Source organism: Salmo salar, chromosome ssa11 (assembly GCF_905237065.1).
Source record: "Salmo salar chromosome ssa11, Ssal_v3.1, whole genome shotgun sequence".
Classification (NCBI taxonomy): domain Eukaryota; kingdom Metazoa; phylum Chordata; class Actinopteri; order Salmoniformes; family Salmonidae; genus Salmo; species Salmo salar.
Genome location: NC_059452.1, coordinates 83,267,826 through 83,339,914, shown reverse-complemented (window position 1 = coordinate 83,339,914; position 72,089 = coordinate 83,267,826). Strand labels below are relative to the sequence as shown.

General features: G+C 43.0%; 1 protein-coding gene across 3 annotated transcripts; it reads right to left on the bottom strand.

Annotated features, from left to right (window-relative positions):
* Positions 1-45,600: 45,600 nt before the first annotated feature.
* LOC106563263 (LIM/homeobox protein Lhx3) lies at positions 45,601-58,899 on the bottom strand. 3 transcript variants are annotated; one of them, XM_045689992.1, is made up of 6 exons: positions 58,381-58,899; positions 50,479-50,650; positions 50,073-50,272; positions 48,590-48,741; positions 47,184-47,355; positions 45,601-46,806 (listed from the first exon to the last, which is right to left on the bottom strand). In XM_045689992.1, the coding sequence occupies exons 1-6, from the start codon at positions 58,448-58,450 to the stop codon at positions 46,376-46,378; spliced, it is 1,197 nt and encodes a 398-aa protein (XP_045545948.1). In that variant the 5' UTR covers positions 58,451-58,899; the 3' UTR covers positions 45,601-46,375. The 3 variants fall into 3 exon arrangements, with proteins under 3 accessions (XP_045545948.1, XP_013984167.1, XP_013984168.1); XM_014128692.2 differs by having other exon boundaries at positions 50,073-50,275; positions 58,381-58,897; XM_014128693.2 differs by lacking the exon at positions 58,381-58,899 and adding an exon at positions 52,630-53,107 and having other exon boundaries at positions 50,073-50,275.
* Positions 58,900-72,089: the final 13,190 nt, after the last annotated feature.

Genomic DNA, 72,089 nt, shown 5'->3' with positions numbered 1-72,089 from the left:
CATTTGGAACACACATCCGCTGGCTAGTACATCCTTCCAAACTTCTATTGCCACAAATACTGTGCGTAGTTTTTCTTTGGGATAAAAGTTGTTCGCAACACTGAATAAACTCTGACGTCAACCCCGAACCACATATAAATGGCAGTACTTTTATATTTATGTTGATTACTTTTTTATTTCTTCACCATCTCAATATTTTATGTTTAATTTCATTAAGAAAAATGCCTGATGCGAAGTTTGCAGTTGTGTGAAGGCCTGAGAATATGACCTTGTACGTCGATCGCTGTTGGTCTAAATCTACAGCAAAATCCCAGCAGCATTTCCCAATACATCGCCGTCCAGCCCCAGAGTGACCACACGGCATAAGATTAAAGGTTGAAGATGTAAAAATACTCTTAGAAGCCCAAATACACTTGGGGTAAATCAATTAATTCATTAACTAAGTAGAGGTCACAGACAATAGTTGAGGAAAGACACATTAAATCAATTAGGAGGAGCCAATAAGAAGAGAGGAAGTTTAATTAAAAGTGTGTTTGGGGGTGTGGCGTTATGAGCTAGTTCAATGCATCTCCCTGTAAAGATACATGAGGGCTGTCGCTAGATGCCAGACGTCTGTTCTGTGTCTGGGTGTAATGGCCGGCTCCTTACATACCAGGGTACGGACTTCAGTGGAATTTGTTTTTAAAGTATTTTGGTTTTCACAGTTTTGATCAAATTGTTTGGAGTTTTGTGTAGAGTTGAGCCTTGTTTCATTAGTTTGTTATAGTGTGAAGATGCGAAGAGTGTGTGTGTGTACGCTTGCACAAGCATGTGTCTACGTCTGAGGGACAATTTCAGTTTGGGTAATAAAAAAAAATCCCGTTGAAAGATTGAATGTCTCTTCTCTTTCCCTCTACTTTCCCACAATCGTGGCTGATGGTATTCCATGGAATTAGAAGCTGGGAAGAGGTTAAAAACACACTGATCCTTTTTGCAGGGATTTGAATTGCTTTTCTGTGAGTGGTACTGCCTAACCATGACATATTGGATTTCTTGGTGACACAATCAGGAATATCTTGATATTATTATTATAAAGCACATGGTTGCAGTGCAAAGACCTTTGGGAGGCAAGGTGCTCAAAATAAAAAAGGCCTATTTATTTTCGCATCATCACACATTGCAAGCAAGCTAGTGCCAGTGACTCCTAGGCCTAGAGGCGACGAGAGACGATTGACATCAGGAAAAGAGTGGCAATCAGCTGATCAGAGCGAATTCTATAAATATGCTAACTAGCTAGCTAGTTACCTATGCTGCCAAAACAAACTCATTTTTAGGTGATTTGAGTTTGTTCTGCTGCTGACATCTGCCTCTTACTAGCAAGCAGTCGTTTGTCCACAACAGTAGCTATGTTTCCATTTACTTGTCCAGTGATTTTTTTTGAAGACATTTAGAAAGTTCACATAAAATAGATGTGACAATTGCCTGCTACGGCACTCAGACTTTCACTCACACACACACACACACACACACACACACACACACACACACACACACACACACACACACACAATGCACTTGCATTGTTATAGCACCAAAAAAGTAATATGTGCTTAGGGGCAAATATGTACAATTAGTGTATCAATTTTATCTGTGAATTCCCTTTGTAATTTATTCATGACAATTAATTAGTTGTAGCCTTACTTTAAAACACTTTTCAGTTGAGTAGAAAACAAGATAGACATCAGCATTGGTTCGGTTCGAACGGGAGCAAAGACCCTCTTCTCTCTCCATCCCTTTCCCCATGCATCTTCAGATTTGGCCTGGTGTTAATCCCTGGCAGGATTACAAACTGATGTGGAAACATATGTATGGGGGCTATATCAACCTGGGGAGAGCAGGGATGTGTTTGGGGCTATGATGTGACAGGGAGGGGGGTTTGAGCCCAAGATGTCCTGGATTTCCTAGGATGTTACAGTTTTTTTTACAATTGCTAACAAGCGTTTACCTATACTTAAGATACTTTTTCTAAACTCTTAACACACCCACATCACACAATTAGCCAAATAGTTAATTATCTGCTCAAAACCACATTTTGTTCATTAAATACCAACTCTACATTTCAAAATGCAAAAAGAACTCTCTACATACACTAACTCTATCAAAACACGGCAAACCCGACTCAATATCTAATCATTTTGTCTAAACACTAGCACATGTTTTCTATCCAAGAGGAACATATAGTCAATCATTGCACAACGACATTCAAAATACTAACAGTTGATGGCATTACAAAAACTGCATTACTCTTCATGTTTCAGTTCTACCTGCAGACAATAGACAATATGAAATACACCGTTTTTTATAATTCGGTTTCCTTTTACTGTAAACCACTCAACATTTTTTTGGTTGAGTGTCAAATGTGTGCATTTTTGGCAACATACTATCTTTACTTTATAGAATGTACAGTAAAAAAAATTGTAAGTGACAGAATTGCTGCAGTAAAAGCTTTATTAGCAACATGAAATTGCTGCCAGTGATCAACAAAAAATCCAACATACATGGCCTTTGGTTCCAAATGTGTAAAAATAAAACACAATTACTGTAAAAAAAAAAGGCACAGAAGTAAAAAAACACAAAAATGCACAGTCCTGTTCTAATCTATACATTCTTCAGCATTTGGCCACATGTTCTCATCCACATCGCATCTTATGTCGTCTCTCGCTATGCACCTTGGATAGAAACGCTTGGCATGCCTTATCCACCCCTGGCAGTCTTCAGCTGAGATGTCTCTGTAGCCGGCATCCATTGCATCCAGGAGGGACATTTGGTCATGTGACCAACTTTCCACCTTCAGGCAGAAAAAAATGATTCAATAGGGTTGAGGAAAGGCAAGTAGGGGGGAAGGAAAAGGGAAACCATTCTTGGATGGGCTGCAAACCAGTTTGTGATTGCACGAGAATAGTGGAATGCTACATTGTCCCATGCAATCACAAGTTTCCTCCCACCTGTTCCCTTTCTGCTTCTGGCACCAGTTGTTGGTGGAGGTCATCTAAAAACAAAAGGTGGCGCTCAGTGTTGTAGGGACCAATCTGCCATTTCTGCAGGACCAAACCAGCACTCCAGATTGCAGTACACATTGTGATATTTGCTCCTCTCTGACCCGGCACATCAACGGTGGCCCTTTTCCCGATGACGTTTCTTCCCCGCCGACATGTTTTTGCCAGGTTAAACCCTGCCTCATCTACATAAATTATTTCATGTGGGGTCTGATTAGCCCCCAACTCCATGACTCTATGAAAGAAATCAAACACAGTATGTGTAAATGCTTTTCAGGATGTCCTACTGTATGTACTGTAACCCATCTTAACATGTAGAGCAGCACAGTGTCCTACTGTATGTACTGTAACCCATGTTAACATGTAGAGTAGCATAGTGTCCTACTGTATGTACTGTAACCCATGTTAACATGTAGAGTAGCATAGTGTCCTACTGTATGTACTGTAACCCATGTTAACATGTAGAGTAGCATAGTGTAAAACTCACTATAGAACAAGACCAATACCTGGACGTATTGGTGCCGGAGTTCCTTGACCCGCTCACTGTTCCTTTCAAAAGGAACTGTGTACAACTGTTTCATTCCAACTCTGTGTTTGGTCAGAGTCCGAGCAATGCTAGTCAGGCTGATGTTTTCCACATTGTGAAATACCAGGTTGTTCTCTACAATTCTGGTCTGAATTTCTCTCAGTTTTATTGCATTGTCAGCAATGACCAATCCTGCAATGGCATGCACTTGGTCTTCACTGAGGAGCTTTCCTCTTCCCCCAGAGGGAGGATGACGTTGCGTCCTTTAGAGGAACAAAAATATGTATTTGCATAGGGACTGGTAGCCTACATTTACTGTGGAACATAGCAACAGTAATGATTGAAGAAGCCCTTGTGAAATGCATTACTTACCTGTTGGTTTGTTGAAAATTCCGGATAATGGAAGCCACGGTTGACCGTCTGAGATTAGGTTGGACTCTTTCACCAGCCTCTCTCAGTGATAGACCATGGTTTATCACATGGTCTATGATGGTGGCTCTTATTTCATCAGTGACAACAGCTCTTACTCTCCATTGAACACCACCACGCATTCTTACTCCTCTCCCCCTACCTCTCCTTCTCCCTTGTCCTGGTCCAACTACTCCTCTCCCCCTACCTCTCCTTCTCCCTTGTCCTGGTCCAACTACTCCTCTCCCCCTACCTCTCCTTCTCCCTTGTCCTGGTCCAACTACTCCTCTCCCCCTACCTCTCCTTCTCCCTTGTCCTGGTCCAACTACTCCTCTCCCCCTTCCTCTCCTTCTCCCTTGTCCTGGTCCAACTACTCCTCTCCCCCTACCTCTCCTTCTCCCTTGTCCTGGTCCAACTACTCCTCTCCCCCTACCTCTCCTTCTCCCTTGTCCTGGTCCAACTACTCCTCTCCTTCTCCCTTGTCCTGGTCCAACAACTCCTCTGCCTGGTCCAGATACTCCTCTGCCTGATCCAGCTACTCCTCTGCCTGGTCCAGCTACTCCTCTGCATGGTCCAGCTACCTCTGAATTGCTGGTCAGCTATCCTCTGCATGGTCCAGCTACTCCTCTGCCTGGTCCAGCTACTCCTCTGCCTGGTCCAACAACTCCTCTGCCTGGTCCAGCTACTCCTCTGCCTGGTCCAGCTACTCCTCTGCCTGGTCCAACAACTCCTCTGCCTGGTCCAGCTACTCCTCTGCCTGGTCCAGCTACTCCTCTGCCTGGTCCAGCTACTCCTCTGCCTGATCCAACAACTCCTCTGCCTGGTCCAGATACTCCTCTGCCTGGTCCAACTACACCTCTGCCTGGTCCAACTACACCTCTGCCTGGTCCAGCTACTCCTCTGCCTGGTCCAGATACTCCTCTGCCTGGTCCAGCTACTCCTCTGCCTGGTCCAGCTACTCCTCTGCCTGGTCCAGCTACTCCTCTGCCTGGTCCAGATACTCCTCTGCCTGGTCCAACTACTCCTCTGCCTGATCCAACTACTCCTCTGCCTGGTCCAACTACTCCTCTACCTGGTCCAACTACTCCTCTGCCTGGTCCAACTACTCCTCTGCCTGGTCCAACTACTCCTCTGCCTGATCCAACTACTCCTCTGCCTGGTCCAGCCACTCCTCTCCCTGGTACAACTATTCATCTCCCTTGTCCAGACATTATTGTTTCTCTCTCTGCTCCTCCTGTGTTGTTCTGTAGCCACATTGAACAAAATCAATCCAAAGAGTCCCCTTTTTACTGTGTGTGTCTGTAATGTCTGCTTCCAACTCACACTCTCAAACATATAGATCCCCTGAACGCAGCTCCCTTTCCAGCCCACTTTCCAGCTCACACTCTCAAACACATAGATTCCCTGAATGCAGCTCACTCTCCAGATCCCAATCACCTGAATTCTGATCACCTGTTCACACACCTGTATGCCATTTACACACACTATTTAGTTCAGTTCTTTGCACCCCATCATTGTGAGGTATTGTTTGTTTTGATACACATTTCTAGTCGGAGCGCTGTTTATTTCCGTATTAGTCCTCCCGTGTATCGTAGTTTTTAACCATCTTCACTAATGATGCCTTTTTGCCTATTCCCTGCCTGTACTTTTGCCTATCAGATTTCCTGTCGTCAACCTCTTGCTTGATCTCCTGGACTACGTTATTATCCTTTTCCCTGCCTGTACTCTTACCTTTTTGGAGTCCCTGTGTATGACCTTCTAACCTGTCCCTGGACCCAGCTACCTAACGCCTCCTGTGGTCCTTTGCTAATAAACACCTGCTGCGCCCTGCTCTTGAAACCAGCTCTCTGTCTCCCATTGTATTCATTACAATGTCCATGTAATTGAAAGAACTTCAACACCTGGCTATGTTACTGATTGAGATTGGAATCAGCTGTGGTTGGTCTATTTTACACAACCTACAGTAAATCTGCTATTTCTCAATGTTTCAATGATCTGCTCATTCAAAAATGTTTCAATATAGCTTTTGAGCTGCTGTTGTTGCAGAAGTAGAAGCTTTATACTATATTTAAGGTTTTGAACATTAGGTCTTCATTTCTGGCATGCTGCGTGCAAGCATTAGTAAGACAAGAAAGATCCATAATTTTGGTATTGGGTAAGCTTGCATGTAAAGAAAATGTAAGTATTTTAGAAACGTGTTAATTGACTGCATATTCTGTGAAAACAACATGAATTGTGTTAATGGTATGGTCCACAACAGACGGATGTTGTGCTAATTGTGTTTCAAGTTTTGAAAATGTGACTACAGATTGGACTAAAGGATGTTAGTGATTGTAAAAAAAACTGTAATTATACTGTAGGGGGATGTCTATGGTCAGGAATTACAGCCTGGATCTATTTCAGTATTCACTGCAACAACCTGCTTAGTAGTTCACATGGTCAAAGTGTGTGTGTGTGTGTGTGTGTGTGTGTGTGTGTGTGTGTGTGTGTGTGTGTGTGTGTGTGTAGTCTTGTGTACTGTTTTGTGTTTACGTGTGTGTTTGGGAGGGGCAGCAGGAGCTCTTTGACATTTGACCCTTTTGAGCTTGACATGTCAATACATTCAGTATGTTAATGATATGAGTTATTGCAATGCAATAATCAATAGATATGTTTCTGAATATTAAATAGAGAGTGCAATGTGTTGGTTTAATTTTTGTTTGAAAGTAGTAACAAAAGTGGTAGGGGAGTGAAAGTGGTACGGGAGTGAAAGTGGTACGGGAGTGAAAGTGGTACGAGAGTGAAAGTGGTATGAGAGTGATATAGTAAATGACTGCCTGGCATGTTAAATATTTAAATAATCAAATCATATTTGTATGTTTTGATGGAACCATGTGAGCCTTGGTTTAGAGAAACATCTCTGTTACATGCCTATGGATTGTTATTGAGGTGTATCGTCACAAACTCATCGTTTAGAATTGTTTTATTTTTACCTTAATTTCACCTGGTATCGTAACATTCATTCAACATCATTAGTAGCTAATGGAGACCATAAAACAATATTGTCCCTCACAATAATAGTTCAAAAGATAATAAATATAGAACACGTCCAGACTTTTTGTTTGCTTAATTCCATCCCACAAAAACAACCTGCTCATAAACACTAGCCTCCACTCACTGGAACACTGTACAACTTACATACAAAATACACAATTTGAAGGAGGACCTTCCAAGTGGCGCAGCGGTCTAAGGCACTGCATTTCATTGCTAGAGACGTCACTACAGACCCTGGTTGGATTCCAGGCTGTATCACAACTGGCCATGATTGGGAGTCCCATTGGGCGGCGCACAATTGGCCCAGCGTTGTCCGGGTTTGGCTGGGGTAGGCTGTCATTGTAAATAAGAATTTGTTCTTAACTGACTTGCCTAGTTAAATAAAGGTTAAATAAATATCCACAATTGAATAATTAGAGAAACTGCTGGTTCCCAATGAGACCACACAGCAGGCGCTAGTGAAGCATTTAGCATATATTCATATTTCCTAGGGAGCATAGGATACATAGAGCTATTAATATCTCAGGATGATTTAGAAGCCAAGGGAGACAGGGGATGCTGAGGAGGAAGGAGAGTTGGTGTAGAGAGAGAGACCGTTTTTGTTTTGCTGCGTGCAATGATGAAAAAAGCCAGCTTTGAGACCATTAGGTGGATGTCAGGGACGAGGGATGGGGGGGACAAGGGGAGAAACATTTGTGTGGGAGTGGTGAGGAGGCTGTGGGTGGGTGGTGCGTTGCAGGTGTGTGTGTGTGTGTGTGTGTGTGTGTGTGTGTGTGTGTGTGTGTGTGTGTGTGTGTGTGTGTGTGTGTGTGTGTGTGTGTGTGTGTGTGCGCGCGAGTGCGAGTGCCAGCAGAAGCAGCTGTGGTGGGGCTGATGAACCACACATACTCACATACACATACATGTTGGAACACACACACACAAACCTGTGCAGCTGTCCCCCACTGGCCAGCTTAAGTCCCTCTGACACGTCGCCTGCCAGGCCGGAGGGCTCAGGAAGAGAAGACAGATCAGGAAACTTAGTGTGGAGCTTACAGTGGCTAATCCTCCTCCCAGGCCTGCAGCCTCACAGCTTCTCATCAATCTCCCCTAACCCAAATCAATGGGATTTACAGTACACCCTACCAGCCTTATTTCATCACTCGCCAACTAGTGTTCCCTCCACATCCTGTTGGAAGAGATGATGTGTGGAGTGGAGGCCTTTCAAGTCACAGAGTCAACTTGGTGCTGGTCCTGTGGTTCCTTGTTGTCTTCATAGAAGGAATAGAATTCAACCAAACCTGCACAACATTTGTTGTGGTATGAAAGTGACGCTTTTGTGTTGTTCGTTTTTTTAGACGATGCTCACTAACTGTGTCCAACATGAAACTGTGTATTGTTGTGAATTGTTAGATTCTACTGCACTGTTGGAGCTAGGAACACAAGCATTTCGCTACACCCGTAATAACATCTGCTAAATAAGTGTATGTGACCAATACAATTTGATTTGATTTGGAACTGCAAAGTTGACCGTCTCTAATCAATGTGTTGTAATACTGGGTACAATGCCATAGTCCCAAGTCCACAAGTGGCTATTTGGATTTCCCCTCAAATCTCACTGTCTTGGCCTAGAAGTTTGTTCAGAACTTTTTGTTTCGAACTTTGCAATGTAGACACTAGTGAAAACCCCTATGGTTTAGCTTAAAGGTCTTCACGGATCCACCTGTACCCGAATACCCGAGTTCGGATCCAGAATTCAAAATAATGGCACGGGTCTGGGTCAGATCTGATATGATTGTCACATGTCTCGGGTATGTGTAATTTCAACTGACTTGTCTGGAAGGGCCCGTACAGATCTGAACGTGACTGCTGCAGTAGAGAGAGAGAGAAATTGTATAATTTATGCTGCTGCGTCTAGCTTGTTGTTGGCCAATCATGAGTCATCAAAGTGGCAATAGGCTACAATCTTAGAGAATCGCTCCATGTGTCGCAAAGGTTAGGAGATCTCTAATCAATGGAAGATGGAATTAAAATGACGGAATTAAAAGTTAAAGGAGAATGATAGGCTACAATGACCAAGAGACAACAGGTAGGCTGCTCTTTAATATTCTGAATGGAGCTGTTGTTATTTGTAACTGTAGAATTAGAAAACACATGCACTGCAGCCTCAGTGAATTGTTGTTATTTGTAACTGTAGGATTAGCCTCCGTTTGCCTAACTAGCTAACATTAGCTAGCTTAACTAGCTTCTCCTGCTTTGATGCGGTCAAGACAGGTACTGTGTAATCATATTTTATGCTAAATAACTTAGCTATGGCAGCTTCACTATTAGTCTAGTATAGCGCGATTCGGCTTGGTTGGTAGCTGTCTCTAGTCTCTTGCTCCCTACTCCCTGTGTCACTTGCTCACAGTATGGCACATGCTAGAGCGGCACCTCTCTCCCTCCTCTTGCATTTTATCAGCTCTGGTCAATAAAGTAGCTTAAAAAATGACTTTTCTGCTGCTTCCTTTACTCAGATCGGATCCGACCAGGTCTTTCCGTCATTGTAAATAAGAATTTGTTCTTAACTGACTTGCCTATTTAAATAAAGGTTGCATTTAAATAAATAAAATATGGAGCGGGTCTAGTTGTCCTCAGGTCCATTCAAAACGGGTTTCTATATATACTGCTCAAAAAAATAAAGGGAACACTTAAACAACACAATGTAACTCCAAGTCAATCACACTTCTGTGAAATCAAACTGTCCACTTAGGAAGCAACACTGATTGACAATACATTTCACATGCTGTTGTGCAAATGGAATAGACAACAGGTGGAAATTATAGGCAATAAGCAAGACACCCCCAATAAAGGAGTGGTTCTGCAGGGGGTGACCACAGACCACTTCTCAGTTCCTATGCTTCCTGGCTGATGTTTTGGTCACTTTTGAATGCTGGTGGTGCTTTCACTCTAGTGGTAGCATGAGACGGTGTCTACAACCCACACAAGTGGCTCAGGTAGTGCAGCTCATCCAGGATGGCACATCAATGCGAGCTGTGGCAAGAAGATTTGCTGTGTCTGTCAGCGTAGTGTCCAGAGCATGGAGGCACTACCAGGAGACAGGCCAGTACATCAGGAGACGTGGAGGAGGCCGTAGGAGGCCAACAACCCAGCAGCAGGACCGCTACCTCCGCCTTTGTGCAAGGAGGAGCAGGAGGAGCACTGCCAGAGCCCTGCAAAATGACCTCCAGCAGGCCACAAATGTGCATGTGTCTGCTCAAACCGTCAGAAACAGACTCCACGAGGGTGGTATGAGGGTCCGACATCCACAGGTGGGGGTTGTGCTTACAGCCCAACACCGTGCAGGACGTTTGGCATTTGCCAGAGAACACCAAGATTGGCAAATTCGCCACTGGCGCCCTGTGCTCTTCACAGATGAAAGCAGGTTCACACTGAGCACGTGACAGACGTGACAGAGTCTGGAGACGCCGTGGAGAACGTTCTGCTGCCTGCAACATCCTCCAGCATGACCGGTTTGGCGGTGGGTCAGTCATGGTGTGGGGTGGCATTTCTTTGGGGGGCCGCACAGCCCTCCATGTGCTCACCAGCGGTAGCCTGACTGTCATTAGGTACCGAGATGAGATCCTCAGACCCCTTGTGAGACCATATGCTGGTGTGGTTGGCCCTGGGTTCCTCCTAATGCAAGACAAGGCTAGACCTCATGTGGCTGGAGTGTGTCAGCAGTTCCTGCAAGAGGAAGGCATTGATGCTATGGACTGGCCTGCCCGTTCTCCAGACCTGAATCCAATTGAGCACATCTGGGACATCATGTCTCGCTCCATCCACCAACGCCACGTTGCACCACAGACTGTCCAGGAGTTGGCGGATGCTTTAGTCCAGGTCTGGGAGGAGATCCCTCAGGAGACCATCCGCCACCTCATCAGGAGCATGCCCAGGCGTTGTAGGGAGGTCATACAGGCACGTGGAGGCCACACACACTACTGAGCCTCATTTTGACTTGTTTTAAGGACATTACATCAAAGTTGGATCAGCCTGTAGTGTGGTTTTCCACTTTGATTTTGAGTGTGACTCCAAATCCAGACCTCCATGGGTTGATAAATTGGATTTCCATTGATTATTTTTGTGTGATTTTGTTGTCAGCACATTCAACTATGTAAAGAAAAAAGTATTTAATAAGATTGTTTCTTTCATTCAGATCTAGGATGTGTTGTTTAAGTGTTCCCTTTATTTTTTTGAGCAGTGTATATTTTTTATTTATTTATGCATATCGGGTCAGGGTGGGAAAGCTCCAGGTCCATTTTGTAATGGGTCCAACTTTTTGGAGCCATGAAGACCTCTAGTTTAGCTAGTCTCTTTGGCTGCATTATTATGAAGTGATCAATGGCAGGGGCTGTTGATTTGAACTGCCCTGCAGAAAAAGAGAGAGGTCAGCACTAACGAGACTGCCTCAATGAAGAAAAGCATCAATACGGGCAGTTAAAGTTGAGACAGGTTAGACACCCGGGGTGTGAGATCACATGTTGGTGTGAAGGGTGTGTGTATGTCTGTGTGTGTGTTTGTGTGTGGTGAGGTTGGGTCACTGAGGACCCTCAGACCACCGCCACCATTACTCTGATTGGCCAAAGGGGTCAACAGGGGTCAATCAAGGGGTAAATCACATTGTCGATTGGATGATCAGCCCCATTGGAGTAGTGCACGGAAGGCCGGTCCTTTAGCTTTAATAGCCTGAGTTATTGGCCATGCCAAGACCTGGCTACATTAACACAGAAAATCTTTCAGGTCACATACTGTACGCCTGGGCTACTGAGCCCCACAAGCCTCTTGACCAGCTCAAGTGAACATTTAAATGCATGCAGATTTATGTCATAGCTACTTGACTGTAGTTAGACATGGGGGAGTGTTTTGATATGTGAACAATGTACATTTTTGATGCTAGTTGATTGCTTTTAAAAATAAGACTTTGAAAGAAATTGTTGAGTGGCAGGTAAGAATTTATAACCCCGGTAGCTCCTAAAATTTAATATTCTTCTAGAATAAACCCAATGAATGTTGTTTTAGGCCCTAGCGCTAACCCAGCTCAAAAGTTAATCTATGAATAATAAACTAATCAAACCCACATGTGACATGAACCAAAACATGGCCTGGCTAAATATAGAATGAGATAAAAGCAGTTTCCGAACCAAACGACGTAATCCATTGCCGTGCTTAGGGATCTATATTCCTCGTTAGATGTTAATGTTACAGTAAATATAACAGTATTGCGGCTCGGATACCATTCTTCCTTTAACCCATCCAAACCGTATCTCCCACAGCCGCTGGAAAGAAATACCTCAACACTCCGCACTGACCGAGGGACATGACCTAAGTAGTGAGTTGGTTAAGGATGGGGAAATGGCCTAACCGGTGACCTAACTCTGTGGTTGCATCACCCTGAATGGAAGGATGAAGGGATGAGAGGATGGATGAGGGGACGATGAGGGGAATGTGGACTGTGGTATTTCTCTCTTCCTCCTTCATTCTCTCATTCTGTTTTCATTTTATGCTTTACTCACCTCTCTCTCTCCTTCACTCCTTTTAACACTTATCCCTCTCCCTACAGTATAACTCCTTCCCTCCATTTTCCTTCCTCCCTCTACCTCCCTCCTTTTCCAGCATTAGACTGAGGCTTTGCCAACTCTCCCACCTCCTCCTCTCATCCTCCCCCCTCCCTCCTTCCAGATGTCAGTGCAGGGCTCTAAGTATCTGATTGATCACTCTCTGTGGTCATATTTCTCTGCTCTGTGGCAGGAGATTACTAACGGTAATTTGTGTTTATAGGATTCCCGAAATTCGCTTAACAACTGGCCTCTTATTGAAAGGTCAGGCGGCGAGGTGGGAAGGAGACGTTTTCCCCTCCAGTTTTCTCTCCGTTTCTCTATATGTCCTTGCCTGTCTGTCATTCCAGTCTGCAGCTAGATATGGCTCATAAATGGGAAGATTGGTTCTGTCTGAGTTAAGGGCGGGGAAAATCCCACCACAGGGACAGTCTGTGTGGATAGGTCATTCTGCAGGTGAACCACCTGTGAGTGTGTCTCATCACTGGCTTATTGGAGACATTTTCTGAAGTTATATATTCTGCAGGAATTTGGGTGGGGCATAACCTCAAGAAATTGGAAGTTGTAGGCTGAAGCTATACACGTTTTGTGTTAACGTACAGTAGGGTATAGCTTATCACAGGTAAACCACCTCTCTTGTAATCTGATTATGCCAATACAGTACATAGCCTATTCTCACAGTAATTGAAGATAAGATTTCTAATACATACAGTATACCACTATATAAGAAAACAAATAAGAGTACAAAAATACAACCATAATCAGGTTAAAGATATGGCTGCCGGTCTGTTTTCAAGCTTCACACATGGTGACCCCAGGTTGGGAGGTTTGCGGTTACTTCAGCTCCTCCAATATTAATCACACCCCTCCATTATGTCCTCCTGCGCTCCCTTTACACAGGCAGGGACGTGGTGCTCTTTACCAACCACGCACGTACATACACAGAGGAAGACGGACAGGCCCAGGATAAAATATTTATAAAAGCACAGCACATAGGCTGTGAGGTGCTAAAGGTCGGATAGCCAAAAGAGAAAATGAGGAAGATAAACAAGAGGGAGTTATACCCTGACATGTACAGTGAAACTCCATGATGGTGGGTGCTCTGCTTTTTAAAGTGTCTTTACTAAAGGTCTTTTGGACCCATTCTAAAATGGACCTGGGGCTTTCCCACCCGAACCCAATATGCATAAATGAACTTGTTCAAATTTAGAGACCCGTTCTGAACGGACCCGAGGAACATTAGACCCGTTCCGTATAGACCTGGTCGGATCCATACCTGGTCCCATCCGAGTGAGCGAAGCAGCAGAAAATAAATATTTTATGCAACGATATTAACCGGAGCTAATAAAGCGCGAGAGGAGGGAGAGAGGTGCCGCTCTGGCAGGCGGAAAGGGACCATGCAGTGAGCGAGTGACACGGGGAGGAGGGAGCGAGAATCTAGAGACACCAATCAACCAAGCCTATTCGCTTTACAGCAGACTAATAGTTGCCATAGCTAGGTTATTTATCATCAAATATGATTATGTAGTAACTGTCTTGACTGCATCAAACCGGGAGAAACTATATAGTTAAAGCTAGCTAATGTTAGCTAGCTAGGCTAACTGACGCTGCAGTGCATGGCCTTTCTCATCCTACAGTTACAAATTACAACAACTCGCTGAGGCTGCAGTGAATGTGCTTTCTAATCCTACAGTTACAAATAACAACAACTCCATTCAGAATATTAAGGAGCAGCCTACAGTACCTGTTCGCTCTTGGTCAATGTAACCTAGCCTTCTCCTTTAACTTTTAATTCCATCTTCCATTGATTAGAGATCTCCTCACCTTTGCCACACAAGGAGCGAGGCTCTATGACTGTAGCCTATTGCCGCTTTGATGACTCGTGATCAGCTAACAACAAGCTACACGTGCCGTGTTCAACTCTCGTGAAAAGCAAGAGCAGCAGCATAAACAAAAAGATTTCTCTCGCTCTACTGCAGCAGTCACGATTGGATCTGTATGGGCCCTTCCAGACAAGTCAGTTAAAATTACACATACCCGAGACCAGTACAATCATATCAGATCTGACCCAAACCCATGATATTATTTCGAATTCTGGATCCGGACCCGCTCAGGTGCCGGATTGGGTCTCGGGTATTCAGGTATATGTGGATCCCTGAAGACCTCTAGTCTCTAATGAATAGCTGACCACGGTCCAAATAAGCATTTCTTTGGTTGATCCAAAGCACAGTAAAGCTAAAACTGCATCTTCACGGTGTGACTCAGGCTGTGGGCTTGCAGCAGAGCCCTGCTGGCTTAGTGGGCCTGCTGGTAGTTTGTCCAGTCATGCCACTACAAAGAGCGTTTAGACACTCCTGAATAATCCAGACGACCAGAGTGAGCGGCCGGCTGGCAGATGGGGATCTGGGGTTGTTTGAAACAGGAGAGAGACACCTGAGGAGGTACAAGGGAGAGACCTGGGGACTGGCTGGTCCTTGGGTGTGGTCACAGAAGACAGAGACAGAGAGGGTCGTGGCTAGGTTAAATGTTCTCTTCCACCTGGCTATGTGAGGAGTGTCTGGTTTCGGTAGATCGTCATGGGATGCTTGTTGTGCCAATAGTGTGGTGGTGGTCTTTTACGTGTGTGTGCGCGCGTTTGTGTGTGCGCTTGTGTAGGAAGGAATGGTGGTGTTTTTTGTTTGACAATGCAAGTAGATACGTTGTCTCAATGCCTCAGGTAGATGGTGTATTGTGGTTTGTAACTTATCATGAGGTACATTATTTCCCATTAAACAATGTTGAGGACTATCCATGACAATGCAAGGTTGTTCTCTGCATCTTCTAAGTGTGTTTTCCGACAAACACAGGAGGTGCAACACCCCGAAGTGTTACATGTTCCAAGCTGTCAAGCCATCACATTTAGGGTTGGATTCAATCCGCAGCTCTGAAGTGCTCCGCTACAGCGCTAAATACATTTAAAAGCTATGTTCCTGAGTTAGCGGAGACGCCATTCATGGTAAACGCTGCTCAGTAACTTATCCCCCTGTCCCTAACCTTTCTGTGCAGGATGGTTATCCATCATCTCAAAGTGCGGATCCATTCCAACCTAACTTCAGCCGGTGGAAAGGCCTTAGCCAGCGTGTGTGTGGGTACAACTTATGAGCTGTCACTACAAAGTGCAGAGCCTTGCCGGAAACTGACAACCAGGGAATGACTGACACTGACACTGCAGCGAGAATGTGTGTGAAGGCCAAGTGCTAGCTCACGCTCTCGCTTATTTCTTATTTGCTCCCTCTCCTTTTCTCTCTTTCTCCTCTTTTACATCTCCTCCCTCTACCCCCTCCCCTCCTTTCTCATTCCTCCTTGTGATGCTGTGCACGAAAGTCCCACTTATCACTGAGAATGCTTAATCAGTGTCACCTCCTGAATTCCCACTGAACGGGGGCTAGGCAGGGTATTAACACTCCAACTGAACTGGGGCTAAGCATGGTAGCAACGCTCCAACTGAACTGGGGCAAGGCAGGGTATTAATGCTCCAACTGAACATATGCAGGGTATTAACACTCCAACTGAACTGGGGCAAGGCAGGGTATTAATGCTCCAACTGAACATATGCAGGGTATTAACACTCCAACTGAACTGGGGCAAGGCAGGGTATTAATGCTCCAACTGAACTGGGGCTAGGCAGGGTATTAATGCTCCAACTGAACTGGGAATAGGCAGAGTATTAACACTCCAACTGAACTGGGGCAAGGCAGGGTATTAATGCTCCAACTGAACTGGGGCAAGGCAGGGTATTAATGCTCCAACTGAACTGGGGCTAGGCAGGGTATTAATGCTCCAACTGAACTGGGGATAGGCAGGGTATTAACGCTCCAGCTGAACTGGGATTAGGCAGTGTATTAATGCTCCAACTGAACTGGGGCAAGGCAGGGTATTAATGCTCCAACTGAACATATGCAGGGTATTAACACTCCAACTGAACTGGGACTAGGCAGAGTATTAACACTCCAACTGAACTGGGGCAAGGCAGGGTATTAATGCTCCAACTGAACTGGGGCAAGGCAGGGTATTAATGCTCCAACTGAACTGGGGCTAGGCAGGGTATTAATGCTCCAACTGAACTGGGGATAGGCAGGGTATTAACGCTCCAGCTGAACTGGGATTAGGCAGTGTATTAATGCTCCAACTGAACTGGGGCTAGGCAGGGTATTAACGCTCCAGCTGAACTGGGATTAGGCAGGGTATTAACGCTCCAACTGAACTGGGGCTAGGCAGGGTATTAATGCTCCAACTGAACTGGGGCTAGGCAGGGTATTAATGCTCCAACTGAACTGGGGCTAGGCAGGGTATTAATGCTCCAACTGAACTGGGGCTAGGCAGGGTATTAATGCTCCAACTGAACATATGCAGGGTATTAACACTCCAACTGAACTGGGGCAAGGCAGGGTATTAATGCTCCAACTGAACATATGCAGGGTATTAACACTCCAACGGAACTGGGACTAGGCAGAGTATTAACACTCCAACTGAACTGGGGCAAGGCAGGGTATTAATGCTCCAACTGAACTGGGGCAAGGCAGGGTATTAATGCTCCAACTGAACTGGGGCTAGGCAGGGTATTAATGCTCCAACTGAACTGGGGATAGGCAGGGTATTAACGCTCCAGCTGAACTGGGATTAGGCAGTGTATTAATGCTCCAACTGAACTGGGGCTAGGCAGGGTATTAACGCTCCAGCTGAACTGGGATTAGGCAGGGTATTAATGCTCCAACTGAACTGGGGCTAGGCAGGGTATTAATGCTCCAACTGAACTGGGGCTAGGCAGGGTATTAATGCTCCAACTGAACTGGGGCTAGGCAGGGTATTAATGCTCCAACTGAACTGGGGCTAGGCAGGGTATTAATGCTCCAACTGAACTGGGGCTAGGCAGGGTATTAACTCTCCAACTGAACTGTGGCTAGGCAGGGTATTAACACTCCAACTGAACTGGGGCAAGGCAGGGTATTAACTCTCCAACTGAACTGGGACAAGGCAGGGTATTAACTCTCCAACTGAACTGTGGCTAGGCAAGGTAGCAACTCTCCCTCTGACCTGGAGCTATAGGGACGCAGCAGCACCTCTATTTCTGGGCTCAAACTCCTCAACATTCATGTGTCAGATGCTGGGTGCGCTGCAAGTATCTATGTTGTAACTTTTATTTTGTTTAGTTTTCAGGTTTTGACTAACGTTTTTCCAGCCATCCCCAGTGGGATGAGAGGAGAACCTCTTTTGGCTGCTGATGCGTCTTTCTGTGCTTCTTAGCCTCTTCTTGTTCTGCCCTTTCTCCTGAACATCACTCTTCCTTTCTCGCTTTTCTCTTTTTACTCCCCCGTTAGTAATTCTCTCAGACTCCAAACCACCGCCCAATCCACGTGATCCCCCCACCCCTCCTCACCCCCTTCACTCCCCCCTCTCCTCCCCCTACCTCTTCCCATCAGCACCCAAGGCTGATGAATGCGCGGCCTCCTATTGATCGCGATGGGTGATGGATGATGGGCCTGAGATGAGTGATGGGGTGCAGGGGAAGGTGCCAATAAGGGGGCCTCAAGGGGGGCGGGGCCTCCCCCGCCGAGCTTAATGCCATGAGACTGGGGCCACGACTGCTGTGGAAACCACTATGCCCTGCTCCTTAACCCCCTCCCACCCACACGCACACTCACCCGTTTGTGGTTCTTCCCACACACCAGCCCATGTCGTCCTCTCCACTCTTTCTCTTTCAGCTTTGTGCTATCTGGATGTATTGTGGAGGGAGGGGTGCGAGGAGGAGGTGGGGAGAGATGGAACATGATGCGGGTGAAGGGGGATGAGGAGTAAGGGGGAGGGTGGGGGGGTAGTGGAGGGGTGAGCTCGCGAAAAGATGATGGATGACGGGGCAGAGGGGGAAGACTGCTTCGCCGGCTCCAAATTGATATCCAGGCAAATGTTTTTGTCTGCTGTGAAAAATGCTGCCTTAACACTCATCTCTACCGCCCCCCCCTCCTTCTCTCACTCCTTTCTCTTCCCCCTCTCCTTTCGTACTCCCATCCTTCCCTCTTTAGCTTTCCCTGACTGCAGTGAATCCAACACAGCAATCCATTCCCGGCCCGTGCTTTTCCCTCTTGCGTTCCGACAGTGCCAGATCATTGCTCCGGCTTCCCGCCATTCCTCACAGCTTTTATTTCCCCATCGTCATGGAAACCCACCTGGATTATTGCCCATCACTTTTTGTTCCTCATTCCTCTTCCCACGTCTCCCTCTTGATGTGCCATTTACAGAACACCATGCAAAGCATACTATCAATTGAGGGCGGATAGGTATATTTGGGGGGCCAGACCAGAGTTAATGCTAAAAGGCCACTTGGGATAGCGTTGTTGATTTGCAATGTTTTCACGGTACATTTTTATAATACAGTCTTTTAGGTGTTTGACATTTCTGGTGGTTTGAAGGGTGCTTCATTGTAATCATGTTCTTCTGGGGTTTTTTTTTTTGGACTGTTTGACTGTATGTAGGTTTTGGACTGGATGGGCATGGGGAGGCCTGGTGCTTCCACCTCTGACATCGGGGATTAGGGGAGAGAGGGAGGGAGGGAGAGGGATGAACTCAGTTTTTGTGCAGTGCTTAAGGAGAGAACCATCTGCAGGAGAGATGCAGGGTTAGATTAGGAGCGAGGCGAGGCTCCAGCACCAGGATTACGGGTGTGAGACAGCAGCAACACGATTAGGAGAAAATTCAGCTGCCTGGAACAAACTCTGCCACCCATCCCCCCCGGGAACAAACACACACAGAGTCGGACATCAGTGGATTTGGTCAGCGGTGTGTGTATGTGTGGCTTAAGCAGCAGTGTGGCCGTGATCCAGGGGTCACATCTGGATGATAAATACTTCGTCATAAGCAGAGACGTCATAAATCAACCTCATAATGCCCCGCCTTCATTATTAGAAAACTGAGATCATGTGCTAATTGTCATTTATATCTTGGACTTTGTCCTTGTAATAGGATTATCGAATGTTCATTGTTCTACATTATATTACTGTAAAGACTATCAGAGACTGGGTCAAATGAATGAACGTAGTGAAATCCACATTTCTAATAATATTAAACAACTTGCCAATGCAAGTCAGTACCTTTGTGAAATCTGTCATGCCATGTGTAAACAGAATATTTTTTTGCATCTTTCATGCTTGATCAGATATGGAAGCAGGGCACCAGTTGTGCCAGGGCACCGGATGTGCTGTAACTGTAATCCCAGTTCACCCACTGGGCGGCCCAGTGAAGGACCAGGCCAAGCAGGAACAGGATGCCACCATGTTTCTCCTATAAGACCAAACTTCCTGACATCTGGGCCTCAGACTTCCTCCTGACTCCAGACAGATGTTGGCCTCAGCCTTTTTAAACTCAGTGTCTTAGAGCGTATAGAGACTTTACCGTTCTATACTGAGGTTTACAATTAAGTTTAAACTACGGAAACCTATAGGGTCAAGGTCAAAACGGCCCAAGAGGGATTTAAAATAAAGGGTGACATAAAATAAAGGGTGTCCTTAAAGATGTGGGTGGATGGGAAGTAGGTAGATGTGTTCTAGGTCTGTGTGTTTTTTGTCTGCTGTAGTTTAGTGTTTATACGGAGGGTTAAGACAGACGTAGCAGATTTCAGTCTGAAAGCTAGCTTAGCTTCCGGCATTGAAGTGACTGTGGCCTAAAAGTGATTAGGTTTCATTGTTTACATTTTAAGGGTACTGTTGGTTGACTTCAGAATGTATAGTGCTTGTACTGCATATAAGTATTATCGGTACGTAGTACACATTATCCTATCATGTATGAAACGGCCATGCTAGGCATCTTACTAGTATAGTTTTTACATACAGCTCATTAATAAGTTAACTTCATAGAAACTAACTACCTGTTCCTATTCAATATTACCTCTTCCACCTGCCATGATACCATAATCATAGCAGAATAACCTACCCCAAAATCAAACATTTAAACACTGGTTAAAGTCTTATCAGTTCAGTATCCGTCCTTTCAGCAACTTTTACAGCCTCTCCCAGATTTACAGTTGGGGGTCAAATCCCTTGTTATTCCCAGTCTCAGTGGATTTATAGAGTTTTGGCCAGTCTGTTTGGTAGGCCACCACTGTAATAATTAAAGGGATGATTTGCTGAGCTGAACTGAGGCAGCAATTATGATCATAAATCTGGATTATGTAATTAATAAAGATGAAAACCATCTTGGGCACACACATATGGAAGCACGCACGCACACGGAAGCACGCACACACATGCACACACACACACCTGCACGCATGCACACACACATTCAGATGCTGTTTTTATATATTTTGGCCATGTTGTTATGTTTATGGTGCTCATTGCTATAAATTGCAGCACTGCGCGTGGAAATATGAATATCTATTTTTTGTATGTGAAGTAATTCATTAAGTGTTTTATACACAAAGTGGACTAACACAGGTCAAGGTTATAATACCTCACATCACATCAAAACATTTTGTCATGGAATACACACGTTTGGGGAAAGTCATGCAGTATTGCCTGATTTCAGCACTGGACAGCACCTGTTTAAGCATAACCTGTATGTTACATGATATAGAAAACTAGTCTGCTTGGTAGCGTCATTATTATGCAGTCTGTCATGTTATGAGACTGAGGTAATGGAGGCTACTGTACTGTAGATGTTATGGAAATTGATAGGTGTTATGCAATAGGAAAGGAAACACTTTCAACAGGGTGTTAAAGCAATAGCTGGGAGGGGGTCTGCTTATCGTTGCTCACACACACACACACACACACACACACACACACACACACACACACACACACACACACACACACACACACACACACACACACACACACACACCCCTGTATATAGTATGCTTACTTACTTACTTATTGTGTTCTACACATTGTTATTTTGCGTGTGTTTTTATCTACTATTATATTGTTATTGATTATTGCATTGTAGGGTTTTTAGTTTGCAAGAAAGGCATTTCACTGTACTTGTGCATGTCATGTGACATTAAAAACTTGATGTTGTGAGCCACTCTTTTCACATATTGTACATCAGAAATCTACCAAAATCACAACAGTCTGGCAGACAGACAGTGCCTGTAGGGCCTATCTCTCTTCACAATGGCCAATCTCTGCCTCTAGCTAAAGAAAACCAGGTGATCTACGGGAGTTCCACCATCTCCAAATCATCTGCGGCCGTGATCTATGCTGTTGTAGAGTTAGGGATTACCCTGGTACTGGTTATATGAGATCCCTCAATACTTCTCCCCTGCTCTTGTATTTGGGAGGAGAATATTCTACAGAACACATGTTCATAGATGGGATTATGTGGCTGAGTTCTGTCATGTGGAGTTCTTTAAGTTCTCTACTGATATGCTGTGTGTATTGCTTTTCTTATCCTGTGCATATCTTCTTTATAGGTACAATATGAGTACTCAGAAGTCAACTTCAGACATGTCACTCACAGGGACTTAATACCCATCTAAGGGTTATACAGATGATACAGTTTGATTGTCAAATTAAATGACAATCCTCCCTCGAATCTGCCTCATCAATTCCCTCCCACCCCCTCCCTGACACCCTTTTTAAAAGTGAGGTGGATGCTCACTCTGATAAATGGCCAAGGATTGATTTGGATTTAATTAACAATTTTCCCGAGACTTTTGAAAACTCTCCCTCTCTCGCTCTCTCTCTTTTTTCCCTCTATTTATTTCACTCTCTCTCTGTTATTCGCCTAGTCTCAGATCGCAGGGGTGGGGAGGAGAAGAGATGCATGCGTAATTTATGGTGTGATCGATAAGTCGTGGCCTAACATCCACGGGCTGGGATAAGAGGGAGGACTGTCAGGGTCTACACACTGAAGGGAGTGTGAATGGAGAGATACTGAGAGGGAAAAAAAATGAGTTATGGAGGGAATGCATATTAAGATGGGAAGGGGAGAGGAGAGAAAGGAGAGAGGGACACAGGAAGAAAGGGAAGGAGAGAAGGTTCACTAAGGAAGAGAGGACAGCTGGAAGAAAGGATAAAGTGAATAGAGGATAAGGAACGTGTGAGGAAGGTAAGGAGGGAGGGAGAGAGTGAGAGATAAAAGAAGAGCTATGCACATAAGGATAGTGTGAGAGGCAGGGAGAGGGATAAGTGCCATTAAGGAAAAAGGCAAGTGACTGCAAAGCTTGTAGACTTGGCAAAAACATCTGATAGCACTCTAAAATCAATGACTACTTGTGTTCAACTCTTAGAGACTGAGAACCATTTGTGTTCAATCCAAATACAAAGAAGATGTTAACAAGCTAGCATAGTTGAAGTATCCGTACATATTGTTCTACTACATGATTTACCTGCCATCATCCCCTACTGACAGTGTTATTCTGTGCCATCCCCAACAGGGGGCAATAGTGGATTTAGGTACCAGTATCACACTGCACTCCTCCAGAGAGCATCCTCTGTGTAAAGATAGATAGCACAACCATCTCTCTCCAAATGGGAAAACAAAAACACTTTTTTGGGCCAACCTGTACAAACCTATATAACGCCTGCTGCACGCTGTAAAATAAATGTCTCATTATGGTAAAATCACTAAGAGAGAAGAGACACCCGTAAAAGTAATGCACTTCAAGACACAATGACACATCCTCCATCGGAGAAGCCCATAACAGGTATACGCAAAAGGCGAGGAATGCCCAACCCGTTTATGCAGCAGAACTTGGGCCAAGGTGAGAACAAAAACATTAGTCATAGGCAGCACTCACCCCGGCGATCGTCGGTCCCTGGTTCCTGACCCATTTTGTGGATGTGGCCTTCAAATGGGGCCCTGAGCGGGCCCGGTGCAGGACGACACCGTACCTTTAACTACCAGCCCATAAAAGTGTTTTATAACATATCTTGTAATGCAGCACATTAAGGTTGCTGTTGTTATTTCTAGCAAGGTCATTTTTCCTCCCTCCCTTCCTCCCTCCCTCGAGCGAACCCCCCTCTCGTCTTGCTGTGATGGGCCATGCTTAGCATGCTGTGACATCACACTGTGATGGTATTATACACATAAAGAGATGAACATGGAGAAAATATACAGACGTATGAATAACTATGAGGACGGTATCATGAAAAGATTATCTATAGTACCAGACGCAGATGTCCTGTGTTGACCGGACACATGGTAGCCATTGGTTAGCGGGCCTGGGTGTGTGTGTGTGTGTGTGTAACTATTAGCATATCTATGTGTGAATCACTGATTGGTCATATCCAGTCTTTTGTCTTAGTTCTAGCTAACCTCCACCATTAAAGTTAAACTAAGGATTAGCACTCCATCCACAGTAGACCTAGTTCTACCATTTTTATTTATAGCTTTTCATCATTCATATTTGTCCTCTGCTCGTCTTGATACTTTTTATTATTCCTCTCTTCAATATTAAGTCCCAGGGCTTTTCTCCTAATCCTGTCAGTCAGACCAGCCCCCCACCCCTCCGTTCTGTTGAGCAGTAATACAAGAAATGTATAATCCAGTGTTTAAAAATAAGAGATTTGCTTGTTGGAATCCAGCGGTGCATGTTAGATTATGGTTGACCAGGCCTTGACCTGGTTTGGCCTGACTGGTGAGGCTGTGGCTCATGCCCCCTGGTGACTCCTCAACCCAGTTTTCAACCCTCAGCTCTGGATGGAGAGAATGAGAGGAGAGATTGGAGACAGAGATTGGAGACAGAGAGAGAGGAGAGAGAGAGGAGAGAGAGAGGAGAGCAAAAGAGTGAGAAAAGGAAGAGGGAAAGAAAGCTATTGAGTGTAGTATTACAATTTCCTCTTACCAGCTCCTCTTATAATCCCCCATCAGGATCTTCTCAACCTTATGTCTGACTGAATGTACTGGAAGTCACATAATAAGTGCTTAGGTGGGAATCATTTAGTTTAGCGTTTAAAGGTAATATCAAAAAACTACAAGGCTTATCACAAAACTACAAACTACAGATTTTCCTTTGCAGAAAACACAGGCTAAAGAAATAAAAACTATCGTGGCCATTTAGGAGCTTTTGTAGATTGATATCAACCTCAGATCTCCATAAAGTGTTGGCACTTATCAGGGCTTAATTTATGGAGGGAAAACAACAGGAATCCTCCAGTGTGTGTGTGTGTGTGTGTGTGTGTGTGTGTGTGTGTGTGTGTGTGTGTGTGTGTGTGTGTGTGTGTGTGTGTGTGTGTGTCTGAGAGTTTACCATTATTTCCTACTGCCTGGATCTAAGACTTTGGGACTGGAAACAGACACTTTTCCCTTTTACCGTTCTATTTTTCTGCGACACGCTCATTTCTTTAATAACTTCTATAATGTAAATCCGTATGCACACATGCATCCCCAACAATGCCCCCGATATGAATTTTATGTAAAACGTACCTATAACTCTAGCCAATGATGGAACATATGACTACTTGTAATTTCATTACGTAAAAGGGTTGTGTGTTTGTGAGAGAGTGTGTGTGTGTGTGTGGAGGTCTTTATTAGCCAAGGTGTGTGTGTGTGTGTGTGTGTGTGTGTGTGTGTGTGTGTGTGTGTGTGTGTGTGTGTGTGTGTGTGTGTGTGTGTGTGTGGATTTAAGTACGGAGGGGACCATCATATTAAATAAAGGGGAGAGCCTTTTACCAACATTAGAATAATCCAAGCATGGGTAGTAGCCTGGCATGGGAGGCCCATCTTAGATTTAACATGCACTTATGCAGGTGAGCAATCTGAATATACAACCGAATGAAAAAGGACAATTTCAATAATTATAATATTTTAAGAAAAAGCAGAAAGGGGACTGAGTGACCTCGGTCTGATCCTCAATCAACCTTAATAATAATGTTCTCACTTATCTGTATTTAGTTGTGGGGTGTGCTGTACCTACTGTATCTATTTTATCAACAACAAAAAATATTGTTACGATTTGTGCATCTATTTGTACATCTATACTGAAAATGTTCATGTCTGCAAACAGTTGTTGCTGATTGTCAATGTCTTATTGATACCCAGTACTCAGTCATGTGAATTCCCCATGTAAGGTTGAAAGCCATAAATTACACTATGATGGTGTATGTATACAGTATGTGTGTGTGTATAGCACCGTGCGTGTATGTATCCATGTGAGAGTGTGTATATGTTTTATATGTGTGTCCCTGTGAACATGTGTGTATGCAGTGGCGTAGTGCAGTTTTGTTTAATTCTAACATTAGATTATTCAACTATATAATACAAATCTCCAAACTTCTTTTTGTTTTGTTTTATAGCACTATTAAATGTGCCAGGGTTAATTTTGTTAGCATTTTGGCATGCTTTTCTAGATTTAGAATATAAAACAACATTTATAAAGCAAACTTTATTCCTTAGGGGTAGCACAGCAAATAGTTCAACTGTTTAGGCATATGCTGCAGAACAGTGATTAAAATGTTTATTTTTCTCAATATTGACAAAAAAAGAGTTAAAAAGCCACTAACGGAGTTGACAACAGATACTCAAAACAGACATATTTTTACCTCTAAAAATAAAAAGTTCAATACAAACATTTGTAAAATATGGAACATTGTTAATTTAAAAATCCCCAATGAAACAACCTTTCTATCAGATCTTTTCAGCACTCGAACGGAGTTGATCTGAGACAAAAATCTGACGGAGTTCATGTTTTACAGAGTTGACAGAAATCACATTTTTCTTCTTCATTCAAGTGGTATACAGAGTAGCAATTTAGTTTTTCCTCAGTTGCTTTATGATTCTAAAACCTAATTAAATGAAACATATTTGAACCAAAATGTATATTCTATCAGGCAGATGGTGTTGACAGTTTATGCTTGTGACCATGGTGATTCAAATATTGTTGGTTTAAATCTAGCAAAAGTAGAGAACTTTACAGACCATGAGTGGTCTTGTTGCACCACAAGTAATGGGAAAGTGGGATACCTAGTAAGTTGTACAACTGAACACATTAAACTGAAATGTGTCTTCCGCATTGAACCCAACCCCTCTGAATCAGAGAGGTGCGGAGGGCTGCCTTAAACGACATCCACGTCTTCGGCGCCTGGGGAAGAGTTTTTACCTTGTCAGCTCGTTTTGCCATGAGGCTGAGAGAACATGTTGCAGTTTTAAAGCTAATTCCCTGTAATTCTAAACATTTACTGAATGGGTAATCGCCAGTGCGTCTGTCTCTGTGTGTGTCTGACACCATGTTGGGGTGGTTGCCTTTCATTCTATTAGGAGATTAGTTGGACTGGGCCTCCCTCTCTACCTCTCTTCCCCTCTCCCCCTCTCTCCCTCCAAGGTCCGGCATGCGTTTGACTTAAAGCTGCTGTTTGATGCTGTCCACTGAACCGCCCATTGGGTCGTCTGCCCTTTTGAACTTGGAAGTGTCCCAGGGGAATTAATATTTGAACGGCTGCTTGGATTGGAAGATCCAATAGCCCCTTCAGTCAGATCCACAGTCACCACACAGGGTAAGATAAGAGCTCATCTGGCCCACAAACACAGTCCTGAAATGTCTAGTTTGGTGTTATGGTATCTGGCCAATACTAGTTATATGTAGGTTTACGAACTGAGTGTGGAACTATTTTTGTCACGTTTTGAAATGATCCCCATCCATTTCTGGAATTCACATTTTTGAATGTGCACAAGATAATAGGCATAATTGAATGCAGAATATGAAGCAAAGTAAAGGGAGAAAACACATGCGCGCAGACACACACGCACACACGCACACACACCTATTCTATTAATAAGGAGGCTGCCAATCCATAATGTGGAAATCATGCTCCGGGGGTATCGATCGTGGGGGGGGCGAGGGGGGGGCGTGCTGGACCAAGGAGCCCAGACACTCCAGTCTATTGGATTGAGATTCATACGCTATTTAAAGGTCAGGGATCAGGCCATGGGCCGGCGCGAGCCTTTCTGATCAATACCAACGCCACACACCCTGTCTGACCTGGGCATTTTGTCACCATAAATCCACCACTCGCTTTTTCCCTCCTGCACCTGATCTTTTTTTCTCTTAACACACGGTCATTTAAAAGAAGAGATTGAGTCAACCGGGAGCACTTTGTAAGATCTAAATACATGTAATATATCTAAGGATGGCTGTAGAAGGTTGGATGGCCAGTGCTGGGCTGATCTTGGAGAACTTGCCTTGAAACGTTTGAGCTGGAAGAGAATACTATTGACATCAGATTTTTTGTATATTTTTTTACATTTGTATTTATTTATTTAACTTTTATTTTGACAGGGAGTGATGCTGAGACCAAGGTCTCTTATACAGATGGGCCCTGTATCCTGTACATATCAATAAACATCAAAGTACACTATACACATCAATATGCACATCATTACTCATCAATATATATTATACACATCAATATACACTCAATACACATCAATATACACTATACACAGCAATATACACATCAATAATAAACACATCAATACACATCAATATACACATCAAATATACACATCAATACATGAAAAGTGAAACATTCAATATGAACAGTCCCCTTCGTATGAATATACAGTACAGCATATCTCTGTCTCAGAAGTGGCTTCCCTAGCCAATGATGAGCTATATACGAGTGTGTGAGTGTGTGTGTGCCTGCATGCTAGTGTGTGTGTGTGTGTGTGTGTGTGTGTGTGTGTGTGTGTGTGTGTGTGTGTGTGTGTGTGTGTGTGTGTGTGTGTGAGAAAGGAGGGGGGTAGGGGATAGCATCTAGATCAGTGAATTGCAAAGAGGACCATCATATTAAATAAAGATGAGAGGCTTTCTTAGGGAACACTCTATCTCACAAACACACACACACACACACACACACACACACACACACACACACACACACACACCCCTTCCTTTGTGTCCTTCACACACCCTTCAGCTCCTCCTCATTTCCATACAGAATGCAAACAAGGTGCCCCACCACCCCCCAACTCTACTCCTCCACATGGTCCCTCCATCCTTCCCTCCTTCTGTCCTATCATCCCCCATCTCCAGGCTGACAGTGGGGCAGGCATCAGACTGCACAGCGTTCTGCTCACTGCCTGCCTGCCCGTCTATCTGTCTGTCTGTCTGTATGTCTGTCTGCCCTAATATAGTTGGATGAGGTTTCAATGAACACCAAGGTCAGTTATGACCAATCTATTCAATCCACTCACTTATTAGGGATATAAAAAAAATGTGGATTGGGACTGAACCTTGAATCATGAACCCTAACCTTGAGAGAGAATTTATATATATTTATTTTTGCTCTACTACACCTCTATCTCCATCCCTCGCTCCCTGGTCCGGCGTGCATGCACTTGATCCATTAGGCGGATGAGATGGACACCGCAACTCTGCATATGCAATATTCCCAGGCACCATTTTGTTATAGCGAGAAAATGTAATATTTTCTTCTCCATGCACTGGTGCTGGGCAAGTAGATTAACATGAGACTATTTAGAGTGCTGTGTTTAAGGGGCGAATACCATTTTCTAGAAGTCCCAAATATAGTAGAAGTGGGGGAATTTAAATTGTGTGACACCTCTAAGAGGAACATATACAGTGCAAAGTATTCAGAACCCTTGACTTTTTCCACATTTTGTTACGTTAAATTGTTTGTTTTCCTCATCAATCTACTCACTGTTTGATGGTTTGTCGGAGGGCATAGCGGGATTTCTTATAAGCATCCGGATTGGAGTCCCACTCCTTGAAAGCGGCAGCTCTACCCTCAGTTTGGATGTTGACTGTAATCCATGGCTTCTGGTTGGGGTATGTACGTGCAGTCACTGTGGGGACGACGTCATCGGTGCACTTATTGATGAAGCCAGTGACTGATGTGGTGTACTCCTCAATGCCATCAGACTGTGCTAGCAAAACAGTCCTGTAGTTTAGCATCTGCTTCATCTGACCACTTTTTTTATGGACCGAGTCATTGGTGCTTCCTGATTTAATTTTTGCTTGTAATCAGGAATCAGGAGGATAAAATTATGGTCAGATTTGCCAAATGGAGGGCGAGGGAGAGCTTTGTACACGTCTCTGTGTGTAGAGTAAAGGTGGTCTAGAAATGTTTTTCCCTCTGCTTGCACATTTAACATGCTGATAGAAATTTAGGTAAAACTGATTTAAGTTTCCCTGCATTAAAATCACTGGCCACTAGGAGCGTCGCCTCTGGATGAGCTTTTTCCTGTTTGCTTATGGCGGTATACAGCTCATTGAGTGCGGTCTTAGAGCCAGAATCGGTCTGTGGAGGAATGTAGACAGCTACGAAAAATACATATGCAAACTCTCTAGGTTGATACTGTGGTCTACAGCTTATCATGAGATACTCTACCTCAGGCGAGCAAAACCTCAAGACTTCCTTAGATATCATGCACCAGCTGTTGTTTACAAATATACATAAGCCGCCACCCCATGTCTTACCCGAGGCTGCTGTTCTATCCTGCCGATAGAGTGTATAACCCGCCAGCTGTATGTTATTAATATCGTCGTTCAGCCACGACTCGATGAAACATATGATATTACAGTTTTTAATGTCCTGTTGGTAGGATATACATGCTCTTAGTTCGTCCCATTTATTTTCCAGCTATTGAACGTTGGCGATCAGTACGGATGGCAAAGACAGATTAGCCACTCGTCGCCTGACCCTCACAAGGCATCCCTCTCTCCTTCCGCAAAATCTCAGTTTCTTTCTTCTGCGAATAACGGGGATCAAGGCCTGTTCGGGTGTTTGGAGTATATCCTTCCCGTCTGACTCATTAAAGAAAAATTATTCGGTCAATTTGAGGTGAGTAATCGCTGTTCTGACGTTGTCATAAAAATAGTTGTACTCATCCTTAAAAATGTCGTACTGGAGAGAAGAGGACCAAAACGCAGCAGGTATGTGCAGGCTCATCTTGACTTTTATTCACTATCAAAATGAATGCCAAAATAACAAACCATGAGAATGAATGAACGAACAACCAACAAACAGTCTGGCAAAGCATAGGCTCAACACAGAACAATTCCCCACAAACCCCAGTGACAAACAACTCCTACATATGTGACTCCCAATCAGGAACAACGATTCCCAGCTGTTCCTGATCAGGAGTCACAAGACACACACCAGACTGCCACGTCCTGACCCCCAAACTACTACACCAGCTCCATCTGCTGGTCAGGACGTGACAGTACCCCCCCCTCAAGGTGCAGACCCCGGAATGCACCTAAAAAAGAAAAACAAGAAAAATCCCCAATACCCCAACAAATACCCAACAAACAATAACCCCTAAACCATAAGGGAGGGAAGGGAGGGTGGCTGCCGTCAATGACGGCACTGTGCTACACCCTCCCTCCCCAACCCACCTATCCTGGAGGTGGCTCAGGTGCAGGCCGTTCCAGGCTGTCGGGGCAGTCTGGCAACTCGGGACAGTCGGGGCAGTCTGGCAACTCGGGACAGTCTGGCAACTCGGGACAGTCTGGCAACTCGGGACAGTCGGGGCAGTCTGGCAACTCGGGACAGTCTGGGCAGTCTGGCAACTCGGGACAGTCTGGGCAGTCTGGCAACTCGGGACAGTCTGGGCAGTCTGGCCACTCCGGCAGGTCAGGGCAGTCTGGCCACTCCGGCAGGTCAGGGCAGTCTGGCCACTCCGGCAGGTCAGGGCAGTCTGGCCACTCCGGCAGTTCAGCGCAGTCTGGCCACTCCGGCAGTTCAGCGCAGTCTGGCCACTCCGGCAGTTCAGCGCAGTCTGGCCACTCCGGCAGTTCAGCGCAGTCTGGCCACTCCGGCAGTTCAGCGCAGTCTGACCTCTCTGGCGACTGTTGACTGGCGGGCAGCTCTGACGACTGTTGACTGGCGGGCAGCTCTGACGACTGTTGACTGGCGGGCAGCTCTGACGACTGTTGACTGGCGGGCAGCTCTGACGACTGTTGACTGGCGGGCAGCTCTGACGACGACTGTTGACAGGCGGGCAGCTCTGACGACGACTGTTGACTGGCGGGCAGCTCTGATGACGACTGTTGACTGGCGGGCAGCTCTGATGGTGACTGTTGACTGGCGGGCAGCTCTGGCGACTGACTGGCGGGCAGCTCTTGCCCCGTCAAACAGCCCTTGTGCCCCCCCCTAAAAAATTATTGGGGGTGCCTCTCGGTCTCCCTTACCTCGCCAGCCTTCTTCCGCTGCTTGGTCCCTTGTTGGTGGGGAATTCTGTCATAAAAATAGTTGTACTCATCCTTAAAAATGTCGTACTGGAGAGAAGAGGACCAAAACGCAGCAGGTATGTGCAGGCTCATCTTGACTTTTATTCACTATCAAAATGAATGCCAAAATAACAAACCATGAGAATGAATGAACGAACAACCAACAAACAGTCTGGCAAAGCATAGGCTCAACACAGAACAATTCCCCACAAACCCCAGTGACAAACAACTCCTACATATGTGACTCCCAATCAGGAACAACGATTCCCAGCTGTTCCTGATCAGGAGTCACAAGACACACACCAGACTGCCACGTCATGACCCCCAAACTACTACACCAGCTCCATCTGCTGGTCAGGACGTGACAGACGTCCAGAAGCTCTTTTCGGTCATAAGAGACGGTAGCAGCAACATTATGTACAAAATAAGTTACAAACAATGCGAAAAAACTAACAAAATAGCAGGGTTGGTTAAGAGCCAATAAAACAGCAGCCATCACAACTTGTCACTGTATGGTTCGTGACAAGGTGAACACAAACAACGGTGTTCCACTGCTCCATAAGTGTTGAGTATAAAAGTGAGAAGTTGTGTTTTACTTAGGGCTTCACATATAATCATTTCACCACTAGTATAATGGCCTGTTGAAATATGCATATTTCTTAGATGTATAACATCCCATTGATATGAGAAGTCATGCTAGCTCTTTACATTCAGTATGTTGAATTATCGGAGGGGAGGGAAGATGTTGATAGTTACACATCGTGTCCCATAAGGCCACATAAACCTCTTTCCATACCTTTTCGGTTCCCTGAAGCTGAAAATATACTGTAGCCTGCCAGTCAATATGGCGCCTACCTCTGTCTTTGCCCCTGATCCTACACGGAACAAAATTATAAAATCACAGAGAGCATGATGAGATTGCTGCTCTGTTATTAATCTTCAATAAATACATCTTGACTCAGGGATTAACTCCTCCCCCTTCTCCCCTTCCTCTCCCCATTTCTCTAGAGATAAGTCTATCTGATCTTGTTGACATGAATTATGAAAAAACAATGGATTGGGAGAACAAATGTTCTAACCTATATTGAGTGTAGGATTCGGTGTCATTGAGGCCTGTGTCTAGATTACTTCTACTCTGGGAAAAATGGCATCAAGGGAATACTAGTACTAGGGAATATTTGACTTGTGTGTGTTGATATTAATAGCACTTTTATTGCGCAAAAATGTTTCTGCCAAAACCCCAAATAGAGAAACAAAAGACAACGATGCCAGTGAAATGGAGTAAGACAAAATGTTACATGACATAAGGTAAATGTAAGGTACATGAAGGAAAAGCTTGTACCAGGTATGTTGTAGATACAGGTAGTTGAAAATCTGCCAAACGTGTATTCTGGTTTGCAACAATAGAAAAAATGGAGCACAAGAAAGCAGGTAGAGGCCTAGGTATGACCTGGAATACATTCCTTATTACTCCTCCAGAAACCATTCAAATCCCTTCGAATTCAAATAGCATTCGTAAACAATCAGTCACCTCACCATGCCACCTATGTATCCATCTAGCATGTTAATGATGTCCCGCTGTTTCCCCTAGCCTAATGCAAGGAGACCTGGGCCCTGCCTGCTGCTGCTGGCCTCATCGATTATCTGTCCCCCTGCCACAACATGGTATCATTGAATATGCTACGAGGAGGAAACAGACAATGGCTGCCATCGCTTAAAAACAGTTGACTTATGTTCACTAGTCAAGCTCTGACGACTGTGATGGAATGTAGATGGATTATGGTGTTTTTGGTGCTCAGGTAGAGTATCTACTGATGAGCTCTTTGATTTGATCAGTCTGTTGTTACAGATCATTTTCCTGTGCCGTTAATTCAAGGTTAATAAAAGCTTGTAAAGTTTGTAATTTAAAATGTAAAATGTCAGTCTTGATTTGTCTTAATGAAAAATTGTATCGCCCCCTACAAAAATGTATATTCTAGTGTCAGAATTGACTACAAAGTGTAAATAGGATAATTTTGGTCATAAATCAGTCTCATCTAAAAGGGAGTTTGGAAACTCAGTGTGTCACAACTAATAAATTAAGGTTGGGTTTGGATTACAATTACAATTATAGTGCATTCAGAAACTATTCAGACCCCTTAACTTTTTCCACATTTTGATACAGTACAGCCTTATTCTAAAATTGATTAAATTGTTTTTTTCCCCCCTCATCAATCTACACACAATAGCCCATAATGTCAAAGCAAAGACAGGTTCTCTAGAAATTTTGGCAAATGTATAAAAAATAACAAACTGAAATATCACATTTACATAAGTATTCAGACCCTTTACTCAGTACTTTGTTGAAGCACCTACTACAGCCTCGAGTCTTCTTGGGTATGAAGCTACAAGCTTGGCACACCTGTTTTTGGGGAGTTTCTCCCATTCTTCTTTGCAGATTATCTCAAGCTCTGTCAGGTTGGATGGGGTCCCTCCAGAGATGTTCAATTGGGTTCAAGTCTGGGCTTTGGCTGGGCCACTCAAGGACATTCAGAGACTTGTCCCGAAGCCACTCTTGCGTTGTCTTGGCTGTGAGCTTAGGGTCATTGTCCTGTTGGAAGGTGAACCTTCTCCCCAGTCTGAGGTCCTGAGCACTCTGGAGCATCAAGGATCTCTCTGTAGTTTGCTCAGTTCATCTTTCCCTTGATCCTGACTAATCTCCCAGTCCCTGCCACTGAAAAACATCCCCACAACATGATGCTGCCACCACCATGCTTCACTGTAGGGATGGTGCCAGGTTTCCTCCAGACACAACGCTTGGAATTCAGGCCATAGAGTTCAATCTTGTTTTCATCAGACCAGAGAATCTTGTTTCTCATGGTCTGAGAGTCCTTTAGGCAAACTCCAAGCGGGCTGTCATGTGCCTTTTTACTGAGGAGTGTCTTCCGTCTGGCCACTCTATCATAAAGGTCTGATTGGTGGAGTGCTGCAGAGATATTTGTCCTTCTGGAAGGTTCTCCCATCTCCACAGAGGAACTCTGGAGTTCTATCAGTGACCATTGGGTTCTTGGTCACCTCCCTGATCAAGGCTTTTTCTCCCAATTGCTCAGTTTGGCTGGGAGGCCAGCACTAGGAAGAGTCTTGGTGGTTCCTTAACTTCTTCCATTTAAGAATGATGGAGGCCACTGTGTTCTTGTGGACCTTCAATGCTGCAGAAATTGTTTGGTACCCTTCCCCAGATCTGTGTCTCGACAAAATCCTGCCTCGGAGCTCTATGGACAATTCCTTCAACCTCATGGCTCGGTTTTTGCTCTGACATGCACTGTCAACTGTGGACTTTATATAGAAAGGTGTATGGGGATGTGTGAAACTTACTCCTCAGGCTGAAGTGTCCCCACTTGCGCCAGTGAATAGCTAGGCAGAGGTACCGAGTTTGCGCTAGGTATGGGCTGAATCGTGAGGATGTGGTACTTTGGTGTCATGATGAGTTTCTGTCGGCTGTCATGGACAAAGTGGAGTTTTTGTGTGGCGTCCTTTACACCAGCACTTGGCGACTTGCAAGATGATGTGATTAAGTCCAGACTGATAGACGGGCTTGATACAGATGTCTCGAAATGGAAAGAGACCTGGCATTTGGTAAGCTCTTAAATGTAAAGTCCCCATATTAGATTGTTTTTATTCAATTCAGTCTAGTATGAGAACGGTAGCCCCTATCTGCAAAAGCAGGGTGTCTGCGAAAAGCTGAGTATCTTGGCTATTGATCGGTGCCTTCAAAGTCTTTGGTGAGACTTACTACCATATATGGTTATACAAATATATAAACGCAGGCCAAGCCGATTACCTAATTTCAAGATGGCTGCTACCTACATTCCGGTTAGCGTTGTGAAGCATAAATGAAATAAACACGTAATAGGTTGATACACCCCGAAAGCCGGGACTCCATAGATCATGTGGATATCTTATTTATCTGCCTGTGACCTACCATTATCAATCACCAGACCCGAGAGTCAAAATGTTTATTTTACACAATGTTTTCACGAAACAGCAAACATCTTACAAGGTAAGCTTTGATTTGGTCTGTGTTGGAACTATAGGGGGTATCAAATGAATCCTTCGGTTGGTAGGAACCAATATAGCCTATTGCCAATGTTATCTGATGATGTATGACTTAATGGCAACATCGAATGTCCACCGAGTGACCATCTTTGTGCGTCAAAAATATGACGTTGCCTGCTTACGCGCTGTAGGCATCCATGACACAGGGAATTGGCTACTATGGCACGGTGACAGTCTTGTTGTCATGAGCGTCGTAATGATCGGACCAAACTGCAGCAGGGATGTGAATCATCTTTTTGATTTATTAAAGAAAAGAACACTGAACAAAAGACCGACGAAAACCAGTCCTGTAAGGTACTAAGACTATACATGGAACAACCACCCACAAACACAAGAGAAAATAAACCCACTTAAATATGGCCTAAATATGGCAATGACAACCAGCTGCTTCTAATTGGAGGTCGTTCCCAAAACTAACATAGAAATAGACAAACTAGAAAACCCACATAGAAATAGAAAACATGGAACAAAAACCAAAACCCCCGGAACACACTAAACAAACACACCCCTGCCACGTCCTGACCAAACTACAATAACAAATAACCCCTTTTACTGGTCAGGACGTGACACTTGTAGCTAATGACATAAGCTTTCCAGGGATATGCAGTTGACCTGGGTGGGACAAAGCAAGGCCTAGAACCTTTTATGCGTAATGCAAACTATTGCTATATGGCTCAGAGAGAGATGCACCAAGCATGCTACATTACATTGTAAATAGATTTCATCGCTTTCATTTCATCGTTTTAGCAGTAAAGATGGATTCTCAAGGAGGGTAAAAACTAAGAATGTCGAACAGGAATCTAAAAAGAATATCGAACAGGAACCTAAAAAGAGGATTTCGACTCGGCTGACAAAGATTGCTTTCTATAAGGATTGGATCTACTTTAGATCTGTAAGTAAATCATTTTCATGACTTTTTATATAGCTAGTTTACTACATGTATTTCGTTTTTATAAGTTGTCTGCTTTTTGTGCTTTGGATTTAGTTTACATAGGACTATGTAACAAGTAATTTCGATGTTATATAATTCCAAAGTAGTTATTGTCTATGTTTCATATTAGTTCACTGTATGCTGTTCTAAGTTTCATCCTTGTCACTTTGAAGAGGCCACTAAACTCTCATGGCCATTGTTTATTTGTGGTTCTCACCTCTGCCTTTGTTTCCAGAGTTTGCATTGTGTGTGTGCGCTTCACGCCTTCTATGTCAGTCACTGTACAGATAGAGTTTAGGCTTGGTGTTTTTACTTTACAGTAATGTCGTTTTGTAAATTTAGTCAACTGTAATTCTGTGTGTCTTACAAGTGTGTGTCTTACAACTTCCCCTGCAGGCGCCCTGCTGGTCAAGGTCTTCACCGCCCACTGCTATGTCAATCACCCTGTTTGGTGGTTCTGCATCCACTTTTCATAGACATCTTGAAAATGAAAATAGGGGCTTGTGGCACCATTCGTCCTAACAGAATCGCTTTCCCCAAGACCAAGGTAAATAACATGACAAAGACATAGGAGAGGGGGACCATACGTTGTATAAGGACTAACAAGCTGCTTTTGTGAAATGGAAGGACACTAGGGAAGTAACCATGCTCACCACACAGCATAAGGCATTCAATAACGACCATGCCTCAAGGATAGTTTAAAATGCCAATGGGGCATTGGGTGAGGAAGAATGTCCCCATTTCTTTTCTGTGAAGGACTACAATGCCAGCATGGGGGGTGTCAACCTATCTGATGCTCTGATAGGCTACTCCCAGGGCCTCCACAAGACCAGGAACTTGTATAAGACTTTGTTTTTACCACTTTGTGGACATTGCTACAGTAAATGCTTTTATTCTCCACATGCAGATGGCCAAAGCAAAAGGTCAAACCCCTCTCTCCCAGTTGGCCTTCAGAGAGCAGCTGGTGTTGGAAATGGCTGAATTGGGGGCCCAAAGCAACCTCACAACCATCACAAGACCCCCCTCTCAAGGTGAGCGCCACTATCCAACACACATGCCAAAAGACAAAAGGAAGAACTGCAAGCATTGCACAAAACACAAGGGGGAAATGCTAGATCTTCTGTCCGAAATGCCAGTTCGCTTTTTGTTTCCTGTCAGAGAGAGACTGCTTCAAAGACTATCACGACATGCACAAGCTATGGTGAAAGTGAAAACGAATCATCTACACCGGGTATGTAAAACAAACACTAATGCCATTTGTAAATAGTTCAGCTTATTTCTACATTTGCACCTTTTTTAGTGGACATGTGTAACCAAGTTTGTGTTTGATAAGACTTTTTTTTTTGTATGTATATCTCTTGCTTTTATATTTTTTTTGCAAACAGATCATTTGTATGTTGGACAAATACATTGGATATGCCTAGTCTAAACGTTCAGGCACTTTGGAGAGGTTGAAAAAGCACTTAGATATCCCCTGTATGTTCCCCGACTCCACCACAATGTTTGAGAGGTTGGTGTTGTAGACATTTTGTTTGTAAAGTGAACAATAACTTTTAGGCACATCCAGTGTGCAAAAACAGTGCAATTACCACATTCGAACACTTTGGAGAGGTTGAAAGGACACTTGAATGTACCCTGGATACCCCATAACACCACCACAATGTGTGATTGAGGTTTTATATGGTAGAAATAGTGTTTTTATACTGAACAAATAGCATTTAGGCATTGCAAATATGTAATAGCACCAGAATTATCTAATTTACAGACATATGCAACTTTGGAGAGGTTTAGGTACACTTGGAAATGTCCCGTGACCACACCTGACACCACTTACTAAAACGTCTGCCCATTTCTAGTTGTTAGGTCTATCAATCCCATTTTTTTCCTGATATTGTTCACATGTTGCAGAAGCCATCTGATGTGTTTCCAGCTCTGGGCATCAATAATTGACTTGTCAATGAAAGATGAGTTTCAAAATACATATGTTTTTTATTTGTGTGTGCTTGATCTTGTGTATTCTGAACTATGTAACTCCTATCTATCTTCTGATCATTTCCTCACAATCTCCCGGATGTCTTCTTTCCAAATATACTAAGTTGTTGCACATCAGAATCATGTAATTACTCATGAATAGCAGTTACTTTTGGGTATGTCTATTCAGGCGGAAATCTACATTTTGCCATTACATTTAAGAGGTTTTTAAAATGTTACTAGATGCAGCTTTTAATTGTATGTTTTTTCTTTTATTGAATTGAATGGTATCAGTCAATATGGGGATGGAGAAACCCCGTGTATACTGCAGCAGGATCAGGGACCTCCTGTTCCATACGGGACACCACACAGGAAGGAATTACCACTCTGACATATTTGCCAAGTGCCACATTACCACCAGACAAAATGCCAATTGGCACAGTATCTGTATCGGTTGGGAATGACAATGGAAGGTGAAAGGTGCACATTGTTATATTAGCAAAACACTGCTTCTACGGTATTATGTAAGCGTTGTTTATTATACATGGACCTGCTACTACATTTGAAAGTTAGCAAAACACTTAGTTTAGAATATCTACATAAATTCAGCAATTGCATTCTTCTCAGGCTACTGACCTATTCAAAGCTTCCTCCGGCATCTCAACATACATCTGTCTGTAGTTATTGAACTCATCTTGTACGAGGTTTGTTGTGATTGAGTGGGTGGAAACAGCTGTGGACAAGGTTCTGACAGATGGGTGTGTCTTGGTGGTGGCAAGGACACGCCCAAGAAACACTCAAACCAAACCACACCCCCAAGCCAACTCATGTTTGGCTTTTATCATGGCCGCCAGCATTTCCTGAGGAAGAAGCCAAAAAATTAGGCCAGATCAGCAAGTGCAGCCCCCCTCTAATTATTATCCACATAATAATTCACATTTCCCATTGCTGCAGAATTATTTTCCTGCTTTGAGAAACTGGTCAAATTAAGAGAGCATATCTGTAGACATATGAATGTACTTCCATATTTTGGTTGGGAGTGTTCATTGGTTTGGCATTGCACTTGCATTCCACTCGTAAGCAAGGTATGTAGTTATAACTGCCAAATCTTATTTAATGGAAACTTTAAAATGAAATATAAAACATGTATTATTGTCTCAAGAACTAGCCGTTAGCTGTATAAATTAGACCTTGTGGATTTCTTAGCCAGAACAAAATAGAAAACCTTAGGTGGTGAACCCAAGAAAAATTCCAGATTTAGAGTACGTTTTTTGGAATGTTCTGGAGAAATGGGTTAAATATTTTTTGGAAATATACACTGTAAGTTCAAATGCTAATTGTAAAGAGGGCCTGGTGAGGTTATGTTCAGAAATATTATTTGAATAAACTATAATGATTAAAATGAAAATGGGATCCCACAAAAGAAGTCTGGGGTGTAGAGTCCTAATGCTAACGAGAGATGGACAATAACCATTCTCAGATAAACAGATTCACATAATCTTGTTTTTATCTCAATGCTGGCACCTACCCTCACTGTCTTACTGTGTTTATTCCCTTCAACAGCCTGTGGTCAACAAGCAACTGGCCTCTTAGGAGAGGGAGGGTCGGGCAGTGGTGGGATGGGGGCCTGAAAAATAAGTCTTAAAGTGCTTTAACACCCCCAAGCCCTGTAAAGCCATATTTCAATTAAAAACTCACAAGTGTGCACAGAGGTTTCAGCTGAGCCGGTGGCTCTTGGACCCCATCCCAGCTCCCCATCTCACTCTCCCCGCCTTGGAGGAAACGTGTGGGCAGGAGTGCCCAGACTTCCCCCTCCCATCTCCCCTCCTCTCCACTGGAGCAACAATCTCACTAAGTGATTTATCACCTCCTTCAGTCAGATATCAGGCTGATACTAGGCACGGAAGGCCTCTTTTGTTCCTGGACTGAGACACTCTACCACCCACCATAGACGTGCTGCTGCTCACTTATACCAAACCATGTAATTCCCCTGTTGTCAAAATGTCGCTGCCTCAGTCCCTATGCTCAAGGGGAAAGTGTAATCTATGCAGATCAATATACTGTCAGGTGTGTGCCAGGAGACATGTTGGATTTTTTTCTACCTTTTTTGTTGTTCTCCTGTTCTTGTTTGTCTTTTCTCCCTCACCCCTTCTGTTTTTCTGTATATATCGCCTTTTTTTCCTCCCCCCATCTTCCTCTCTCTTCTATCTTATCTCTTCAACCTTTCCCTCCCTCCCTCCCTCTCTCCCTGCCTTTCCTTGTACTGTCACAGAGGGGTGGCAGGTGAGGAATGGCCTCTGTTTGGGTGGGATGTTAATTGAAAAGTGTGGTGGATGGAGGGCGGCTGTTGGGCCCATCTGTGTCTGTGAGCTGTGTGGCTGGCTGTAGGGCCGTGGGGGTCTGGCAGGGCCAGACAGGGCCCCCCTGGGAGCTGTTAACACCTCATAGACGTTGGGGGCCCCCAGGGACCTGCAGAGCAGCCCCGGGGCCTTAATGAGAAAGCAGGTGATTATCCCACCTTGGGAAAATAAATGTGTGCCATTATGAATCGTGATGACAACTCTGTGAGGAAGTACTGTGTCAACCACAGCATGCAGCCACAGGGTTCAGGAGCAGTGTGTAGTGGCAGTAGGACCCATTGGTAACGAGTACAGCAATAATGTTACATGATACAACAATTGCTACTCGTAGTCAGTTAGTAAATGTTAGTCACAATGATTCAATCAAAATATTATGCTAACCGTGTAAAGCAACAATTGACATGACACAGAGTCCCTAGGAATAACATATGTTGTATCATCCTGCAACAAGCTAGTAAGTACATTAAGTGCTTACCACATTTTCTTGGAAAACCATACTTACCATTTTAGCGTCAAGTATTACATAAATGCATTTACATACTTGTTCATTGGAAATTATAAGCATTGTTCACTAATAGTTGCCCTGGTATTATCCCTGTGTAATAAAGTATATGATGTGTTTCCCAGTGATTTTACATCGATGAAAAATGGCCGACATCTAATCGCCAGCTTGAGGAGGTCAAGAGATGAGATGATACATAGCTTACACATCTGCTATATGAATGGTCCTCGATGCATTTCAGTAGATTACCAGACATTGTATTCCAGTCAAAGTATGAAATGAAGAGATAATTATGCTGAGAGCGGATTGTCGCGAGGCGGGCCTGTAATGGATTTGATTGAAGTCGTCAGTAAAAACATGGTAATGGGCGTGTTGATTCGTTTGATCGCTCTAACGATGATGTGGACATTAATCTGCGGTATAAACAAGTGTTAATGCTGTGTTTGCAGTTTTCACGCATTTGTGTGTCACATGTGGCTGATGTATTTTTCTTAAACTATGATATGCCCTAACATTTAGATGCCTGTCAAATTGTTCAGAATCAACATTCCTGTCAAACTGTCAAACCACTAACAAACCATTTCTAGAAACCAAAACCACACTGTATCCTTGTAGCATGTTAGAACATCTCTACCAAACACAACGCCACAACACATCTCAGCCTACTCCCCTTCCTCAACCAACCACTGCATATGTGCTGCTAGTGGGCCACAGAAACACCCACACCACAGACTGCTATTCATTAACAGTTTGAGTTAATTGATTGTTTACTGAAATCAGCGCCTGAGGTAATCCTCTGAGCCCCTCGTCTCCTCCCACTCCCTCTTCCCCCCTCGCACTCTCCCATCTCCCTCCAAAACTCCTCCTCCCTACCCTCAGCAACATGACTGGTGGCTCTTCCCTCTAAGACCCCCAGGGCTGCTACATTAGGCCTGAATTGTTGCTGTGACGTGAGGGGCCCAGGGGAGGTGTTACTGTCAGGCTTGATTTACTCCCAGCCATCTGACACGAGGCGGACACTCGCTGGGGTCTTAGAGGGAAGGAGGGAGAAGAGAGAGGAGAGAGCCAGCAGCCAGGCTTCAAGCTGCCAAGGGCAGGGACAGCTCAATGCAACAGCCTAAAGCAACAGTACAATGCAACAGCCTATTATAGCAACAGAAAAATACAACTGCCTAAACCAACAGTACAATGCCACAGTGCAATAGTAAATAGCAACAACCTCATGCAAAATACCAATGTTACAGTCCACTAATGTAATAGCCTGTTAATAACAGCTGACATTAAAAGTTAAAGTAACGTTATATCCTGAAACCACTGATTGTGACAGTTATATTTTTGTTACTGAATGTCTTGTGATGTGTTGTCTCGTTGTCGATATGAAAAATGATTTGTGGAGTGAAAAAGTGTGTGGATGTCAGTTGTATTTAATTGTATTTTTTAAACTGTCAATTTTAATCCATTTTTGCAAATCTGGCTTTGAATGACTTTTCTAAATGCTACACTGGGGATTTATATATCTGGTTGAGTAGCTTTCAATCAAATACTCCTACTGCCAACAACAATCTAGACCTCCTGGGAAGTGGTCTACACACTACAGGATCCAGCTATTGTCTACAGAAGAATATGTGCCAGTCACCTGTCATGTCAAACATGTAACACACACACATACACACTGAGGCCTTTCACTAACATTGAACCCATACAATAAATGATTATACCCTAAATACTTACAACTTACACCTGATATCATCACAATGCATTCTCACTCAACACATTCCCTGCCCCCATTTGTCTAACACATTTGTCTAATTCCTTTTCCTCCATCCACTGAAAATTACCCAGCCACATCCAACCCCCAAAATGACTTACACATACAAAGCCACAGAGGAAACTTAAATTAATCTAAAAGAGTGAAGGGGATAATCTCACTTGATCACATTGTACACAGTTCATCCTCAGGTCATCCCCATCTCAGGTTTTTTCTCCCAGGGTTCCTCATACCTGTTGAGGGAGGGGAGGGAAGGGGTGGGGCAATGTCAAACCAGGAAGCTGGTAGGGCTTAGAAAGGCTGTTGTGGAAGCTTGAGACATCCTGATGTGTCCAGTTCCTCCGTCTCATTGACAAATCCGCCTGGCTCAGCCCGAATGTGAACTGCTCAGTAAACTGACCAAGGCAGGGATCGGGGGAGATTAGTGCTGCCTTTGACACTTCACTCTCACCCAGTCTTTGCAGGGCACCCTGGGATATGGTTACTCACCTGTTGCCTTAGCATGGCAATAGTGACAGCCGCAACTCAGGTGGAAGGATTCGATTTTAAGTCGAAGTGTTGTGTTCTTGTTCTTGTAACCTGAGAACAAGAGCCAGTCGTCCAACCCTAAACTGAAGAAGTTACGGGGATGTGTCAAAAAATCTAAAATACCTGTGTCAAAAAGGCACATTTTAATTTTGGGACATGTGTGTCTATGTCAAAATAAACAATTCAGTCTGAGAAACTTTCTTCAGCCAGTGTTTCTAAAAGCATCAATATTCCAACCCCTGGAAATAATATTTAGTTGGAGCAATTATGGTAAGTGCTTAGGTAAAATCTGACAATGCACAGCTATTCAAACACAGCGCCTATTGTTTATCAACATGCTTGGTATTCTACTCTCATATGAAGGTGAGGTGGCGTGAATCCTCATGTTACAGTGCTGCCATAGACAGATCATTATTATTAGACCAGGGAGGTCGGTCTTTGGACAATCATCAGTTTGTGCAGAGAGTTTGTGAGATGTTGTTGGTTGAACTTTCCCTCCTAAATCTAAAATGTTACTCATATTTAGGACGTCTTAGGTTATGAAGCTATAGCTAAGTAAAATCCAGAGTTGTTCATGATCAGGTCTCCTTGGAACACGTTGCAAATTGCTGGACGTTGGCGAAAGGGTCCATCTAAAAGATGGTACAGATTGACGGGCTTTGTAAGGGTGAGGATGGTTTGTAATGTGTTGTCTGTGATGCTATGCACAGATAAAACCGCAATGCAAGTCTTTGTCACTGGGAGAAACAATTAAAGAAATTGACGTCACACAGACGCATGTACGCCACTCACACACACACACCAGACTGTTTAATCTATTTAATTGAACCCGACTTTGAATAAGTAAACAAATGAGGAAATTTACAAGAGGCATTCGATCCCTCCTAAGCTAATGGATTTAAGATTTTTATCCCGTAGGGGCATTTGGGCAAACAAGGCACGGTTATCTCTAAATCGACATGTTGCCTCTCAGTCTGCATCAAATTTCTGCACTAAAGAGCCGTTGAACTCTTGATACGGCTTTGGTCATTTGCCAGACAGCCAATCTGCAGACACAGCCAGATCTCCCGATCTCCTTTTCTCCTGCAGTATCTGGATTCTGATATAAGATCAATGTAATTAATACTCCAGGAAAATGAGGGATGAATATTGGAGATAAGCCACCACCCCAATTACCCTAGCTTCTGTTAGTGTTTTGCAGAATTAAGGTGTGCATAAAACACTTTAAAATCGAACATAGAAGAGAACCTAGGATACAGCCCATAGTCAATATAATACAATATAATAAAGATGTGATACAAGAGCCAGTGGTCAGTTTGGATTTAGCTGATACATTTATTAAAGACCTGTATCACTTAATCATCATCATAGAGAATAAATAACACATAAAACATCTTCCACATAAACAAACACGTACACCAGCCTGGGTTTCAGCATGCCCAGGTAGCTCAGAACGAAAAGAACAAGATACATCTGAAAACACACAAATGCATAGAAGTAATTGCACCTCTAGTTATCGGTGGGAGGCGACATCTACAACTTGTTTAGATCCCTGGCTGTCAATGTACATAATATCTGTGGTATCATATCGTCGAAGGGGTTGTATAAAAATAAAGTCTCCACAATGATAAACTGTAATATATATATATATATATATATATATATATATATATATATATATATATATATATATATATATATATATATATATATATATTAGACATTTGGCAACAACCAGACATGTAAAGACTCTGACTTTAACCAAAACCTGCATCGGTGCAGTACATATAAAAAAAGAGAGAAGAATAAGGTGGAAAGGATTGGGGGTAGAGTCTATCACAATCCAACTGGGCAAAAGTTTACATTTGTTATGTTGTCATAACGATAGCAGAGCTGGAAATAGCGTGTATCTGGGAGCTTCCTCTGGTGTAATATTGATGACACCATAGGGATCAAAAGCATGATGGTCCAAAGCTGCTGTACACATAGTTCAATGGTGGAGGACTGTTTGAGCAGATGCTGTTGAGACTTGAGACAGAGATTGAGTAGTCTGTCTGTCTGACCGTTAAAAGTTCTGATTGTAGGAGTGAGGTGCTTTCCTTTCAGACCCTACTCTTGATGCTATCGGAGCAACATATCAACAATCCGTCAGTAGCGCTAAACGATCATTCATAACAGGCCAGCACGCCATGATTCTGAGTCTGGTTCTCTTTGAGGAATGGAGTGTTTGAGTTCCAAGTGCTACCATTAATACTTTTTGATGGCCCAATCCTTCCTTCCAGTCCACTCAGATGAGGAGAAATGAAAAAGATTGACAGTTAATTGATAGAGAAAGATGGAGTGATCCAAGAAGGGTGGAAGACAGCAACCGTCCGACCCGGTCTCTCTGTTTCACAGGTCATGTGTGACTGTCTCTTTCCAGTTTGTGACACACACCTTTGAGTCCTTAGACCACGTTGACCAATCAACCCAGCTCATCAAAACTGGCCGTGGTCCACTTCATCCAACCAGGAAGCCGGGCTCGCTGGGAAGTCTGGGTAGCCCCCACTGCTGCCAGTAGACAGATCCGAGCTGGGGCCGTTAGTGCCACCCAACACTCCTCTCATGCCTGGGTTCAGCCCGGGGGCCCCGCCTTGGGTCATGATGGACAGGCCGGAGTCAGGGTAGACCAGGCTGGAGATGGGGGGCTGGTGCCTGGGCAGGGCCTGAAGCGAGACTGGGGACTGGGGTAGGCCGTAGGGGCTGCTGGAGCGGATGTTGTGGTACTGGTCCTGGGACTGGAGGACTCCATGCTCTAGTGGGAAGGGGCCGTGGCTGCTCTCCTGGCGGCCCCCCATGGCGAGGGACGAATCGCTCAGGCCACTGTAGATGCCGTTGGAGTGGCTGAGCTCCGACATGGGTGGCTCATCTGGAACACAAGGGAGGACACTTAGTCAGGGTGTGGCATTATGGAAGTGCTTATTCCATTTCCTGCTAATATTAGTTTGATTCTGGTCAACAATTTCCCTCAATAGAATTATTTGGGTAAATATAGGTTTTATTCTAATTTGAATGGGAATAAACCAAAATGTGTGGTTTAGAAATTGGCTATGTCTATTTAAGCCATGAACTTTAGGGGATAATAAATCATTTCAAGAAGACATTTGTATTATAATTGTGATAATTACATTTCTCATAATTCCTCAAATAGGAGCTTAAAGGCTGCCATCTGTATCCCTTTCACTTCGGTTAGATTCCTGTGAATACATCATCTCAGATGTCTGTCTGTTTGTTTTCCCATCATACCTGTAAAGGAGACCTCAGCGTCGCTGTCCATGCCCTCCTCCTGGATGCTGTCCTTGTCTGATTTTGAACTACCTCGCGACCTCTTCATGTTGCGGAAGTACTGTCCCCACCTCTGTCTGCCTGCATCCTTCTTCAGCCTCTTCTCTTTTGCTCGCCTGTTCTGAAACCAGACCTGGAGGACAAAGGAGGTATTTGGTACATATTGGTTTTGTTTGATTTATTTGAGGTATGTAATTGGGAAGCTTCCTGTTGAAGGCATACCCTCCAATAAGCCTTCTCCTACAATACACTTGTGAGTGAAGTGAAATAGATTTCTTAAAATTAGAAATCTATAATTTTGTGTTACATTTACAGAAGAGTAGGCTATACACAAGTAGTCAGTTTTATAACATAAATGTTGATTCTTTTGAACTGCATTTTTCGTTCATAGACTATAGGACATATCAGTCCTGATGTGAAATTCCAATCTACTTACTGGACCATTCCGGACATCATTTTTCTTGACTCTTTCTTCAGTGAAACTGCTATGCTTTTAAGTGGTCAGGTACAGCACATTAACATTAAAACTAAATTCATTTTCAAGGACTGTCTGGGAAGCAGGTCGCCTCTTCTTTAACTCAACTGGGAGATTAAAACAGTGGGGCAGAACACTAATGTTGGGACCAACATGCCCTGAGATTTATCACGCTAATTAACTTCGCGACAGCTACAAGTTGTCCTTAACCCTGGGAGCAGACAGGTTGCATGTTACCTTCTCACTGGGATCTACTAACCCGGAGTTGATTTTAATTATTCAAATTTCACTATGGCTACGTTCTAAATTTTAGCTGTAAACGTGTGTGATACAATTTGAAAACATTTGTATTTTATTTTAAAGAGACACTTATGATCGACGAACCATTCAATGTAAGCACATATTTTGTTGTTTACAATCCACATCATGCAAAGCCTAATTTAATTCAACCAGGTAAAAATGTTCCTCCTTTCTCTCCTACATATAGGCAAGGCCTATATTCATTAATGATATGCAGCTGAAGTGAACCCTCTTAACCCCCATTTCCCCTTCCGTGAATAATGAAGCGTGATAGTGGCTTCCGCGTACCTACTTTAAGTGTCCTTGCAAATAAACAATATATATGACCATAGTCAACCACAGTAGGGATCTTCCACGGACAGACAATATGCGAAGCTCTCTCTTAGCATTGTTAACGAGCTCGCGCTTACAGTTCTGACTTTCAAGTGTGTGGACTTCATTTTAATCCATCTCATCGTAAATTCTAACCATTCAAACCCGCTGGGAGGCCATTTCAAGCAGTATTTCAATGGAATCCCATGCATGTCCTTAAATAATAATAAAATAAGGACGCTAATGAAATGGTCTATAATGGAGGGGAATGGAGAGTTACCTGAACAACCCGCATATCTAGGCCGGTTTCTGACGATAGCTGTTCTCGTACGTGGCGGGCAGGTTTTGGAGAGTTGTTGTAAGCGTTTTTCAGGGTCTCGAGCTGTTTGGCGGTGATAGTCGTTCGTGGCCTTTTCGCTGTTGAGTCTGCCTCTGAAAAGAAAAAACACACAATGTAAGCCAGACCTTACCCAAAAATATACCCCATTAGGCCTGCTTTATGCTAAAAGACTTAACCTTAGATTCCAAGGGTAAATAGGCTATTTATAGATATTCAGGTTCAGCCATTGAAAAGTGCAAGTGACATACCAGAACTGAAAAAAAATGTATTGTAGAAAACAATGGAAAGACAAGTAAACTTCATTTTCTGACTTATTACTTTCAATAAGCCTAATTAAACCCAAATAAATACTAACTCTTAAACAAAAAGCCTACGAACAAAAACATATGCAAGACCATCCTACAAGTGAGCAAATACCGAAGTAATGAGGCCCTCTCATTAACAAAATAAACGTGTGTGGTTTTCCAAGAAAACTCCTCTTTAACTCAATGGGTAAATGAGCGGTTGGTTTAGTCAGTAAATTCACACAAACAGATGGAGAAGATAAAACTTGAGTAACACGAACTATTCACAAAGAAAATGTTGGCCTACCCTTGCTGGATTTCATTGTGTTAAAACAGATTATCTGAGGTCAGTTGTACTCAATTTAGCATGCAATAAATGAGCATTTTTATTAAAAAAGTATTAATTTCAAATTCAGTGGAAGAAAACAAATCTCGTTGTAAACTTGATTTCGTTTTCCCAAAAAGACGTTTGTGGTAGAAAACATGCCCATTTTGGTCATAGCATTTGACATCGTTATTTCTGCCAATTTAAATGATTTTACTTGAAATATGAGGCCTTATTGTAGCCTATGAGATAGTTTAGCAAAACATGGTCACCAGCGGTTTAAACACCTTTGAAACAAACGTCCTGAATAGTCTGTTGTGCAGATGAGGCTGAATCTAATCTTCTTAGTCACTGTAGGTCTGCTAAGAAAATAAAACAGAAAGAACTACGCTTTCTCTCTTCACTGCAATTGGATAGGCTGTATCCATATTGCTATCGATTGGGATGCGGGGTACGACGCAATTAGCGCAGGTGGGTCAAGTGTTTATGGGTGACCTTATAGTCTTGTAGATCAAGTTCACAGCTCCAAGCAGTTGCTCAATAAAAGGTCAATGTATCAAATAAGTAAAACATTACATAACTTATTCGGTGATGCGTGCGTGATAGCCTATAATAGGTAAAATCCTTTTCCATGTTATTTAGCAGACATAAATGAAGATGTGGGCATTGTAGGATATACACATTCTTTGATATGGCTGAAATATCAACGACAGTGGATACATGCGTAATTACGCGTTAGAGTCTAGGCACTCTGGTCTTGGGGACACTAATTAGGTGTGATAAAGGTATGTTCAGGTATACTGTGACCTCTCACCTCTCTGTTTGGCGGTTTCGTAGTCAGCCTTGCACACGAGTCTGCTGTCCTCCATCAAGTAGTACTCGTCACCTGTTGCGAGCTGCCTTTTGCACACGATGCACGCGAAGCAGTGCAGGTGGTACACAAAATCCTGCGCTCTCCTCACCACTTGCGTCGGGGGAATACCTTGCTGACACGCGGCGCATTTGGTCCCAAATCTCCTTTTAGGAAATAAGAAGGTTATCATCAATACATTGACAAGTGAGCGTTTCATCACATTCACAACCTCAAAATAAAATGCAGACCGTGTGATTCTATCGAATAATTAGGCTTGGTTTCCATTAAATATTAGGCTACACACCTGAAATATTTTCAATAATTTTTCTTTCATTAAAGAATTTCATGGCGTATTTCTTGCACCCACTTAAAAAAATCTTCTTTGCAGTAGACTCTATCTTCCCGGCTGAAGCACTTGTCCGCTAGTTGGGATTGGCAGTCGCTGCATTTCAGGCACTTGCTGTGCCAATGGCGGTCCAGCACTTTGAGGATGAAGCGGTCCACGATGTGTTGATTACAGCCCGCGCATACAGGAATCTCTGAAGGGGACAAGACAGGATGACCATGACCATGTGGGCATTGTAGGATATACACATTCTTGAATTAAAACACTGCTTAAGAGAGCATTTGGTGGTCAAATAGTTTACGACTCAAAAATAGCTAAGCCTATTCATACTATTGTCAAATGTAGACATTTGTTAATGCATTTTATTTAGAATATACTTACTTATGATAATATCTAAATAAAGACACTAATTCGATACAAATAATTGAAATGTTTTGTTATTGATAAATTATACTTAATATTCTGAGATCCGTGACAAATTACTCTAATCCATTTAATTACATCTGAGTAATTAATTACTAAACCTAATTGTAATAACGTAGTAGTCTAATGATAGGGGCCTATGCCATGCCCTCACAACAAAACACACAATAGGCCTACATTATTTTAAATAGTTTAATTGAAAACAAATGTGTACTGGTAAAATAATACATGAAAGTGATCTTAGACCTATTCACATTGCTGCAATATTGAAAACACATTCATCTTCTTTTTTTTAAATTGGCCTATTTTTTCCACGTTAAGCACACGTTTACATGGCTTGTTTTATAGTTGACACTACTGAAACTTCACATGTATACATCTATTTCAGGGGAAATATGAGACAGTTTTGTCACTGATCTAGTATCTATACTATTGTATATGTTTTATTTTCATCGATAGCCTATATATTGTCACATAGTTGAGAATTGAAGAGTTTCATTACAAAACGCTATATATCCATTTTCAGAAATGTTGCTAAATTAGCTTTTATTATTTAAATAAATGATGAAAGAGATTGGTGTGTTTTTTAACTATCTAATCATGGCATGGAGGTTGTTCAATGACAGACATGTTTTTGTTTCAAATCTATTATTTGATGGTTTAACAATTTCAGAGACAAATAACCATGTTTTTTTTGGTGCAAAATGCTATATATCCGCCTCATGCTCAGATAAATGAGTACTACTGTTAGATTTTACACAGTCAAATGTAACACATAACTACATGTTTAATAAAGAAATGTACAAATGATATATTTGTGACATCAATATTGAATATTTTTTTTTATTCATTACAGTAATATGCCGCATACCACAGTCAAATATGCAGGATACGAACATTCCATTCCAGCTAAACAATGGATATATATTGTTTTTCAAAAAATACATTTGCATACACATCTAAACTCGATGAATAACACATCGTAGAACCGTATTATTTTACACATACATGAAGATGAAGGTACCCATAAGCAATAATTTTTGATGAAAAAAACACAAATTTGATAAACTGGTGGATATAGCGTTTTGGAAATAAACTCTTCAATTGTTATCTATTTAATTCAAAATATGTAGGCCTAATACAATAATCCGGTTGAATGAAAAGCATAAATGCATTGCCGATGTCACATGGGCTAACTGAGAAACCATCACCAAAAGGCACATTTCGAAGTGGATTTAAGTTGACGATGGTGTTGTGGACTCATTATTGATGTATAAATGTAGGGACACAATTTCAGTAGTATCAGATGTAAGTAAATACACTGTGCTGTCTATAAATTACAGCCATTCATTTGTTTTTTTCATCATCGCCATCATCATCATTTTTTTTATAACCCAGAAATGACAGTAAACGCCAATGGTTATTTTGTTCCTCCCATGATTATTGAAACCTGGCAACATACGTTACCCTTTCCCACGTGTGGGTGCCAGATGTACAGCAATACAAAAGGACCCACACAGCTGAAATCCAACTAGTAAAGCCATCTCACTGGGCACTGACGTAAATTTAGTTGGTTCAACGTAATTGAATTGAAATTACGTGAAAACAACGTTAATTCCACCAGTTTGTGCCCAGTGGGATAGCATCGAATACCTATTGGCTGATTGAGTTATTGAAGAAGACATCAAAAAGTACCCTCTTACTATCACTCCTCAAAAAAAACGCATGCCATGAAACAAACACTCTTACTTTGCATGGTAACCCGCTGATCCAAGTCCAGACCAGAAACGACAGTGGATCCCGGAAAACTCTCTAATCCTTTCCCTCTCTATCTCTCCCTGTTTCCCTTCTAGTTCTTGCGACCATGGGCTATTCTATTCCTATCCCTCTGTTTGAGGTAACAACAGGCGCATGGGTCCCTCTCTCTTTAAAACACTGGTCCATTTGTTCCCACTATAGAATCACTAGGGATAATAAAAAGGAAAGAAGAAAAAAACAAGCCCTCTGTGCCGACACTGGCCAAATCCCCTTCTGTATGCTCAGCCGCCCAATCAACGCTGGCCCAAAGGCTGCTCATGAGGTTTTACTTTACATCCGGTTTCCAAATCACGTAGAAGCAGGCCCGCTTCACACAGGGGGAAGGATGGTTTCGTTAATGCAAACGAGACCACAGCTAAATTTGATCCACGGTTCGAACACTGAATATGTTGGCAATATTCCCGCATTCGATTAGCAAAACACCATCCAAGCCTTTCCCACCAAACATGTTTTACGCATGAAATTACGCTGGAAATGCACACTTGCAGACAGTGGATCAGGTGAAATGTGTTTTGATGTCAGATTTAGTTTGAGTCACAAAGCTAAATGCTACACGTTGTGTGTTCAGTAGGCCTATTTACATGGTTTTATTGACCATTTAGGGATGCTGATGATACCGTAGAAATCATCACATTGACACAGAATTAATAGAAATTGTTTTAGGTAGGCCTATATGCTGCAAGTCCTATTTGCTCTAGAATTAGCATAAGCAATAAGACACGGCAGGATATGTAGGAATGATGAACCTGGCCTTCCATATGGCCAAATTTGTATACTTTATCATTCATAATTTACATATGACATTTAACCATATCTCTCAGAGAACCAATCGTTCCAACGTACAGCCAATAGTACAGCTAATAGTCAGCTCGTGTCTTCATCAAGTTCAGGATTAGCTCTAACTCATAGAATTAACTGAACATCAATAGACATAATATGAAAATGTACAATTTGCAGGCCATTGAACTTTTGGGAATAAGCATGGCCTACATCAAGACAACACAATGCACGAAAAGAAAATGGCCCTCTTTCAGCAAATAATGTCATTACAACTCACAACAAGCAACTTATTACTAAACTATCAACAAACGCTTGTCGAGTGAAATTGCATCACTGGCAACTTAAATACGTTTTGAGATGTTATCACTCGGCTTTATTATTTATTCAAAAGTTCAAGCACTTCGTGTTTCATCCGTCTAAGGAATCGCATTGCTATTGTTCATTTGTGGGCAATTTATGAAAAATTAATGGAGCATTTTTTTCTGCCAAGAGCAAGCGATGCACAACAGCGAGGGAACCACGTCATGAACAGGTGCATCAAATTCATGATTAATTCAATAGGTTCTGTAAAACTAGAATACGCTGCCTTGTCTCACGCAACAATCAAAGGTGTCTTGCTCACCAAGAATATAAACTGTAGCCTTTATGTCTGCCCATGAAAGCCAATTCAAACCTTAGAAATGTCAGTAATATTTATAAAAATCTCGTTACCAGGTTAACCTCGTATACATATCTGTCACATAATGCACAGATATGGGCCGGTTGTTACATAGGCATAGTTGTTACAATCTAAACCATCCCCCCCCAAAACGCAAACATATCTTTAAGCATTTAAGACAATAATGTTCTGATATTTTGTAAAATATCAGACACGTTTTTTAAAGTTCAGGTAGGCCTCCGCACTACAGCAAACAAAGAAAGTAGGAGGGAGGCTTGACAACAAAAGGTCTTTAATATCCTTAACCCATATGCAATGAATGGATAAATTGCAACCCGATTAAAACTGTGCGTCCAAATGTAAAAACGTGTTTTGTGGTGTTCAGGAGCAAAAAGATAAGACATATGCCTATGTCATTTCATAGATTCACCGTTTTTAACCTTAATCCTTCGCCATACAGATTTAGCCCTAATCCATTGTAATACAGGCGACAGGGGCGAAAAGTAGAAAACAATTAAAGGGATGTAGCCACGGTTTCGGTTAACCACTGACTAGTCTAAAAGAGATGTTGTATGGAGCGAATTGTGCATGCAAGAATCATTTTAATTTTGGACATATGCATGTAGGAAAAATAAGCATTTAATTGCAGTTACTATACAAATATTCAGAAATGTAAAATAGGAAAGTATAACGATCGAAATATTCGAATAACGTTATATGTTGTATTCATCATACCGTAGGCGTTATAGAAATAAGCTTGTGCGATACATGAAGGTGTTGGAACGAAATAAAACAACATCCCTAATTCTGAGTTGTATAAACAGCGACAACAAATGATTGATTAAATATCTAGGCCTAACCACTGTAATGTGCAAACCAAAAGCAGATTCGATTAAACACAAATCTCACTGGGCACAGACGTCAATTCAACGTCTATTCCACCCTGGTTCAACGTCATTTAATTGAAATGACGTGAAAACAACGTTGATTCAACCAGTATGTTCCCAATGGGATGGAATCATATGTGGTGCCCTGTTGAATACCTTTCCGTAGTTCTTCGCTCTGCGCCAGCAAGGCAAACAGCATCTCCGTGTTATTCGGTGCTCCTTTTGGAGAGTCCCGTTCATTATGTCCATCCATTACTCATAATCTCCTCACACGATAACGAAAAACGAATGTATTTATGTGTTCTAGGCCTTTCGCCCACATTGGGATTTTATGCAGTATATCAGGAATACAAAAAAATCCGCGCAGTGTGGTTGCATGCGCTCGAGTTTGCTTTATCATACAGTGTGTTGTCCGCTGTGGAGGATTACACAACGCAGGTACCCTAGCGACTGGCCTGTTAAAGCAGGGAGATAGCTGATCACCACCTAGCAGCAACTTGGAAAGAGGTGCGGGTACCAAGTACTCGTCGGAAGAAAAAATGAACTTCATGGCACATGATGACATTTGACTACGGTCTCGACCATGTTGGTGTGTTAAGTTGATGCATATAGGCTATGCCATTTTAAATGTCCTTTTATTGCACGAAGCTCTTACTTGACCATTAGGCTATAGCTGGTTCACTTATATATATATTTTTTGCATGATCTTATGAACATACATTTTCACAGCACGAGTAGTAGGTCTAAGAGGTTTTAATTGGAACTTTGTAAAGGCATTTACGCACGTTTCTCTAAGACCGTGTGTAGGCCTATTTCAAATCAAATCACGGCCATATAATAGGGCAGGCTACACAAATGCAAACGAAAATGGAGCCTGGCACATATATATTTTTTTATTTAGCCATGAAACTGTTTTGTTCCAAGTGACATTAGGCCTACGTACGTACCATTACAAATACTTGTCTGTAATAGACACGCAAAACGAGGTCTGCTTTGAGACCAAAGATTCAAATAGGCCTATACATATTTTCAAAGTAGGTAGCCTATTATAAAATAATTTTGGCCGTGATTATTGAATTTCTGTAGTTGATGTGTAGTTGACAAGGCAGAATGCAACTCTAATATGTGTACAGCATTCCATCCTAAACATAATGTAGGCCTAATAGTAGTATAGTTTTCAATGTTTCATTCGTTTTTTACCCTTTCTAAAATGCACATAAATAGAACGACATTTCAGGTTACTTGACCACTATTTAGTAAAATATTGACACACTGAAACACGTTTTTACTAGCCTACAGCTTTAGCCTACAGTAATTGCATCATATTAAAGACAAAAGTTTTATATTGGATATAAGTGCATTTTTTCTATCAATGTAAATGTGTTTTCTAGGCTTCTCCTCTCATTTAATGGAATAATTGGAGGCAAATGTCTCATGAACTATTATTAGCCTACATTAGAGCATAATATGATCCCCATTTCTTCTTATTATAACGGGACTAAACGTACACTTTTCATTTGAAAAATCTGGATCAGACGAAAAATATTCCTTTACCAAAGTTACTGTTATATTTCATTGGTTTAATTTAATTAGAAGTAATGTTTGATATTTGGGATGTTTCTGATATTATATCAGCCATCCCACTCAGGGTATCTATCAACTCAAAAGCAAAAGAGACAATCTTCCCAAAATGTCACCGTGTTGATGGGGTCACGGTAGATAACAATACAATAACAACACAATTCGTTTTAAAAAAGCCACATCTACCATTTCCATCACGTCGTTAACAAGAATATAAACCTGGCTGGCGAATGACACACACACACACACACACACACACACACACACACACACACACACACACACACACACACACACACACACACACACACACACACACACACACACACACACACACACACACACACACACACACACACACAGACACACAGACACCATATCTTAGGCCTATAGCCTATGCTGACTTCACAAAGACGGCTGTTTACTTAGGGAAGAGATTGGCCGTTCAATAACATGTTGATCGAAGCAACACTCGGATGAATTTTATTGACACTGATCTCAGCCGCAAAAGGGCGCCTTGGGAAATCACGACTAGTACCATGGCCGCGTGGACCCCTGATGAATCTAAAATCAATGCCCCATTTGCCTGTATTTTCAGAGTATATGAAACACATTTGGTGAAAGGTGTGGGATGCTTCAGTGCTCCCTCTTCCTTGTCAGCTTTATAATATTTTGTATCTCCTTATTGATCGCTCACTTTTGAGGGGCTAGGCGACAGTAATTGCGTAGCATGAGCGATGCTCTACGATCAAAAAAATAGTCCGTGAGAAAGGGGCAGTCATGGCCAAGTGTTTTCGTAAATATATGATTGTTGCTTTTATTTCTAAAACCGTTGCTAATCTATTGATTTTGATTTGTTAATGCAATATCCCACACGTAAGCCTTATTCGTTTCAACCCATTACGCACGGCAAAACAAGATATTTGGTGGCAAATAAAGGTGTACCTCCTTTATTTTAATCCTAATTTACAAACAGGAAGTAGGTACCGCACCTGTCGAAGGGAACCTGACACTTGTTGAGCATTTTGCCCAGGCTGATGACTAGGGAGGGCGGGGGGCGTCCTGTGTGCAGCCGGGCTGTGGCATTGTCGCGTTACACAGGCACTGCAAAAGCGCTCTGGAGGTCTCGTGGTCTCCAGTGACAGCCATGAGCGATGGTGTACAATGACACCACGCGCATAACATCTGTTGATATGATTCCCAACAATACAGCTCATTACGTATTCATAACGTCTCCCGCTGGCAGGGAAACAGAAACAAAATATTTAATATCCAACCTTGAAACAGTATGAATACCCAGTGAAATGTTGTTAAACTGGACAGTGGACACGTTGCTATGCGCCAATATGATGAAATCCATTCGATGTGTGTAGCCTAGCAATTCCTCTATTTTCACACAACTTCTCCCGTCTCGAAAAGGAAAGCACTAGCCTACTGTAACACTTCTTTCAGCATATAGGCCTAACAGTGATTTGTTAAACTCTTCTTTGAGAAGTTTAACTGATGATGATTGGGTGTGCTGTGAGATACAATGGGCTATTTCATGCCTGTTTGGATCCTGTCAGTAAAACTTTGAGGTGCAGGCGGATCCCCCGCTGTGCTGATTTGTTGTGGAGGCTAACTAGATATTTCGTAGCTAATTAAAAATCATTAACAGATCACAGGTGACTAAACCGCATCAAATAGACACACCAGTAGCCTACATTTCCACATGAAGTTGTATAAAAGCTCGATCATAAGTGCAAAAGACTCCAAACAAGAAAGCCGACTGCTTACCTTGACCTGCGCTGTATCGGGAGAAATTCCCGGGATTTTGACAACTCGATCCAGGATGTTCAAGCAACATTCTGAGCAGCTTTTCAGCTCAGATGAACATAAAGTCAATGGGCGGTTGAGTGAGATATACCGAGGAAGGGAAAGCAAGAAGGGCGACTGCTGAGCTTAATGATAAGAGCTTATTAGGAAACAATAAAAAACAAAAACGCAAGATCCTATTTGTTTATCCTTTGAGAGTCACAAAAATAACGTGAATGACGTTTATAAAAGTACATTTTTCGAAGAGGCTAAAGTAGTATATGCCTGTCGACCTTGTCTCTCTTCTTCGGTCCCTGAGCAAGGAAACTTAAAAATGCAGCAACTTGCTGTTTGAGTCGGTGTGTTGGTCGAGAGGAGGTAGAGAGAGGGGGTGGGGTGGGTGGCCATTACCAGCGTCAGCTGACCTCACGATTGGACCAGTGTTCGTTTTTAGAACAACAAAAGTATAGCTCGAGTCGGGATGCCGAGCGTCGCGCGTGGAGAAATATGCACTGTCCACGGTGCTGAAAAGGGGAGTTTCTGTATGTGAGCGAGGCCGGAGGCGTGAATAGTGTATGCCCACCCCCCCCTCCCACACACACACTCCGATGTTCAACACCCCCCTTCTCCTCCCTTCGCTCCTTATCCATCTAGAGGTACACGTGTCCATCTTTCATCCTGCAAAATAGGGCAATGGGAGATTCTTCGATACATTGTTGTCATGAGTTTTCATTCTCGTGCCCCTCTTTTGTTCGGCCAAGAATATACTAACAACAGAGACAAGTGGACGGAGCGTCATTGTGTTTTTATTCAGACTGGCCATACTATCTGTGGCGAGCTACCAGCATGCATTCTCCTTATTTACTGCATGACCTGAAGAAGACGCCAGTGGTATTCGAACACTTGTTAGCAAATGTAGATTTTTTGGCAAGGGCATTTCGTTGCAATCTGATTGTAATGTAGCCTACAGGTCTACATTTTTGTTTTTAGGAGTTCTACCAAATTTCTGAAAAATTGATGGCTACTATTAACCAACATAGCGGATATCCTGCAATTGTATTTATATTCGAACCTAATAGCAAATTTCAATAACAATTCTATCCAATTTCAATAATGACAAAAACATGTGGGATGTATATTTTGGAATATAGGCTACACGCCTAATAACAATGACTATTGCAACAACAAACAGTAGCTATGTATTTGCTTAATATATAGCCCTGATTACAAATATTATTATTTTTTGAATAATTTGATGATTCTTTCTTTCTTTCTTTCTTTCTTTCTTTCTTTCTTTCTTTCTTTCTTTCTTTCTTTCTTTCTTTCTTTCTTTCTTTCTTTCTTTCTTTCTTTCTTTCTCAGACTCACTGTAACAGTTAATCTGACATAGTGATGACGTCGTTCTACAGCTTTGAGTTGATTTCAGCCGCATAGCAGGCTTACCAGTAGATCTGAGCCAATTACGTCATTACTTCATTCATGATTTTTTTCTACAGGGCAATTATAAACTTAAAAACATCACATACTATTCTAAGCCTCCCTTTCGCCCAATGTCATAATGTCTATCCATCTATCTATCTATCCATCCATCCATCCATCCATCCATCCATCCATCCATCCATCCATCCATCCACCCTGTAAGGCTGGCTGTAAATATTTATATTTTTGTATTTTCTTTTACTGTATATCAATTTTTCTATAGGTTAATGGATGGATGGAACAGGTTTTTGTGTTCTACAGTAATCCCCAGTCAAAAAAATCAGCCTGACCTCTTTATGCAGATTAAGGAAAAACGGCAGTTAATCTGGAAGGAGCCATACACTAACTAGGATCCTATATATAACGTTGCCTCAAAGGAACTTATAGGAAAACAGCATAACAAAAGAAAGGAACCTTTATGCCATACGACTGTTTTTCTCTGCCTGCCTGTTAGATACTTGAATGTGTTTTTCCCTGGGATTTTCCACTAGGCCTACTGTGGGGTCAAATGTCAAGTTCGAATGAAGCAATAATCGGCTGTATAAAACCAGGATAAAACCATACCCTATTTCTAACACTGCTCATCCAAGGACCATATCCAGACCAAGGTCTTTGTAGCAATGCATCGCTGCTGGAGGGAAGTATGCATAAACAGAAGAGTACTATGTAGCCTGCTGAATGATGCTGCTGATGATGGATATAACAATGTAATAATATTTTTTTTAAGTAACAACAACAACAACAACAACAATAATAATAATAAAGGTTCTAGTTTTCATAATCATGAAAGTATCTTTTAATCATAGTCTTTGTGCAGTGTATACAGTATAACCACGATCTATTCTTTATTTCCATAAGGTTGTATATAATGTTAGAGTACTCTATTGTTTTCTGTTGTAAAAGTAGAAAAACACTGCCAGCAGTCTTGGTCCTGGAGATCTTCCTTGGACATAAGGCCCCAGACGTGATTTCATTAAAGGGACCACCTTAAAAAGGCTGATGCTTTTATTCCTCCACTCTCTGTGCACTGGGAAGCATCATTACAGGAGATTGGTAAAGTGTTAATGCACCTGGGGCCCACTTGAGAGAGTGCCCACAATCAGATTTGAAGGGTTCTCCACAAAAGGCTCCAGCGTTTACACCCCTATGTACACCTGCCCTCAAAGCCTAAAGGTCTGGCCTCGCTTTCTGTCGGAGAATACATGGAAGATATGGAGACATGACACAAGCCCTTCTTCTGAAAGGTGAGAGTCTCTTAAAGCGCTCTCTCATCTCCCATCTCAGTGTTTTTGTGATGTTTCCCAAACAGATCAATCCTCTGTATCACCCTCGAGTACAGTAGAGCCAATTGGTTTTGGAGAGTTCGCATTAATGTAGCTTATGTGTGTTGCTAAATATTGCTTGCGTGAATAACTTGAGCAGGGAGAAAAGTTGAATACATTCTGCCAATCTTCCTTTCTCACCCTGTCAGTACCAAGCAGTGAACTTCTTTGAATATGCAACTGGCATATTATGGCACGGTAATATCGAATTTGTGGCTCACTCAAACTTGACATATAATGCAATATACAGTATAGTAACAAAGTCTAAGTGATGGGGAAAATGTCACATTCAGCCAACTGGACTTGCAAAGGCACAAACATGTTAAAAACATGTACAAATGTTAACATAACACAACATTTCTGCTCTTGACTTTGCAATGATTACTATTACCACAAGAGCTCCAAAGGTCAGTCTTGTAGATGCATCTAGAGAGTAAAAAGAACCTTGCTGGTATCAGCAGAAAAAATTTAGCTCTAAATAAGAGCACTATTTTTTCAGGTCCAGCAAGTGTATTTTGTGAGTCAGCTTAACAGAGCTATTTTGGCAGCCGGGTCCACACACACACACACACACAGTGTCACTAAACGCCTGATGTCAGACTATAGAGTGAATCATCAGTGGAAAAGATAGTCCATTTCACAGCTGCAACACTTTCTAGGGAGACAGTACACTGTATTGCCATGCATCCTGCTTCCCATATGGGAGAATATTGGCCTCTCTCCATGTTGCCAGGTTGGCACTTTTTAGCCAAGAAAGGGCTTTCTGTGATGTCACAGCATCCATTACCTACAGAGGCAAAACTTCTGTGAAGAAATGTTCCCATCTGAGCAGGTTGAAGTTGTAAATCAGGAAGTCACATAAAACTCAGTGGAAACGTCAAGTCAGCGCGTCTAAACTGGAAGCAAGGAATTTGTGTTTGTGTGTGTAAGTTTGTGTACGTGTAGGCCAGTATGCATCTATGCGTTCTCTGCCCATGTGTGTGTCCATCACCACATATTTACAAGTGTGTCCTCTCATGCATGTTAGTGTATTTGAATATGTGTGCACATGCTGCATTTGTATAACTGCCCATGCACAGCTGAGTTTGGGGGAGCTCACCCCCGCCGCTTGGCTCGGCGCACCCATGCCACCCCTCTGACACCAGGTCTCCATTGTGTGCCTGTCGTGATCAATCATGTCCTCCAATGACTGACCTTGTGCGGGAGGGAGGGCACCAATCACACGCCTCATTACCCTGGCTTGGTTACTCCGAGCCCTAGTGGTCCCAGGACACTCAGCCTGTTGAGCCTGGTGTATGAGGCGTCAGGCCTTCACAGAAAGAGAGGGAATAGAAAGATGACTGGTGCTCATAGGCGTATACTGGGCTTTGGTCTCATAGACTGCTGAAAGGAAGGAAGAGAAACAACACTGACGTGATATATGATGGACTATAGTTTTTGTTGTAGTGTTGGAGGGAATATGTAAAAGAGTTGTTGGGATGACATGGGGAGGCTCACGAACAGCATCCAGATCTAGACTGGTCTGAAACTGCTGCTGTTGTCTGATAAGAGAGGTGACCCAGGGTAAGGACAGAGGATTTTAGGCTTAAGGACACTACCTTCCTAAATATCTGGACTTGCTAAACCAGTGTCAAGCCAAAAACGATCACTGCTCAAATCTTAATAGTGAAAATGTTACATCATGGTGTAACAGTCAGTCAGCATAACGCTTAATAACTAGACAGAAAATGATCATAACAGATTCTATCACAATCTACAATAAGTTAGCATAGTAGTAAATGGGTGCTAGAAACCCCTAGCTTTAACCAAAGCAAACAGCTCTCATTGTTTTGAAATGCCTCCATCTGTCAGGTTTCACTGGCCGGCAACAGTCATGGCTCCCCCAGCAGCTGGCGAAACTGCCCAACCGCTTTTCCACTTGGCCCTCAGAGTAACCGCCTTGCTCACTCCGGCCGGCCCACACCGCTACGCTAACTGTCCCCCAGCTACTGTCAGTCAGGGGGTCAGCCGGCCAGAGAGGGGGAGAGTGGAGGAGAGGGATTGGAGGGGACGGGTGACACCATTGAGCCCTTTGTTACTCATCCCTGGGTAGGGACAGGATGAAGGGGGGAGTGGAGGGACTAACTGCCTGGTTAATATTTTGGGATAAAGAGAACAATTGTTGATATATTTTCATATAAGTGAAAAGTTGTAGAACCATCAATACTACAGTAGAACCGTCAATACTATAGTACCTTAAGAATGCCAACTACAGCTTCAACAACAATGAAAATATTGTACTATCACTGCTAATCATATCATAAATTGTTCTAGAAAAAAATGTATGTTTCCAGAATGAATAATGAACCTTTTCATAAACAAAAATGAATTGAAGTAAACATGAAAATGGATATAAAATAAAATTATAAACACATATTGAACAAAGCTGAGCAAGTGATTGACTTCATCCTCTCTTTATGAGTCTGCCATTGCCTTTCTACCGTTGTGTCTTATCAATGATCTCCACAAGCGTTTAACTCAACAGCAGGTCCTCAGGGCCTGTGTGAGAGAGAGAGTGCTCAGCTCGGGTCTAAAGAGGCTGCCACCTCTACCCGACATCAACCTCTGAAATGAATATTGATATGCTAATGACGTACAACACAGGGGACAAAGGCCCAACGCTACCACTGGACACCAATACAATGGCCCTTAACTCAAGTCCCTGACACTTTTACAACCCAACATGTGTCACTTGTTTCATACTCAGACAATGAAGGGACCAACAACTGTCCTTCCTTTTCGGAATCTCGCATGCTCACTTTTCCTTTTTGTCTTCTTTCTGTCGACTCTGCATGGCTGGCCAAGACTGACCTTCTGGGGACTCTTGGGTTTTGTGGGGCTTTGTTTCAGTGTGGAATATCTGTCTCTTTAGTGCCACGACAGGCAACCCTGCAGGGCAGACACAATGTCATGAGGTCAGGGTTCAAACCTCTAAGGCAGAGTTAAGGCTCTTCCCAGCTTGGGTTAGGGGATGCTGACCTGTCGAGGACATGCCTGTCTGGTTTGTAGGTGGTCGTTGTTGGGTCTTCTGAGGGGCAACTACTGACACAGACGGATGGACAGGCAGAAAGATGGACGGACGGATGGGCAGACAGCCAGATGGACGGAAAGACAAACAGACCGTCAGAAACAGGGACTGTTTAGGGACTGTAAGCTTTAAGCCAATTTACGTTTAGATCAATTCATAATGGACTAGGATCAGATTTGAAAAAATATTACCCTTACCATAACCCCCATATTTCCGTGGCTAACTGTACATAAGACTTCAGTTACAAAGGATTAATTGCTAACCTTCATTCTAACCTGAGCAAAGATAATTGCAGATCAGAGGTAGCCACTAATCTACAGCCAATTATATTCCACTTTGTCCTATATTACTCATGGCATTACTCAATGGTGACAGAATAAAGTAATAGGAGAGGGTGATAGAAGATGGGGATGTTGGTCCTTGGTACCAAAAAGATTGAAAAACACTCCAACCGTAACCATTTTACCCAAAACAACCCTGAATCATTCCATATTAAGAAGTAGATGTCATCTGAGGGTCAAGGCGTGTGCAATATTTAATTGTTGTATAAAGAATTGTTGGTCAAAGTCATCACTTGTCTTTTCCAGGTGATTATAACCCCCCATAACCTATAACTCCTAAACAAACACCTGGATAATTGAGAGTTATGACTTCCTATTGTAATTGAGGAGAGACAGGAGAGGAGAGACACTCAAGGTTGTGCCTCTGCTCAGGGACACTTCAGCAGGCCATCGGTGCCACTGGTGGCTCTTAATTGGATTCTAATTGAAATCTCTGTTCCGTCCTGTTCATCCCCCCCACAGCTAGAGAGGTGAGATGAGACTCCCCACTCCCTTCTGCTTGCCCAAAGATGAGATGAGGGCGATGAGTTATAGCTCTCGGTCTCCAGAATTACAGGGCTCCCATCCCCAAACACAAAGCCTCTTCATGTCCTCATACATCTTGCTTGTTTTTTAGCCTCTCTCATCGATAAACACTCTTTCTCCTTGTTTCGTATCTTTCTTTTGGTCTTTTCCCTAACCTGCTTGACTTCTGTCACTTTTTTATTTTCCCTTTCTCTCTTTCTCTTTTCTTTTTGTCGCTTCCATCTCTCTATCTTTCACCCTCGCTCTCTGACCATCAGCAGTGACATCGCAGAGCAGGGCGAGGCTCCTCTCCCCTAATGATGGATGTAATCATTTCACTCCAAAATGAATGTATTTATTATTAGTAATTTATTTGCTGATTAATCATACTCGGTGTCAGAGCACGCTGGACAAATGGCCTGCCGCAAGAATCAGAGGGGTCAGGTGTTTAAAAACCCACATTTATCATGGTGTCACTGTTAGATGTCATTATTGCTGAGCTGGTCTTGATTCGGTAAATTAGAAAACAATTCATCGGAACACTCTGCAAATCACACATCAGAGCCTGGGCTAAAAAAGCTAGTTGTCTTAGTGTGGTTGACATTTATATTTTTTCCTCTTTCCTTGAACCTCCTTTAAATTTTATTTTATTGTTAATTGGACTATGTTTATCCACCTTCCTTGCTATAGTAAGCATCAAGAGGTCTGGAGAAGGCAGTCACCCTAACGGCACAAACAGACTAACCCAAACAGACTAACCAAAACATGCTAAGCAAAATCAGGATGGTTGTGGAGGGAGGGGGGCAGTTGTGGTAGTCTGCGGCATGCAAGAGTGTGTGTGTGACAGAGAGGATGGGGATTTAAAAAACACGGATAAGAGACACCCGACGGACACACTACTCCCGGACAGTAATCCCATAGTCTCAGACTCGTGACCCACTTTCTTGGAGGAGCGGGACAGAGCAGCCACAGCCCCTTGCCCAGCCCAGCCCAGGAGCCTCCAGAAGGCAGGGTGGAGGGGTTGGAGGGGTTGGGGTGGTGGAGGGACCCCTAGACAAAGGAATGGGCAGACTCCTGGTCCTTGGGGGCCCATTGCTGCCACGGCTCTGTCCCAGTTCTTTGCCCAACCTCAAAGTTTGATTTATGTACTATATGCTAACATCCATCGATAGACAGGTTTTTATGAAGGTGTCCATCACTACATGGGCTTTTGTCAACATGCTAAGGAAGAAAGAATGCACATAATGCTGGATCGCATCGCTGAGCCCTGCTGATACTGCTCTCTAGTTAGCACTTACATAGCTAAGTGTCACCTTTCACCCATCAAGGAAACTGATATTTGCAGGTGTTTCAGATTTATGATGCATAATGGAAAAAGTTTAGTGTTCTATCATTCGTAAAGCAGACTGATAGGGCTAGCTACTCCAGAATAACCCTTAGAGGCTTGGGGCATCTGGTATGACCATCACCATCCTATCGGAGGCGTGACCCTCGTAGGACTATCCTATCAGACAGCTGAAGATGTCTCTTTGGATGCCCCTTGCACAGTTAGCACTGTACCCCCTACTGCGAGTACCATATAGGAGATACTCCCAGACCAAGGGGAAAGAAAATGGCGGCAGAAGGGGAATCCAAGCCATTTCCTAGTTAAACCAGTGAATAAATCACAGATTATCCACCCATACAAGACAAAAGAAAAGAACAGCTTATCCTTTATTTTATCTTACCTATTGTAAACACAGTGACTTAAGACGGGACGCGTGCCTGATGTAAAATAGGTCAACAATGCAGAGTTGAAATATTAGGTCATGTTACCCTCTATATCTTTCTTTTTTTACTCCCTCTTTCTTTTAGAAAACATCTCCCCACTGGCACCACAACACACGCAGGTCTTACTTCTCTCTATCTTAATCTCTGGCAGACTTTAAGTGTCTGGCATCAGGGCAAAATCCCAAACTGGAGAGGAGCGCGTTTGGACTTAATCCCCTTACCCCTAGACTTGAGCCGCCCTCAATTCACCTCTCCCAAAGTAGGCCAAGAACCAAGAGCCTCCACAGGGGAGGCAAGCAGCATCCCCACCAACAAGCTCTTAGGCTCAGCATCAACATGATGCCAGCATGGACACATGCATGCACACTCACGCCTCCAGAGTGTACAGTATGACACACACACACACACACACACACACACACACACACACCCCTGTGGCCCCCTCCACCCACCCCTCTGTGGCAGGCCTTGGCCTGACTGACTGGCTCAGTAGGAGGGCATCCGGCAAAGCGCCGCTCCCGCGCCTTTTGCAGGCTCAAGGCCTGCTCCCTTCAGATTAGACAGGGCACTTTCTTCGAGTGTGGCGGGGCCCAACAGAGGGTTAAGACCCAGGGAGGTGGTGGTGAAGGAGTGAAAGGGAGTTATCGGAATAACAGTAGATTTAGCACCATTCATTTATACTGGCATTTGGCGCTTTAGTTATTGTAAAAAGAGTTTCAAAGAACCCATACTAGTACTAGATTCATTTTACAGCACAAACCAGCGTAAACTCTTGAGGATAAATTCATTGATTATTTATTTTCAAGAGGTGCCAACTTCACAGGGCTGTGAGTGGGGAACTATGGGCTTGTCTCCAGGGAAACCCGTGTTTGTGAATGGCCGCCTTGACGACAGGTGAAACTAAAACCATGACAGGCCTGTGACAGTGTTCCCTCAGCATGTGGTCAATGGGCAGGTCTCCCCACTAAAAGGAAATGTAATGTAAAGTGTGGGGCTGGCTGAATGATGTACATCACATGAAATAACCTACCTGATATATCCTCAATCAATTGGCAATTTGACATTTTTGTCATTTAGCAGATGCTCTTATCCAGAGTGCATTGTTTTTGTACTTTTTCATACTGGTCCCCTGTGGGAATCGAACCCACAATCCTGGTTTTGCAAGCGCCATGCTCTACCAACTGAATGACTATGAAGGACAATGTGCACACACTCTCACACAAACACTCATCATTATGCTTTCTCAGCTATCAAGAGTCTCACAATAATTACATTAAAACTAGAAAGACATGGACAACAAATTAATAAATATAAACACTGCTGGACAAATATCTAGGAAAATATCAATGTAAAGTTCTATCATCAATGATAAACTCTTAAATTCATTATCTCAGCCAAACATTTACATTATGAATACATATGGCTCTATTCAATCTGTAAAGCTGAAGCGTTACAGATTCCACGATATGTAATGGTCATTTCCGATTAAATTGACAGCATTTACCATGAATGCAGTCTCTGCTAAATGAGGAACATTGCCTCCAAATTTCAAGCTGGATTTCTGCAATGAGGATTGAATAGAGCCCATAGTGTACTTGCAATCCTTAGAAAATATATTCGATTCCAGCATCCAATGATTTAGGTTGTAACTATCAGTTTTTGGAAGCGATTCATGGGATAATGTCGCAGTAAAGGATGACTGAACAACACTGCCACCCCCTGGCAGCTAGGTCAAACTACACTAAGGTTCTGAGAAAATAATGGAATATATGCTACAAAACAGTTGTGACGATGGTTGGTTGATAGGGATTGGTTGATGCTCAATGTTTAATTTAAAGCTTTCTACCATCACATCTAAGCCAGTATGACACAAATGTCGAAGACATTTAGCAAATCAGCTTGATCGGAGGTTCACAACACACTCCCCGTCTTTCATTATGATCTGCACAGACTTTACCGAGAACCACATACTTTACAGGGTCATTAGTATTTGAGTTTCAGATAATTCTCTGCCAACACCTAGCTCAAATTCTAGACATCGGATTAAAAGAGAGTATAGCTTCCATAAAGTGACAATAAGACTTTACATTTTTCGGATTGACTAGATTTGCAGGTGTAACAGTTTGTATTAAAATGATAATTTGTCATGTGCCCATTAAGAACCAACAGCCGAAGAACCATTCCAGCCGAATTATCAAGAGTTCTAAAACCGGTTCCGAAGCACTTGGGTTGTCACGCAAAAGCGCCAGTAGCAGGCTAGCAGCTGGCTGTAGCTAGATTACACAAGCCAGATGAGAGGCAAGCTAAAAGCAAAGGAAGCTATATTTTCTATGGAAGGTTTTTCATATGGCTGAAGTCATCTGTGTAAACTGCTGACCTTGACACTTGTGTGTAATCGAGCACAAACACACAAGCACAAATAAACTAACGAACGTTCTTGCCTGCTATTAAAGCCAGTTAGCTAGCCAACTAGTCAGCAGCAACAAGTCAACAAGACTAGCTGTGTAGACAGATCGTGCAACACAACTCAATGTTGTCAATATATCCTACATTCTTCCACAAAGCATAGTTAGCTAGTTAGTCAACACCAAACTTTGGGAAACTGCCATGCTACTAATTTATAATACATGCAATGGGCATTGCTTATTTAGCTATTCCATACAGATAAACTGGCCTGATAACATCATGTGCAGCCAGATTTCAGTTTCAGCAAGACATGCTAACTTCTTACCATTACCAATAACAGGGGAGGTTAGCATTTTTTGGGGGGTATAATATTTATGCACCTGTAACTTTCTCATTCATAATTATTCATGATTTATTCATGGTAGCATCCACATTAACTTTCTCATTCATAATTATTCATGATTTATTCATGGTAGCATCCACATTAATGTAGACGTGTTCAGAAACATATTCTATTCTTATTAACAATAAAAGTGACTCCAAAATGACACTACATTATTTACCATTCATTTCTACTGGGCACAACATAATCTGAAACACAACCAAAATAAACTGTAATGCATCTAATATGTTTGTAGAGTCACAAGCTTAAATTAATGTAGTCATTGCATGCTTGGAATATGGGACAAAATACTTAACTTTTGGCTACTTTAATACACATCTAAGTGAATTTGTCCAAATATGTATGAAACTTTCAAATGGGGTGACTAGATACATGAAGTGCTGTCATTTCTAAACGGTAAAGCAGATATGTATGAAAATACCCTCAATTAAAAGGTGACATTGTGTACTGTCACCTCATATGAAACATTTGAGCTCAAATCCAAAATGCTGGAATATAGAGCCAAATTAAAAGTTTTAGCTTCACTGTCCAAATAAATACGTAGGTGAGTGTGTCATTGAGAAAGATATACTGCTCCAAAAAATAAAGGGAACACTTAAACAACACATCCTAGATCTGAATGAAATAAATAAATCTTATTAAATACTTTTTTTCTTTACATAGTTGAATGTGCTGACAACAAAATCACACAAAAATAATCAATGGAAATCCAATTTATCAACCCATGGAGGTCTGGATTTGGAGTCACACTCAAAATTAAAGTGGAAAACCACACGACAGGCTGATACAACTTTGATGTCATGTCCTTAAAACAAGTCAAAATGAGGCTCAGTAGTGTGTGTGGCCTCCACGTGCCTGTATGACCTCCCTACAACGCCTGGGCATGCTCCGGATGAGGTGGCGGATGGTCTCCTGAGGGATCTCGTCCTAGACCTGGACTAAAGCATCCGCCAACTCCTGGACAGTCTGTGGTGCAACGTGGCGTTGGTGGATGGAGCGAGACATGATGTCCCAGATGTGCTCGATTGGATTCAGGTCTGGGGAATGGGCAGGCCAGTCCATAGCATCAATGCCTTCCTCTTGCAGGAACTGCTGACACACTCCAGCCACATGAGGTCTAGCATTGTCTTGCATTAGGAGGAACCCAGGGCCAACCGCACCAGCATATGGTCTCACAAGGGGTCTGAGGATCTCATCTCGGTACCTAATGGCAGTCAGGCTACCTCTGGCGAGCACATGGAGGGCTGTGCGGCCCCCCAAAGAAATGCCACCCCACACCATGACTGACCCACCGCCAAACTGGTCATGCTGGAGGATGTTGCAGTCAGCAGAGCGTTCTCCACGGCATCTCCAGACTCTGTCACGTCTGTCACGTGCTCAGTGAGAACCTGCTTTCATCTGTGAAGAGCACAGGGCGCCAGTAGCGAATTTGCCAATCTTGGTGTTCTCTGGCAAATGCCAAACGTCCTGCACGGTGTTGGGCTGTAAGCACAACCCCCACCTGTGGACGTCGGGCCCTCATACCACCCTCATGGAGTCTGTTTCTGACCGTTTGAGCAGACACATGCACATTTGTAGCCTGCTGGAGGTCATTTTGCAGGGCTCTGGCAGTGCTTCTCCTGCTCCTCCTTGCACAAAGGCGGAGGTAGCGGTCCTGGTGCTGGGTTGTTGCCGTCCTACGGCCTCCTCCACGTCTCCTGATGTACTGGCCTGTCTCCTGGTAGCGCCTCCATGCTCTGGACACTACGCTGACAGACACAGCAAACCTTCTTGCCACAACTCGCATTGATGTGCCATCCTGGATGAGCTGCACTACCTGAGCCACTTGTGTGGGTTGTAGACTCCGTCTCATGCTACCACTAGAGTGAAAGCACCGCCAGCATTCAAAAGTGACCAAAACATCAGCCAGGAAGCATAGGAACTGAGAAGTGGTCTGTGGTCCCCACCTGCAGAACCACTCCTTTATTGGGGGTGTCTTGCTAATTGCCTATAATGTCCACCTGTTGTCTATTCCATTTGCACAACAGCATGTGCAATTTATTGTCAATCAGTGTTGCTTCCTAAGTGGACAGTTTGATTTCACAGAAGTGCGATTGACTTGGAGTTACATTGTGTTGTTTAAGTGTTCCCTTTATTTTTTTGAGCAGTGTATATTCTTCGTAACAACATGTTTTTTTTGGTCAGTAAGTGTGCAACATGACAAGGTAGTGGTGTGTTGGACATCGTCACTCATATTGATAGAGAGGTCCATAGAAACTGTCTGCATTCCTGACTTTTGTAACCATTAGCTAATCTGTGTAATATTGACATTAGCTCAGAACCACTTGTTTTGCAAACATGGTCCCGTTTTATCAATTGCTCGGCTGATCAATAGGCAGTTCATTAACTTTGTCAAAATA

Coding starts and splice junctions, on each gene's coding strand:
- LOC106563263 (XM_014128692.2), bottom strand. CDS start 58,450: ATGTTGCTTGAACATCCTGGATCGAGTTGTCAAAATCCCGGGAATTTC. Junction 50,276..50,478: donor TGCAAAGAAGATTTTTTTAA/GTGGGTGCAAGA, acceptor ATTTCCTAAAAG/GAGATTTGGGACCAAATGCG. Junction 48,742..50,072: donor CGAAACCGCCAAACAGAGAG/GTGAGAGGTCAC, acceptor TTTTCTTTTCAG/AGGCAGACTCAACAGCGAAA.